The following is a 72,089-nucleotide window of genomic DNA, read 5'->3' as shown; positions in this document are numbered from 1 at the left end:
AATTATATAATAGCAAAAATAATTACACGATATATCCCGGATATTACATTTAGTACTAAGGAACGTGAGCTTCAAGGCTCGATTTGGCTGCTCTCGTATTTCGTAGCTTAACTCTGGCTTTACGAGATGCCTACGTATCTCTGTGAATTAGAGAATCAAGCCAAAAAACGTAGTTCTGATCTGTGGGGTGAGGCCCCTTATATAGATGTTGGGAGTCCTTGAATTGGACTTGGTATAGGAGACTTGGTGGGCAAGTCTCATAATTAGAATGGACTTTGGAGTCCTAGATAGTAGGAAACTGATTCCTTATCCTTTTTGGTCCCCTTGAGGCTAATCTGCAAGGATTTATATCCTTATCGGGACTCTTCTCAATAGCTGATTTTTCCCTTATTAATTAATTACGAAATTAATTAATATACAGGGTTTTGGGCCTTCTTTGTTCCATATGGCCTGATTAACATGCTAGCCTTTCTGGTCTGAATATCATACATCTTCTTATTGGGCCTTGCAGCCCAAACTGTAATATTTAATTATGTAATCAGTATTTATTTATCCCTATCAACTATGACAGGTAATCTAGTTCAACACTCAATGACAAAGCACATCAGTATTAGGTACCATTTCATAAGGGAACATGTGATGGAAGGTACAGTGGAATTGTATTTTGTTCTAACAGATCAAAAACTAGCAGATATCTTCACCAAACCACTATGTGAAGCTACTTTTACAAGACTGATAAATGAACTTGGAATGGTTTTAGGTTCTTTTTCTAAATCTGCTTAGTTTTTGTTCTCATGCATCAGACTTTATGATCAGTGTTTACAGATTGTCTTATCTTCATGAAATATGTTCGTTAATTGAAATTCATTAAATGTTAATTGTTATGTGATGTGGATCTTTAAACTATGATAGTGTTTTGAATGTTCTGTGACTATTCAATCCAATGAGGATAAATGTGCTAGATGCTGACATTGTAGTCTTTAACATACTAGAAATCTCATGTTTGAATTAGTTGTTGTGGAAACTCATTAACACAATCAAATTTTGATTTTGAGCTTAGTCGAGTTTACTTTGTGTATCTTATTACTAAGTCACAAACTAGATTCTTGCTTCTTATCTGTCAGATTCTGATGTCAATAAATCTTAAGAATGAACTAAATGTTGATAAGCCTCATTTATCAAAAGAAAAATAAAATAAAATAAAAAATAAAAGTCAGGTACTCCTTTGAGATCTAGAGTAAATATGTGGAAGGGAAGACCCAATGCATTGCTGGTATTAAGTAATATGCATTAGAAAAGCAAATAAATTTTCTTGGTGACTTTTCACATTCTCTGATTACTGGAGAAATACTATGACAACAGCATAAATTATGATAAGCAGTCGTGACTCACTTACACTGAGAAGCCACTGTAAAAAGGAATTTCAAAAGATGCATAAAATGAGCACAAACAGTTGAGGTGGACTCTTGCATAAATTTGTTCTATAGTAGACTTCATGATTGATGACAGATTTTAAGCACTTTTCTTAGTTATGCCTTATTTCTAAGATGTACTGAAGTTTATCAGACTTTAATCTTTATCTGATATTTTTCTGAATGTACACACTTTCACTCCATATGAATGATGAAAATTATTGTGGTGATTAAGTTGTTTTTGACAAATAGTTAAGTGTCATTTGCATAATTCTGTGGACAAATTCTGATGGAAGTTCTGATGATTAAACTCTGAAGAAAACAAGTTAGTATTTGTACGAAGAATCACAGAAAAAGATATTCACTTTTTGAGTACAGAAGCCATATTCTGATGACTGTTAAAATCTGATATAAGTTAAGTTTTGATATTAAATCCTGATGGAATCCTTGATGCTTATGTGGCATTATTTTTTACTTGACTTATTTGTGGTAAAAACTGAAACAGTCATATTTAAATCAGAATATATTTGGGTAAGATAAAAACAGTCATAATCATTAAGGGTTAGTGGTAAACGTGTTTGTCTTGAAAAACTGCATGTGCACAGTAATTATTGTTTATTTCTCGTGCTCATTAACTCCTACTTTAACTTTTTACTGACTGTTATTATTACACATCGGTCTAGGGAGACGAGGCATCATTAGTTTTTCTCTTCATCATTAAACAGTCTTCATGTCTCTTGGTATTTCATTGGCTATTTAAATGACTGATCATCCTTCAGTAAAATCAGTTCTTTTCATTTCTCTTAAACAATGGCTCATTTTAGTTGGTTTTACTGCTATGGCACAGACACTGTGACCATTTTTAGAAATGGAATTCCGACTTCATATCCTATCACCAGCATTCTTTTTGACATCTAGATCCAACTTCCAGACAACATTCAAAATAATTTGTTGTCTTTCCAAAGAGAAGTTCATCTCCGTATTCTTAAACAGCAGGAGAAAATCATTCATCTTGTTGTTCTCTTTGTTGAAAGTAGGAAGAAAAATTAAATGACATACATCTGTATCTTTTCACCATCAGCTTTGTCAGACTTCTTTGACTAGGACTAAGGCTGTTGATGTTAAGATTCTTAGACTAGGACTATCTTGTAATTTTTGCATGTAATCTATAAATTTCATGAAATATACTCGTTTGATATATTAATGAAATTTCCCTTAATTGCAAGATTTAGTCTCTGTTTCTCTCATATTATGTGACTGTGCATGTTCTAATTGTAATTTGTTAATCTTTACTTCATCTATTTAAACTTTATCCTTTGATGAATGTTTTGATTACAATTATGGTCAATAATAAATTTTGTTGATTTGAGGAAACAGTTGAAGCACAGGTTCGTGCATCAGAACCTGTGATAATTGAAGCTGAGAACTTTACTTCTCAGACAGAAATAGCAGCTCAAAGTTCTGATACTTTAAAAAGAAAGAAATATGTAAGTTCTGTTACTGTTGAAGCAACTCCTTCATTGGCAATGAGATTGAAGAAAATGAAGGCTATGAGGTATTTGGCTAAGGCTCCATCAGAAGATCCTGAAGAAGCTGAGGAAGGGGATCAGGAATCTCTGATCTCACAAGAACCAATTGTTATTGAAGCCCTTCCAGCTCAGGCCATAGACACTGCTAATGATACAGTGGTTACCCCTCATGTCTCTCCTATTAAAGCTACAGATGATGCTAAAGAACAAACTGAAAATTCTGAAACAGATATTCATAATTTGAATATAACAAATGTTCTTTATCTGGAAGCTCCATCTACAGAAGCTCAGCAATCTCCAACTCATTTTCCAATTTTAAATGCTGAGATACCATCTACATCAACCACACCGGCTCTGGAGATAAATTCTGATGCTCAGAATTTAAATGAAGCTATTCCTGAATCTCCAGTTGCTTCACACACTGTTGTGCTGTCAGAACATAATGAGTCTTCCTCAAGTTCTGAAGATAATGTTTCTATTGAGACTCCAGTTCCTATACTAGGAAAGGAAGAATTGGTGAAGAAATTTGTTGAAAAGGAAGCACCTATTCCTTGGAAGGATACTCACAGAGGTGTGGAGTGGACCAAGAAGTGGAATGACACTGATTTCATTCCAAGTTCTAACGTTTTGACATAGCATATTGCTACAGCTGATGAGTTGCTCACAAATGTTGATTTAAAGACACAAATCAAGATCACTTCTCTATCTACCAAACATCTTCAAGGTCTACACTCTTTAACTCATGAAAAGGTTGATACACTAAAGAAACATGCTGATAAGCTAGATCTACAGCTTAAGCTTGACAAGAATAGATATATCATACCTACTCTTGAGAAAATTGAAGCCATTGAGAGGATTCAAGAGAAGCAACAGGTCCAACTTGCTGAGGTCCTGGCTAACCAAGTTTCTCAGAAAGCTCAATTGGATGAAATCCAATCTTCAGTTGAACTTCTTCTTTCTCTCTTACTTCCTGATGATGCCAAAAAGGGGGAGAAGGTAGTTAAGTCAATGCTCACCTACTGAAATACTGAAGAAAAAGGATGATAAAGGTGATGACCAGGGAAACTCTGATAAGAGTAGAGGTCAAGGAAAAGTTCAAGGAAAATCTTCTACACGGAACAAGTCAAGTTCTGATGTTGTGAATGCTAAAAGTCTGAAGTCAAGTTCTGATAAACAAAGTCTGATGTCAAGTTCTGATATTCTGATTCAGTCAAGATCTAAAGACTCTCAGAAGTTTTTACAAACTCTGAAGCTAAAGGGGAAGCAGACTACTGTTTATTATAAAAATCCTAAAATCCAGACACTTGATGAGGAGATAGCTAGAAGATTATATCTGAAACAAAATCCAGGAATGGATTTGGAAACTCTCAAGGAGGAAGAAGCTAGATTTAAAGCTGAGAAGACAAATCTTAAGTCTAAAGTTTCTGATGCAAAGAAACCTCCGAGGACCAAGGAAAAAGGCATTGTGATCAGGGAAAAGTCAAATTCTGAGACTTCAAAGTCCAAGACTAGATCACAAACTGAGATTGATCCTAAGTCAAAAGGAAAAGAAAAGGTTAGTGAACCTTTAAAGATTAAGAAAAAGATAAGTTCTTCCATTCCGGTCTATCAAACTACAGTGCATGATGATGATTTGATAGAAGATGAAATTGTTCAAATTCTGAAGAGAAGAAAGATAATTGAAGAATCTAAAACAACCTATGACACTGCTCAAGTTGTTCAGAATAAAGAACAGCAAGCTATAGAAGAAACAACAAATTTTGATCAAGTTAATTTGGAAAAGATGACAATTGCTGATAAGAAGAAGCTATTATGGAAGAAAGCTACTCCAGTTGAACCAAAATCCAATCTTATGATGAATCAACTCGCAATATTTGGGTTGAGATCCAAGCAACCTAGAGATAAAGCTGGATTAGGTTCTGATGAAGAAAAGATACAAACAGAAGTAGAAGTTACTCTAAGAGATCCTTTCATGTTGACAGACAAACCATATGAACAAATCAAATAAAAGCACCTTAACAAAGTGATGTCTGCTCAAATCGTGATAGATGCTCATGATAAGAAAAATCTAAAGGAGAAATTGATTTTATTTCTCTATGATGGATTAACTTACAGACTAGCTGATACTGATGTACTAAAGAAGTCTGTCAGAGAACTTCAACATATTCACTATCTTCTGGAAGTAAAATCTGATATTACAAGAAGATGATCAGAATACATTTTGAAGGCTATAAGAGATCTATTTAGAATCTCTGGTACAAAGACTTCTCAGTATATACCAATGATTACTGAAGATGATGAAAGAGAAATTCCTATGCTGAAGAATTCTGCTGATGTGGAAGTTATTCTGAAAGGAAAATGCTTATGTTATAATGAAAACTCTTCACATCCTAGGGTTATCAGACTTGGTGATGGACTTAAAAGAACATCAATTCAAGCTCTCAGAACAGCCATTTATCAAATTGGTGATAGTAAAGATGAAGAACTGATGCAGGTCAAAGCACAGTTAGTTGAATTTCTGAGGAAAGCTGAAGACAAGCTGGTAAGAGATTTTGTTAAGAATCATTATGGATTCAGATTGATCCAGTGAAGTTGGTAAAGCTACAAGGACTGTAAGTTGTAGTTAATAGTCTTATTAAACTCTTATTACATTTGAACTTAAATTTTTTTTACATCATCAAATCTATTAACTTGTATATTTTTGCATAATTTACAAGTTGGGGGAGATTGTTAGATATATTTGAGATGTCATGTCTAATATGTTTCATGTTTAGTTTTCAGATCTTAACATACAGGAAATATCAGTACTTACTGGAACCAGTACTTACTGGAAGTCAGAACTTAAGGATATCAGAACTTAGATTATCAGAAGATAAATATCAGAAGATGGATATCAGAACTTAAGTACGGGAGGACTAACAGTTAAGGAAAGAAGCTGATTTACAGGAAAGAAGATCGAGACTAATATAAAAGAAGATATGCAAGGAAAGAGTTAGAGGACTTAAAGACTTGTATAAGATATCTGATTGATATATTTTAGGAGACAGGATTATATTCCATATCAATTAGAAGTTATCTTGTAATTGAAGGGTTTTTAGCACATAAATGCAACGAAAACGTAAATTTAAATCTTAAAAAAAACCGAAACCCTCCGCAGGATCCATGCGAAAAATAATATTTAATTCGTAGTTCAGTATATTTACCTTAAGAAGCTTTACATTAATGGAAAGATGGAGGTCTTTAATGGCGATCCAAAAACGATGAACGGGGATCCTTAGCAGCTGCTCCTCAAGTGTGAAGCACTCCACCGGTATCCACCAAGAAAACGATGTAATGAAGGAGGAGGAGATGGAGAGAATTAGGGTTTTGTAAATCTTTTTGGTTGAGGCAAAAATAGGGTCTATAATAGTAAATTAAAAGGAAAAATTTTCAGCTGAAAATTTTCCCATAAAATATTATTATTATTAACCCTTTATTATTCTCACTAATAATTAAAATACCTTTTAATTATTAATCCTTTTTCTAAACACTTTAGAAATAATTCTCTCACTTGATTTAATTTCCAAAAATTAAATTCTTAATTAATAATATTAAGAACTTTTTCTTAATTAATTTATAATCAATTAAATTTCATTTAATCAATTATTAAATTTTCCAATTAATTATTTATTTCATAAATAAATAATTATCAGCCATTATTAATTAATTTCTCTACCATTAAATCATTCTCTTTATGGTGTGACCCTGTAGGTTCAATATTAAGCCGGTAGTAGAAATAAATAATAATAAAACTATTTTATCATTATTTATATAAATTCTCTAATTCATTAAATATGATTAATTAATTAATCATATTTATTCTACATCGTGAGGGATTTCTCAGCATATCGCGACTATCTGGATAATACGAATTCACTGCTTAGAATACCAAGAACTTATTCAGTGAGTAGTTACCGTACAATTAATTCCTTCTACCCTGCAATGTCACGATTAAATACAAGGCATGGAACTTGTGTCAAGCCTATCTTATTTAATCACTTGCTTTCCCATTCACTATGCTTAGTTCTATTTAATGTAAATTAGAAACTCCTTTCGAATTTCATTCACTCTGGCCAGAGATTTCTGAACTAACATAAGTGGATCAGTATTGAACATTCTCTTCCTACACTGAAAGGGGTAGATCCTTTATTGATCATACACTATCTTCATGTACAAATTCCTATACCCAGTAGAGCCCTTATAATTGTCCCTGGAGACTAAGAACTAAACCAAAGCATAGTTCAGTGTACACAAGATGACTATGATGACCTCAAGTCTAAGGATACTTGTACAACTATCACTATGTGAACAACTACTGACACGTGAGTGAACTCCATTAGTTGTTCAGCTGTGTGAGTCATGTTCAGTGAACTTATTCTATAATAAGCACCTACACACTAGCTATAGTGTCACCACACAAATATCTATGAGAACAGACAGCCTTCATAATGAAGCAAGCATAGTATGTACCGATCTTTGTGGATTATTAATTACCAGTTAGTAATCCTACGACCAGGAACTATTTAAGTTTAGAGTTATCATCTTTTAGGTCTCATTATTATGATCTCATCACAATCCATAAAAAGCTTTACTCTAAACTGTGGTATATCTTATTTAAACACTTAAAATAGATATAGCCCGCAATAAAAACAAAACAAGTCTTTTATTCATATCAATGAAATCAAAACATATTACATAAAAGTTATTCCTAAATCCTCATACATGATTGGACTTAGGACACATCTCTTTCAATCTCCCACTTTTACTAAATCCAATCACTCTGGTATCTAATACCCATCTTGTCTTTATGACGATCAAAGTGACTCTGAGAAAATGGCTTTGTTATTGGGTCTGCTACGTTGTTATGTGTGTCAACTCTCTCGACGTTGACATCTCCTCTATTTTCAACTCAGATTCACCACCAAAAACAAGAATAATGTCATGAGTCCTTCGCAAGTACTTATGGATGTTTTTCACTGCTTTCCAGTGGTCTTCACCTGGATTGGACTGATATCTGCTCATCACACTAATTGAATAAGCAACATCAGGCCTTGTACACAACATTGCGTACATGATAGATCCTATTGCTAAAGCATAAGGAATCTTACTCATACGCTCTCTTTCCTCAGGTGTCTTAGGAGACATTTTTTCGGAAAGGGACACTCCATGGCTCATCGGTATGAGACCTCTTTTGGAGTTTTCCATGCTAAACCTTTTAAGCACTTTCTGGATGTATGTACCCTGGGTAAGACCAATCATTCTTCTAGATCTATCTCTATAGATCTTCATACCGAGAATGTAGGATGCTTCTCCCATGTCCTTCATGGTGAAGTTCTTTGATAGCCATACTTTGACTGATTGTAGCATCGATATATCATTTCCTATAAGAAGTATGTCATCCACATACAATACAAGAAATGTTACCGCGCTCCCACTAACCTTCTTGTAGACACATGGTTCATCTATGTTTTTAATAAAACCAAACTCTTTGATTGTCTCATCAAAACAGATGTTCCATCTACGAGAAGCTTGCCTTAAACCATATATGGTTCGCAGCAGCTTACACACTAGGTGTTCATTTCCCTTGGAAGGAAAACCCTCTGGCTGTGTCATATATACTTCCTCCACAAGTTCCCCATTGAGGAAGGTCGTTTTCACGTCCATTTTCCAGATCTCATAGTCGTAGTAAGCAGCAATCGCAAGCAAAATCCAAATTGATTTTAACAGGGCTACAGGCGAAAAAGTTTCATCAAAGTCAATCCCTTGCCTTTGTTTTAATCCTTTTTCCACGAGCCTGGCCTTATAGGTCTCCACTTGGCCATCTACTCCAATCTTTCTTTTGTATACCCACTTGCACCCAATAGGCTTAACACCTTCAGGCGCCTCAACCAGAGTCCATACTTGGTTGGTATACATAGATTCCATTTCAGATTTCATGGCACTATGTCATTTCTCTGAGTCAACACTACTCATAGCCTCATTATAGGTCACAGGGTCGTCATCATCAATGATTGACAACTTATTGTCATTCTCAATGACAAGGCCATAATACCTCTCAGGTTGGCGAGACACTCTCCCTGTCCTACGAATGGGCTGTTCCACAGAAGGTTGTTCAGTCTGAACAGGTGTTTCCACTTGATCCGTAATAGTTTGTGTTTCTTGAACTTCATCAAGTTCAATTTTGCTCTCACTGTTTCCTTCAAGGATAAACTCCTTTTCCAAGAAGGTAGCATGTCTGGAGACAAACACCCGATGATCGGTGTAAAAGTAATACCCCAAAGTCTCTTTAGGATATCCCACAAAATTACATTTTACGGATCGAGATTCCAGCTTATCCGGGTCAACTTTCTTGACATAAGCTGGACATCCCCAAATCTTAACGTGTTTAAGACTCGGTTTCCTTTCTTTCCATATCTCATATGGTGTTTGAGGAACAGATTTGGAAGGCACCTTATTCAGTAAATATGCTGAGGTTTCCAATGCATAACCCCATAGGAATACTGGAAGATTCGTATAGCTCATCATGGACCGAACCATGTCTAACAAAGTTCGATTTCTCCTTTTAGATACCCCCATTTAACTGTGGAGTATATGGAGGAGTCCACTGGGAGACTATACCATTTTCTTTAAGATAATCTAGAAACTCTCCATTCAAGTATTCACCACCTCGATCTGATCGAAGAGTTATAATAATGTGTTTGGTTTGTTTCTCCACTTCATGTTTATATTCTTTGAACTTTTCAAAGGCTTCAGACTTGTGTTTCATCAAATACACATATCCGAATCTAGATCTATCATCTATGAAAGTAATAAAGTACGAAAATCCACCCATGGCTTGCTTAGACATTGGTCCACATACATCTGTGTGTACCAATCCTAGAAAATCTTCAGCCCTCTCTCCATGTCCACTAAATGGATATTTTGTCATTTTACCCAATAGACAAGACTCGCATGTAGGATATGATTCAAAATCAATGGGGTCAATTAACCCTTCCTTATGCAATGTCCGCAGTCTATTTTCACTAATATGACCTAGCCTACAGTGCCATAAATAGGTCAGATTTTCATCATCTCATTTTCTTTTATTAGTTTGTTCAATCTGAAGTAAATCATGCTCTACGTCACATATATACAGACCATTATTTAAAATGCCACGTCCAAAAAGAACATTATCTCTAAGGATAGAATATTCATTATTCTTAATAATAAATGAAAAACCATCCACATCCAACATAGGAATAGAAACAATATTCCTCACAATAGAGGGAACGTAATAACAATTATTCAAAATAATAGTCTTGCCCGTAGGCATATGTAAACTAAATGATCCTACAGATATGGCCGCAACCCTTGCTCCATTGCCCATACGTAGAATCACCTCATCTTTTTCAAGAATCCTACTTCCCTTTAGTCCTTGCAACGAATTGCAAATATGAGAACCACAGGCGGTATCTAATATCTAAGTAGAAATTTGACCTAGTGACGTATTAACTTCGATCATGAACATGCCTGAATCAGAAGCGGTAGTCTTACTACCCTTCTTCTTCTTCAATTCTGCAAGGTAAACCTTGCAGTTCCTCTTCTAGTGCCCCAACATGTTACAGTGAAAACAAACAGCTAAATTAGGACTAGTCAACTTGTGAGCATCTAGTATGCTCCGGAGTGATAGTGCAGAAGACATGACGAATATAGTAAATCTGTAAATGATAAACACATAACAACACTTAGCAAATATTCAATTTTATTTCAAAACACTATATGAATCGGGTCTTTATTCATAAGTGTCTCCCACTAGTTTATCTAATTTTTTCAACCCCCTAAGTGAAAATTAAGCATTCATAATGCTAGTGGGAATAGAGATCCTACATTTTATCACACAAACTCGGCTGTGGCACGAAACGTCATGTGATGTTCAATAGGCAGACAACTCTTGTCAATTACATCTTATGTTATTCCCTAATATAAGTTTAGCCTCTTGAATAATTGAGTCACGGCTGTGGCACGACAAACTCAATATTCTAAGTCAAGTCTAACCCAACATTTAATTTGTAGTTCAGTATGTTTACCTTAAGAAGCTTTACGTTAATGGAAAGATAGAGGTCTTTAATGGCGATCCAAAAATGATGAACGGAGATCCTTAGCAGCTGCTCCTCAAGTGTGAAGCACTCCACCAGTATCCACCAAGAAAACGATGTAATGAAGGAGGAGGAGATGGAGAGAATTAGGGTTTTGTAAATCTTTTTGGTTGAAGCAAAAATAGGGTCTATAATAGTATATTTATAGGCAAAATTTTCAGCTGAAAATTTTCCCATAAAATATTATTATTATTAACCCTTTATTATTCTCACTAATAATTGAAACACATTTTAATTATTAATCCTTTTTCTAAACACTTTAGAAATAATTCTCTCACTTGATTTAATTTTCAAAAATTAAATTCTTAATTAATAATATTAAGAACTTTTTTTTAATTAATTTATAATCAATTAAATCTCATTTAATCAATTATTAAATTTGCCAATTAATTATTTATTTCATAAATAAATAATTATCAGCCATTATTAATTAATTTCTCCACCATTAAATCATTCTCTTTTATGGTGTGACCCTGTAGGTTCAATATTAAGCCGGTAGTAGAAATAAATAATAATAAAATATTTTATCATTATTTATATAAATTCTATAATTCATTAAATATGATTAATTAATTAATCATATTTATTCTACATCGTGAGGGATACTTCTCAGCATATCGCGACTATCCGGATAATACGAATTCACTGCTTAGAATACCAAGAACCTATTCAGTGAATAGTTACCGTATAATTAATTCCTTCTACCCTGCAATGTCACGATTAAATACAAGGTATGGAACTTGTGTCAAGCCTATCTTATTTGATCACTTGCTTTCCCATTCACTATGTTTTGTTCTATTTAATGTAAATTAGAAACTCCTTTCTAATTTCATTCACTCTGGCCAGAGATTCCTGAACTAACATAAGTGAATCAGCATTGAACATTCTCTTCCTACACTGGAAGGGGTAGATCCTTTATTGATCATACACTATCTGCGTGTACAAATTCCTATACCCAGTAGAGCCCTTATAATTTTCCCTTGAGACTAAGAACTAAACCAAAGCATAGTTCAGTGTACACAAGATGACTATGATGACCTCAAGTCTAAGGATACTTGTACAACTATCACTATGTGAACAACTGCTGACACGTGAGTGAACTCCATCAGTTGTTCAGCTGTGTGAGTCATGTTCAGTGAACTTATTCTATAATAAGCACCTACATACTAGCTATAGTGTCACCACACAAATGTCTATTAGAACAGACATCCTTCATAATGAAGCAAGCATAGTATGTACCGATCTTTGTGGATTATTAATTACCGGTTAGTAATCCTATGACCAGGAACTATTTAAGTTTAGAGTTATCATCTTTTAGGTCTCATTATTATGATCTCATCACAATTGTAACGCTCTCCAAACCCGGGTCAGAAGTTTGGGGTCCATACACACACCTTATTTATAACCTGCTTATAACAATAATAAAGATAATAATAATATGCAGTGACCCTACTTACCAACTACCATGGATCGTAAGAGGTTAAAGTATGCACACAAGCCAAACACATCTACTTATATTACAAACCGTTCAAATCCCAACTATTCAAACTCAGAACTGAGTATTAATCATTATTACAAACTCTTGCAAACTTAAATTATCCCAAAAGAAGCCTACTAGCTCAACTTGATCAACCTGTACCCCTAGCTCTCGCGATGGACTGGGGATCCTCGCTACCAACTGGTTCCTTTTTAACTGAAAAAGAATATAAACAACATCGCACAAATGAGCTAACTAGCTCAGCAAGTCACAACGACAAAACTGAGAATAATGATCATCAGGTGAACATGGTTATGATATCAAGTGAACAATGGATTATGACTTCGGATTGGATATTTTAGTTTTATTTTAAGAAAAACCAAGGTTAGGCTGTTGATCAGTCACGCACTAACCCCGAGCAAAGCACACAGCACTACTCTAACTACTGGATCGAAGGCACACATTGGCCTAACTTGACCATTATATGGTCTCACCACGAATCTGGTCCACAATTTTATAAAAACAATCCAATTCTAACATAATAATAGAATAAACAATAATAAACAATAAACAGAATCATTAACAATATTGAGTGTTCAATAATGAAAGGGTTTCAATCTTCGTAAGGATCAATAAGGTAATTTCAAAGCTTGGACGTTGGGTAAGGAAAGAATTGGATAACAAAGGAAATGACATTTCAGAGTTTCAAGGATTTGGTCTTTCAATGCATAAGATACAATGGTTTGAGTATGTAGGTAATTCGATTCAGTGTATGGTATTTAGTTTGTATGTATTTGTGGAGTAGTATCGTATATTTGTGGTTCATATCTGGGTATACAATAATCAATGGTCTAGAAAGAATCAGGTTTACGACTCAAGATCAATAGCTGGATTCATGGTTAGGGTTCAGTGCTTCAAAGCACTTGTAATATAAAACAGGACTATCAATCACTATAATATCTCGAGAAAGTTCAGAACACTTGCCTGGTATTAGCTTACTACACTGCATTCGCTTCCAATCACAATCGTCTTACTCCTCAACTACCTGTTTCCCTTTCCTATGTCTTGCCTCTTCTTCTCACATATCATAAGCATCTATCAATATTCAACTCATATGATTCCATTCAATACATACTCCTATCTACCCTTCGTTTTACCCAAATCCGATTAACGGATTGAAAGTTACGCAATAAACATGTAAACATCGAATATACAGACCGACAGTCAACCAACAAGTCACATATAACACATAACATGTCACATAATCAATGATATCTCATTTATAAAGAAGTCTCGGGTCATAAATAGGCTTTCGGTTACTTAAAATGATTTTCAAAACATTTTTCGGAATTAAAACGGGTCGTTGGATCGATTTCGGAATAATAAATAGGGTTCGGTTGGCCAATTCTAGCTTCAAAACAATTTTAGAATAATTATCGAGCCTTGGAAATAATTTAGATTAATATTTTAAAGCTCGAAACTATTTTTCAGGATTTTTAAATCATTTTTAAATAATTAAATCTAATTAAATAATTAATTAAAATCAATTAATAATTAATTAAATCAATTAATAAATTAATTTTCAAATTAATTGACCAATTAATCAATTAAAAATTAACTGAAATTAATTAACTAATTAATTCAGATTTATTTTTGAATTAAAAATAATTTTTGGAATTAAAATAATAATTTTCAGAATTTTCAGAAATTAAAATGAATTTTTATAATAAAAATAAATAGGAAATATGATTTTTGAATATTTTTAAAACAGGAATCCAACTTTTGCAAACTCTGAAAAGTTCAGGGACTGAACTTCATCGTTTTCAAAAGTCAGGGTACTAAACTGCAATTTTTCCAGCCCTCGCCGGAAAACAGTCGGGGTTCGCCGGAGAACTCGACTCCGGCATCCTCTTATCACCGCAAACTCCAGATTACATCTACAATTTACCAGGAATCTAACCATACTCTTTAATCACACAGACAACCCCTGAATAGCCCGGAAAATAGTCGAGAAGTTCGCCGGTTTCCGGCGAACTCGACGTAAACTTCAAAGGACAACTCCCTTCTCTACAGACCTCGTTGATTTGTGAAACTTGTATGACTGGATTGCAAATTTCACAGAGAACACAACTCATTATACCACAACATCTATCTATCCCGAAATAAGAAACCCCCAAATTTCAATTAAGAACATTCATACAGCATGCAATCATCAGTAAAACAAGCTCTACAGCATGCAATCATCAAATCATACAAACAATCATCCGAACAAAAATTCATATTTTTAGTAAAATTAATTCGAAAATAAATAAAAATATAGAAAATAAACCTTGATTTCTGCAGGTGTATGGATCACAAAATCTGATAGAGCTTTTCAAGACCTTCAAATCGGTTACTCGAGCTTTCCAAACAAAGATCAATAACACCTCCAAAAGTTGGTTTGATTCTTGGAAGATTATATGAATATAAGATTTTTCTCTGAAAAATTATATAATTATCTGTCTGCAAATGATTTTGATACGAAATAAATACGGTAAAAGGCTATTTATATTTACGGAAAATTAGTATCCCGTTGGATCATTCCGGATATAAAACGGTACGTTTATTTGTAAAAAACGGTTCCAAACGGTATCGGTTTTCGGGACAGTTATCCAGATCAGTACAATTTGTACTGCGGTCTTGGTCTCAGCGCCTGGTTACACGTATTACGAGGTGATGATTGGGATAGTTTATTAAAAAGCTCCCGTTTATCGAAAATACAAGTTTTATTGATTTATCGAAACGAATATTGTATCGAAAATGTTGCGCCGGGACCCGCGCGGGACAAACCGTACGCCGGATCGAAAAAGTCGAAACATGGAATATGCTCGGAATATTACAATTAGGTTAGGAAGGAGTTCTCGGAAGAGTTTCGGGTTCCAAAAATGTAACAACGGATGACGTCGGTTGGTGCCCGTTTTTATAAAATAGATTTTAAATACTCGAAATTTTTTTTTTATAAATTTCTTATGATCCTTATAAATCCATAAATCAACATAAAAAGAATTAGGAAGATATTACAATTATCTATATTTTATTTTGGACATATAAAAATTAAAATACTCAATTAATAATATTTTCAAACATCCAAACGCATTTAACACTTAACAATTAGTTCACAGAATAGATACTGATCACATATAGTAAGCAAAAATAATTATACGATATATTCCGGATATTACATCCTTCCCCCCTTAAAAGGATTCTGTCCTCAGAATCTCTTAAGAAAACAAATGAGGGTACTTTTCTCTCATATCACTTTCTAACTCCCACGTTGACTCTTTAACCTTTGGGTTTTTCCATAATACTCTTACTAGCTTTACCACTTTATTCCTCAATACTTTCTCTCTTTCCTCTAGAATCTCTATCGGACTCTCTACATATGACAAATCGGCCTGAAGCTCTATTGGCTCATATTCTATTACATGCCTGGAGTCTGGATTATACTTCTTAAGCATAAATACGTGAAAAACATTGTGAATGTGCTCCATGTGCGGAGGTAACGCTAACTCATAAGCTACTTTGCCAACGCGCTTTAGAATCTCAAAAGGTCCGACATATCTTGGGCTCAGCTTCCCTTTCTTTCCAAACCTCGCTAGTCCTTTCCACGGTGATACTTTCAATAATACCAAGCTTCCTTCTTCAAATTCCATGTCTTTCCTTGACTGGTCTGCATATTTCCTTTGACGGTCTTATTCTGCTGTCAATCTCTTCTGGATAATTTCAACAACTTCCTTTGTCTGATGTACCAATTCAGGTCCAAGTATCTTACGTTCTCCTATTTCATCCCAATACACTGGAGATCTACATTTACGTCCATAAAGGGCTTCATAGGATGGCATCCCAATACTGGCATGATAACTGTTGTTATAAGCAAACTCTACGAGAGGTAAATGCTCGTCCCAACTTCCTTTGAAATCAATAGCACAAACACGTAACATGTCCTCGATTGTCTGAATCGTTCTTTCACTTTGGTCGTCCGTCTGGGGGTGATAAGTCGTACTCATATTCAGTCTTGTTCCCAAACATTCTTGAAAACTTTTCCAAAATCTTGAATTAAATCTTGGATCTCGATCAGATACGATAGACACAGGAACTCCATGACGAACTACAATTACCTTCAGGTACATATGAACCAACTTGTCAAGTGAAAATCTTTCATTTATAGGTAGAAAATGAGCTGACTTGGTAAGTTTATCCACTATAACCCAAATGGTATCATGATTAGCCCTTGTCCTAGGTAATCCAACTATGAAATCCATGGCAATATGTTCCCACTTCCATTCTGGAATTTCCAATGGCTGTAGCAATCCACTTGGTCTTTGATGTTCGGCTTTAACTCTCTGACATGTATAACATCTGCTAACCCATTCCGCAATTTCCCTCTTCATATCTGGCCACCAATAATTTTCCTTAAATCTCTGTACATTTTGGTACTCCCTGGATGGATGGAATATCTTGAATTATGTGCTTCCTGTAAAATTTCATTCTTTAGCTCTGTTACTGGTGGAATCCAAATTCTAGAAGAAAACCTCAGAATACCTTGCTCATCCTTTTGCGTGCATAATTCCTCACCTACCAAACGATTTATATCTTGATCCATTACATTTTCCTGATACTTCTTTATTTTCTCTAGCAACTCCGGCTGAAAAGTCATATTGTACACTCTTGCTTCATTAGGCCTGCAAACTTTAATCTCCAATTCCAGATCTGAAATTCCTTATATATCTCTTCAGGTACTGATAACATATTTAACTTTTCCTTCCGACTTAACGCGTCTGCTACAACGTTCGCTTTAGCGGGATGATAATAAATCAAGCAGTCGTAATCCTTGATCAATTCTAACCATCTCCTTTGCCTCATATTAAGTTCCTTTTATGTGAATATATATTTCAAACTTTTGTGATCTGTGTAAATCTCGCACTTTTCTCCATACAGATAATGTCTCCAAATTTTCAAAGCGAAAACTATGGCTGCTAGCTCTAAATCATGAGTAGGATATTTCTGTTCGTGTTGTTTCAATTGCCTTGACGCATACACAATCACCTTATCGTGGTGCATTAGAACACATCCTAGTCCTTTCTGAGAAGCATCGCTATAAATTACGAAATTCCCTTGATCGTCTGGAAGTGACAAAACAGGTGCCGTGATTAATCTTCGCTTTAATTCCTGAAAACTTTCTTCGCATTTGTCGTTCCATATAAACTTTTCATTCTTCCGTGTAAGCTTTGTTAATAGTGTTGCAATCCTTGAAAAATTTTGAACGAATCGATGATAATATCCGTCTAATCCCAAGAAACTTCTTACCTCGGTGGGTGTTCTCGGTCTTTCCCAATTTGTAATTGCCTCGATCTTTGCTGGGTCCACTTTGATCCCTTCGTTACTAACTTTGTGTCCTAAGAACTGAACCTCCTGTAACCAAAACTCACACTTCGAGAATTTAGCATATAATTTCTTTTTCCTTAAAATCTCCAAAGCTGTTCTCAAATGTTCCGCATGATCCTCTTCTGTTTTTGAATAAATTAAAATATCGTCTATAAACATAATAACGAACTTGTCCAAATATTCCTTAAAAATTCTATTCATCAGGTCCATAAATGTTGTCGGGGCATTGGTCAATCCAAAAGGCATCACTAGAAATTCGTAATGTCCATACCTTGTTATGAAAGCTGTCTTTGGTATATCTTCTGGCTTGGTCTTCAGTTGATGATATCCCGATCTTAAGTCAATTTTGGAGAAAAACTTGGCTCCCTTCAATTGGTCAAACAAATCGTCAATTCTGGGTAACGGATACTTGTTCTTGATTGTAAGCTTGTTGAGCTCACTATAATCGATACACAGTCTTATGCTTCCATCTTTCTTCTTGACAAATAATATCGGGGCTCCCCATGGGGATACACTGGGTCTGATTACTCCTTTCTCTAACAGCTCTTGTGATTGCTTCACTAGCTCCTTCATCTCAACGGGCGCCATTCTATACGGGGTCTTGGATACCGGTTCTGTTCCAGGTGCTAAGTCGATTGCCCACTCAATTTCTCTGTCTGGACGAAGTCCTGGTAACTCGTTGGGAAACACGTCTGGAAATTCATTCACTACTGAAATATCTTCAAGTTTCGCTGGCTCCTGACTCCTATCAATCACATATGCCACGAAATGCTCGCATCCTTGTCGTAATAACTTTTTGGCTTGAATCATCATTAAGAACTTCTTTACTTGTTTCTGACCATTGAACGTTACCATTCTTTCGTCTGGCGTTTTCACCATTACCTTCTTATTTCGACAATCTATCTGGGTATCGTGCTTAGATAACCAATCCATTCCTAAGATAACGTCAAATTCTCCTAACTTAAATGGTATCAAATCTACACAAAACTCACTACCAAAAATCTCAATCTCACAATTCCCACAAACTTGATTAACAGATATTCATTCTTGATTTGCCAATTCCACAATCATTATTTCATTTAAATACTCAACTGGACAATTTAACTTACTAACAAAATCTTGTGAAACAACGATCGAGTTGCTCCCGAATCAATTAACACTTTAGCACATAAAGAATTCATATTAAGCGTACCTGCCACGACATCCGTATCCTGGATAGTAGCCTTCACAGACATGTCAAAAACTTTAGCCCTTAGAGTCTCATTTACTGCTGGGGTAGATCCCATAATCCTCAATGCATTACTGACTGGGGCTGGGGTCTTGCAATCCCGAGCTATATGTCCGGGCTTTCCACATTTAAAGCACGTAAATCCAATGGCTGGAACCTTCACTGCTGGATTCCGGATAGGCTGATCCTTACTTGTTGGTTCTCTTGCTGGCTGATTTCGGCACTCCCTCGAATAGTGCCCTTTCTGGTTGCATTTGAAACATACCACATTCAACTTATTACAAACTCCTCCATGCTTCTTTCCACATACTTGACAATCTGGAAAAGTTAGTCTCAATTGATTCGGCTGATTTGCATTAACTGGACGGTTGCCCTGGCCTCCGTCGCCTGCATTCTGTTTCTTGAAATTAAAATTTCTTCCTGGCTGAAATTTGCCCTTCTTAAAATTTGGAAACTTCCCTGGTTGTGACTGACCCTCATTCCCTTCAAATCTCATTTTCTTGCTTTCCTTCTCCTTCTGTGATATCTCACTCTCTGTCTCCGCGATCATAGCCTTCTGTACTACTCTTACAGAGGTATCCAATTCAAAAATGGCTACCTTCCCTCTGATCCATGGTTTCAAACCTGCTGGAATCTCTTAGCCTTCTTCCTGTCAGTATCCACATACGACGGCACATACCTTGACAATTCCTCAAACTTACTCTCATAATCTGTCACCGACATGTTTCCTTGCTTTAGTTCTAAAAACTTCAACTCCATCTGATCCTGGACAAACTGAGGGAAATACTTTTCTAAAAACAATTCCTTAAATCTCTCCCAAGTAATAACATCTGTACCTTCCAATGTCTTCACAATCTCCCACCAATAGGTGGCCTCATTCTTCAGATAGTAACTTGCAAACTCAACCTTCTGCTTCTCTTTCACTTTTACTAAGGCAAATGCCCTCTCTATTTCCTTTAACCAAACATTTGCTTCAATCGGCTCTAAGGAACCCTTGAATTCTGGTGGGTTTACTGCCTGAAAAGTTTTGAAAGTTACCTGGGGATTGGTCGGTCTTTGTTGTTGTTGTTCCAGGTGAACTGTTTGTTGGGCCAAGATTTGAAGAATCTGGGCTATTGCTGGGTCTATGGGTCCTGGGTTCACATTCTAGTTTGTATCATCTTGGTTGTTATTGTTGTTGTTGGTTTCTTCATTCTGGGTGTTGGTGCGGGTATTTCTTCTAGGAGGCATTTTTCTGTAAAGAATCAAACAAATTATTTAGCTTTTGAATCAAATTCTTTGTAGAAAAGAAAAGTTTTATAAAACAGAAATATCTCCTTTTTGGAAACAGTTATAACTAAGTAAATTGCATGCTTCTTTACAGAATATAAACAGTTATGAAAAACATGGTACATGGTATCACAGGGGTATAACTGGTGCAATAAATAAGGTAAAGTAAAATAGGTGCAATAAAGTAAATGACAGTACTGGAAAGGAAAAGGTACTGATATATATAGATCAAAAGTTTTAGGTAGTACAAGCATAAAGACGCTTCGAAAGTAAAAGCAAAAGGGTACAACAACCTACTCACTAGTCAGCATAGCTAGTCTATAAATATAACTCAAAAGTTTACTAATACACAATACACACTACTGCACATAATACGTAACCATAACAACACTGCTCAGCATCTCTATCTCTGGATCTCTGACTCATGGCAAGTTTGGACCTCCAATCCCCTCAAGCTCCTCTAGAACCCACTTAGCCCACTCCACTAAGAAATCAGGGGTGATGTCCTCATGTGTAGCCTCAGCAATCCTCACAGCAGCTGCTCTACGAAACACCTGGAGCCTCTCTCTAAGTCGTCTCTCACCACTCCCAACCTCTCTAGTACGCATAATATGTAGTAACTCCTGAATCTGACCCTGTAGGAATCGCTGCTCCATAAGGCAAGCCTCAAACTGATGATATGGGACAGGATAAGAAGAGAACTGGAAAGGTAATCCTGTAACTGAATGGCTAGTAAAGCCTGAATTAGCAGGTGGGGGTCCTCTGATAGGTGGCCTCACGCCTGGAGGTGGAATAGCCTGCAGTGGTACGGGCTGCAACACAGGTGGAGGTAGAATAGCCAGTACTGGTAGAACAATAGGATGTGGATCTGATGATGGCGCTCCAACTGAAGGCTCTGAGTGATCAGCTGACACGGATATAAAAGAGTCGGCCATCGCTGCTATCTGAAATCATATCGCAATATAAGAATATTGAACCATGACGCGAATTACACTAATACATGTTCTACCATAGCACTCAACCTCTCAACGTTCTATCTTTCTATTCCTTACTTCTAATCCTAACCCTCTACCCATTCCCATTATCCTAGGCTTGTGTCAGTGACTTATAACCTGTAGCTCTGATACCAAACATGTGACGCTCTCCAAACCCGGGTCAGAAGTTTGGGGTCCACACAAACACCTTAATTATAACCTGCTTATAACAATAATAAAGATAATAATAATATGCAGTGACCCTACTTATCAACTACCATGGATCGCAACAGGTTAAAGTATGCACACAAGCCAAACACATCTACTTATATTACAAACCGTTCAAATCCCAACTATTCAAACTCAGAACTGAGTATTAAACATTATTACAAACTTTTACAAACTTAAATTATCCCAAAAGAAGCCTACTAGCTCAACTTGATCAACCTGTACCCCTAGCTCTCGCGCTGGACTGGGAATCCTCGCTACCAACTAGTTCCTTTTTAACTAGAAAAGAATATAAACAACATCGCACAAATGAGCTAACTAGCTCAGCAAGTCACAATGACAAAACTGAGAATAATGATCATCAGGTGAACATGGTTATGATATCAAGGGAATAATGGATTATGACTTAGAATTGGATATTATAGTTTCATTTTAAGAAAAACCAAGGTCAGGCTGCTGATCAGTCACGCATTAACCCCGAGCAAAGCACACAACACTGCTCTAACTACTGGATCCAAGGCACATATTGGCCTAACTTGACCATTATATGGTCTGACCACGAATCTGGTTCACAATTTTATAAAAACAATCCAATTCTAACATAATAACAGAATAAACAATAATAAACAATAAACTAAATCATTAACAACATTGAGTGTTCAATAATGAAAGGGTTTCAATCTTCGTAAGGATCAGTAAGGTAATTTCAAAGCTTGGATGCTGGTTAAGGAAAGAATTGGATAACAAAGGAAATGACATTTCAGAGTTTCAAGGATTTGGTCTTTCAATGCATAAGATACAATGGTTTGAGTATGTAGGTAATTCGATTCAGTGTATGGTATTTAGTTTGTATATATTTGTGGAGTAGTATCGTATATTTGTGGTTCATATATGGGTATACAATAATCAATGGTCTAGAAAGAATCAGGTTTACGGCTCAAGATCAATAGCTGGATTCATGGTTCGGGTTCAGTGCTTCAAAGCACTTGTAATATAAAACAGGACTATCAATCACTATAATATCTCGAGAAAGTTTAGAATACTTGTCTGGTATTAGCTTACTACACTGCACTCGCTTCCAATCACAATCGTCTTACTCCTCAACTACCTGTTTCCCTTTCCTACGTCTTGCCTCTTCTGCTCACATATCATAAGCATCTATCAATATTCAACTCATATGATTCTATTCAATACATACTCCTATCTACCCTTCGTTTTACCCAAATCCGATTAACGGATTGAAAGTTACGCAATAAACATGTAAACATCGAATATACAGACCGACAGTCAACCAACAAGTCACATATAACACATAACACGTCACATAATCAATGATATCTCATTTATAAAGAAGTCTCAGGTCATAAATAGGCTTTCGGTTACTTAAAATGATTTTTAAAATATTTTTCGGAATTAAAACGGGTCGTTGGATCGATTTCGGAATAATAAATAGGGTTCGATTGGCCAATTCTCGCTTCAAAACAATTTTATAATAATTATCGAGCCTTGGAAATAATTTAGATTAATATTTTAAAGCTCGAAACTATTTTTCGGGATTTTTATATCATTTTTAAATAAATAAATCTAATTAAATAATTAATTAAAATCAATTAATAATTAATTAAAACAATTAATTAATTAATTTTCAAATTAATTGACCAATTAATCAATTAAAAATTAACTAAAATTAATTAACTAATTAATTCAGATTTATTTTTGAATTAAAAATGATTTTTGGAATTAGAATAATAATTTTCAGAATTTTCAGAAATTAAAACGAATTTTTATAATAAAAATAAATAGGAAATATGATTTTTGAATATTTTTGAAACAGGAATCCAACTTTTGCAAACTCTGAAAAGTTCAGGGACTGAACTTCATCGTTTTCAAAAGTCAGGGTACTAAACTTCAATTTTTTCAGCCCTCACCGGAAAACAGTCGGGGTTCGCCGGAGAACTCGACTCCGGCATCCTCCCATCACCGCAAACTCCAGATTACATCTACAATTTACCAGGAATCTAACCATACTCTTTAATCACACAGACAACCCCTGAATATGCCGGAAAATAGCCGAGAAGTTCGCCGGTTTCCGGCGAACTCGACGTAAACTTCAAAGGACAACTCCCTTCTCTACAGACCTCGTTGATTTGTGAAATTTGTACGACTTGATTGCAAATTTCACAGAGAACACAACTCACCATACCACAACATCTATCTATCCCGAAATAAGAAACCCCCAAATTTCAATTAAGAACATTCATACGTGTTATAAACCCTAATTTCATAATTCGAAAATCAAACTAAATTTTGAACATGTTATTAAACTCCAAATCAGACGTATAATATATCAAAATCATCAGGAAAACAAGCTCTACAACATGCAATCATCAAATCATACAAACAATCATCCAAACAAAAATTCATATTTTTAGTAAAATTAATTCGAAAATAAATAAAAATATAGAAAATAAACCTTGATTTCTGCAGGTGTATGGATCACAAAATCTGATAGAGCTTTTCAAGACCTTCAAATCGGTTACTCGAGCTTTCCAAACAAAGATCAATAACACCTCCAAAAGTTGGTTTGATTCTTGGAAGATTATATGAATATAAGATTTTTCTCTGGAAAATTATATAATTATCTGTCTGCAAATGATTTTGATACGAAATAAAATACGGTAAAAGGCTATTTATATTTACGGAAAATTAGTATCCCGTTGGATCATTCCGGATATAAAACGGTACGTTTATTTGTAAAAACTGATCCAAACGGTATCGGTTTTCGGGACAGTTATCCATATCAGTACAATTTGTACTGCGGTCTTGGTCTCAGCGCCTGGTTACACGTATTACGAGGTGATAATTGAGATGATTTAATAAAAAGCTCCCGTTTATCGAAAATACGAGTTTTATTGATTTATCGAAACGAATATTGTATCGAAAATGTTGCACCGGGATCCGCGCAGGACAAACCGTACGCTGGATCGAAAAATTCGAAACATGGAATATGCTCGGAATATTACAATTAGGTTAGGAAGGAGTTCTCGGAAGAGTTTCGGGTTTCAAAAAGGTAACAACGGATGACGTCGGTTGGTTCCCGTTTTTATAAAATAGATTTTAAATACTCGGAAAAAAGATTTTATAAATTTCTTATGATCCTTATAAATCCATAAATCAACATAAAAATAATTAGGAAGATATGACAATTATCTATATTTTATTTTGGACATATAAAAATTAAAATACTCAATTAATAATATTTTCAAACATCCAAACGTATTTAACACTTAACAATTAGTTTACAGAATAGATATTGATCACATATATTAAGCAAAAATAATTACACGATATATCCCGGATATTACAACAATCCATAAAAAGCTTTAATCTAAACTGTGGTATATTTTATTTAAACATTTAAATAGATAGAGCCCGCAATAAAAATAAAACAAGTTTTTTATTAATATCAATGAAATCAAAACAGATTACATAAAAGTTATTCCTAAATCATCATGCATGATTGGACTTAGGACATATCTCTTTCAGTAATTGTGTACTATATAAACACATACATAGGTTTACACTATATGTGTTATCATTATCGAGAAGATCATACATTGTAACCTAGCAGCTCTCGTGATATTTGTTCATCAGTGAGAGAGAACAGTTCCATTGTAACAGAGTTTATTATATCGAATATATATGTTTACTGTTACTTGTGTTCGAAATCGATTTGATTGTATTATACACTGTATTCATCCACCTTCTACAGTGTTGTGTGACCTAACATTAACCTTGTAACACATGTGCAAGCTGGGGTCTTTACATTATACCCTTCTTATGCTTTATGCGGTTACTAGTATATAACCCGTGCGATGTAGGGTTATTTTTATCATTATATATAATAAAGTATAATTTTAATAATATGTTGTTTGTAGGATTTGATCTTATATCACTTGAATAATAATTTTAAAAAATTATATCTAACGGTTCTCATCAAATTGATCCGACGGTTCTAAATTGGGTAACCAATGGCCACTTTTAATGTTTCGTCTTTAATATAATAGTATAAATATATAATATTTTGTTCATGCTAGAAACCATTATACATATTTAATCCTATTTGTATTATATAATTATATTGTGAGTATAAATCTATTAAGAAGGGTGTTTTAGGTTAAATATAACTAGCTCTTTAACTTGTGTAAGGCACGGGTTTGTTCAAAATATGAATAAACTATGTGATAAATAAGTTACATGATTATTGATCTTAGGCGAAAATCTGTATTGTGAGATTAATTATCTTCGAGGAATTTGTGTCGTATGATTAATAATTCTACAAATTTGTTTGACTATTTTCTTATATACGTGAAAGTTCGATATTTGTCACATATAAATATGTTTAAAACTTTTAGCACTATATCATATATATCTTTAGATCTAATATTTGTGTACGTTTGGTCTTAGTCGTATGATGACAACTATGCTTTCTTATAATAGTTTCTTATAATATTCGCATAAAAATAATTTATGCTCGTCACCCTGAAATTTTCGTATTGTGGTATTAATAATCTCCGAGGAGTATGTATCATAAGATTAATTACTCCACAAATTTGCTCTAACTGTCTTTTTTATATACATTAAAGTATTTATATACGTTTAAAACTTTAAGCATTATATCACGTATATCTTTCGATCTAATATGTATGTACGTTTAGTTTTGGTCGTAATAGTGACAGCTATGTTTTTTTATAATAGTTCCTTGTACCTCTTATATAAAAATAATTTGTGCTCTTCACGCTGAAGTCTTAATATAATAACCTATTTTTTTTCTTAAAAATAGTTTTTGTATTTAATATATTCACTCAAAATAATAAATTTTTAAAATTGTGTTAAAATTATGTTCAATTTTAAGATAGATTAAGATAGATGTAATCTATATATATAGTTATAAATTATTTTAAATGATGAAATAGTAATAAATATATGTATTAATGAGTTAGACTAATTAATACATTCAAATTAGTGGTAACTAATGCGTGTATATAAAATGGAAAGTTATTAACATGTATAAATATGAGGGGTATTTTAGTAATATTACAAGCAATAAAATGTCTCAATGAACCTTCTAGTTACTCTATTATATATATAATAGATTACAGATTTAAAGTTAACAAAATAAAGGTAACCAAGGACCAACAAGCAAATTTTTAATATTTTTTCTTTAATATAATAATATAGATAGCACGGAAGAATAGAGTTATGCAATAAATTGGTGACTATGTGTTCTCAAGCAGCACATCCAAGTCTTTTTTTTAAGGCTATGTCTCCTTGCGCGAGAGTTGTGTCATTAATTTAATGCCGGACTTTAATAAATTAATATAAAAATTAATAAATAAGGCTAATTAGGTAAACTAGTAATTTGCCCGTGCTACGCACACGGATTTTTTTTTTTTACATTTTACATCTTTTTCTTTAACAATATGTACTTACAAATCATATATAATTAGTTATGACATTGACAAAGAGGATTCAGTAAAAGGATGGATTTTTCGGAAATCAAATGAATGATATTATATTACAGTTTCAGTATCATTTCGTTTTCAGTATCATACATATACAACTGACAATATTTAGGCATTTCTACCTTAACTGGGCATATACTCCCAAAAATATACGAAATTTATAGTAAATAACATGAATGTAACTGATTAGTTGATTGATATGTTTGTAGTTTTGGAACACCGCACCATTGCATTTGGAAGTTTCTTAGTAGTATGCATGCTTAATACATGGTTGTGAGGCAAGAATATGGGTTTTATGGGTACCAGATCCCTGTTATACCTAGATCTCCGAGATCTATAAGGGTAAGTTTACACTTTAGTTTGTATTATTTAATTATTTAATTATTAAGTAATGGTAGTTGCCCATTGACCTGTTCTGTATATTGCTTGTAGAAGAGTAGTTTCTAAAAGAAATCACCGGATGTCGGGTAACTTTATGCATTTGAATTGTTGTAAGTGGTTACAGGAGAGCGAAAGTTCTGCCTCTAGTAAAATATAGCAAGAGGGAAAGTGCCGCTTGGTGTTAACGACGATGGCATAAAAAAGGAAAAAGTAGAGGAAAGAGTTGTGAGATCAGAGTGCCTTGATCAGTAAAGCTGTATAGAAAGTGTGTCTTGCACAAATATAATTGAATCATATTAGACAATGCTTCATGTTTTAAACTAAACAAAATATCACATTTGTCCGGACAATATCAAGATCTATGAACTTTGAATCATGATTCACTCTCAGCTCTCCTCGCACTCAAAGGACCAACCTCATCTGGTAGAGTAGCAGAAATGAAAGAGTACCGCTGCCACACCTCCTCTGAAAGGATTCACATACTATTACAATAAGTCCCCGCACAAAACACACAAGCCTCAATCTCACCTCCTCTTTTATTGTATATATTGGTATGTATAAGATATATTGCTAGATGATCAATATGTATTTAGGAACCTGTTCCCTGACAATCATGTGTCAGGGAACCCTTAACCAACACACTATCTCCTGGCCGTTGGATCGTGGATCCAACGGCCAGGATTAAAAAAAAAAATTGGCCGGTCCGCGCTTTTTTTCCGCGGAATGCTACCCTTTCCACGCTTTTTTTCCGCGGAATGCTACCCTTTCCGCACTTTTTTCCGCGGAACATATTTACCTTCCGCGGATAATATTAGCGGAATGTCTGCACTTGCAGTTTATAACCCTAAAAATGATCATACTTTCCTTTTTGTGCAGCATTTATCAATTTGGAGAGCAAATTTGGGGGAATTCTTGATTTTGTTCATCCTTATTCACTAATTACATTTGGTAACCTCAATTTCTTGTTTTTTTCTTGTTGTAGTTATGGATAAGATGTTTGCTCGGTTTCAAGGTAGAAAAGCTTTGAGAAAAAATGATAATGTTGTAAATAGTGAGGCTTTTGATATTAGTGGTAGTTGCCTACGTAATGATAATGTAAATTATATTAACCTTGTTAATGATTGTGATAAAAATGTTTATGTTAGTGAACATAGATTTGAAAATGAAGATTTGCATGAAAATAGTGAGTTTGTGCATGAGGGTAGGGATAAGAGTGTTGTTGGGGAAGATATTGTAATTCCTTTCTTGAGTCAAAATTTCCCTAATTTGGTAGCCGCCGAAAATATAATTAGGGCATATGCTTTGAAAAATGGGCTTACAATTAAAATCCAAAATACACAAAGGCGTGTGGACAAAACAATATATGCCCGTACTTATGTTTGTAATTTAGCGGGAGAAAACCGCGATAAAGAACCTGTAGAGGATGAAGAAGTTTTGACAGGAAGTGTCGGTAGTGAGAAGAAGAAAAGGCGTAGAGATAAACTTCCTAGAAGTGGATGTAAGTTTAGGATCTATATGATTAATAGGCGAAATACAAGGCATTGGGAGATAACATCGTTGTAGTTAAATCACAATCCCGATATTGTGTCACCTTCTAAGATGAATTTGATTAAAAGGGAGCGACATGTAACCGCCGCCCAAAAGAATTTAATTAAGAGTTTACATGTTTCGGGTATTGCGCCTAGACAACAAATGAATATATTTGGAAAAATGCATGGAGGAGAGGAGCAAGTAGGGTTTCATGCCCAACACTTGAGAAATGTCGTGCGAGATTTTAGAAAAGATAATTTGGGTGTGAATGATGCGCAAGCGGGATTGGATTTGTTACATAAGTTAGAAGAGGAAAGTGGAAGAAATTTTTTTATTCGGACTCTAATTGATGAAGAAGGAAGATTGAAGTGTCTTTTATGGGTTGACCCCCGGTCGTTGTTGGCCTACAAAAATTTTGGTGATGTGGTTGCATTTGATACAACATATCGAACAAATAGGTATGATATGCCGTTTGTGCCGTTCACCGGGGTGAATCATCACTATCAATCGGTTCTCTTTGGTTTTGCACTAATGCGTGATGAATTGAAGACTACATTTGAGTGGGTTTTGGGTACTTGGTTAGAGGCCGTTGAAGGAAAAGCACCTTTGGCTATTATCACCGATCAAGATCAAGCGATGGCGGGGGAAATTCAATCTCAACTACCGAACACGACACATTTGTTGTGTTCGTGGCACATTAGTAACAAATTTCCGGAGAAGCTCTCAACCTACTATGAAAAGGAGGAATTTAAAGGTGACTTCAACAATTGCATATATCACTCGTTGACTGAAAAAAAATTTGAGGATAGGTGGAAAGCATTGATCTTGAAGTACAAGTTAGAGGATAATACATGGTTGCAAGGCTTGTATAAATTGAAGCATAAGTGGATTGATTCTTATACACGTAACATTTTTTCCGCGGGGCAAAAAACAACTTCAAGAAGCGAAGGAATGAATGCCTTTTTTGATGCTTATGTAGGGTCTTGCACGGGGTTGAAAGAATTTGTCGAGGGTGCACAAAAAGCATTAGAAAGACAATTTATGCATGAGAAAGAAGAGGATTATAATACACGTTATAAAATTCGTTGTATGCGACTAAACACCGCCTTGGAGCAACATGCCGCTTCCATTTATACGAAAGAGATGTTCAAAAAATTTCAAGAGCAATTGGTTGAGGCCGCAAAGTACTTTGTGGAGAAGGATAGAGACCGTTCCTTAGAAGATGTGGAGGATACGTACTACAAATGTTATCGACCATTAATAGTTGAGTATAAGAGAACCACTTATCTCGTTACCTTCAATAAGTTGTCATTTCGGGGTTCTTGCATATGTAAAATGTTTGAGCATTCGGGCATGCCGTGTCGTCATATTATTTCCGTGTTGACAAAGAGGTGTGTTGTCGAATTACCCGAACATTTTGTGAAACGGAGTTGGACTAGGGATGCCAATAGAGTTGATGGTGTGTTGCCATATCACATGCCCGGAGATGATGCCTCATCCCATGATTTGACTCCAACGGAAAGATTTAATCACATGACTTTACTTACTATGGGGTTTAGTCATAGTTGCATGGTGTCGAAGGAACGTTATGATTATGCCGTGAGAGTTATTAATCGAGAGACCGAAATTATTGAGAAAATGCCCGTTCATGGGGTGGAAGGTGTTGGAAGTGAATTTGATACCAATTATTAACAAACTTACAAGGTCAAATGCCTGGGAGTTGTTAAACAACTCTCGGGTGCTGTATTGTGGCTCTGGCAATGGCTGTGGCTTCCCAACACCCATCCGTGCAATGCTCGAGTACCAATGCATGTAGCCTGTGTCATCCACTGCGTCCAGCTGATGAGCAACAACAACCTCGGGGTGCTGACTAAAACGGGTCCACTCACCAATCTCAGCAACCCATATACCTCGCCCGTCATAGGGATTAAACGGAATCATAGGCTTCCTATACTCTGTCATGTTAACAGGTGACCGTGGGATACCCTGTCTGAACCCAAACTCTCTCATCACCCTGTCTGAATGCTGATACTCTACAACATCATAGCATAGCACTGGAATCCTGGCAAGACCAAAGTAATGAGCCTCCCAATCCTCAGCCGATATGTCATGATCCCCATCTGAATCCTCCTCCACCTCGTGAAAGTGGACATATGGCGTCCAAGACACAATATCAGCTGCTACTCCATCAAACTCGCCTCTATAATGTGGCAAACTATGATGAGGCGCCAATCTACTATCACGCCTACCTATAGCCCGTTTTCTCTTAACAACAATCCCAGTCCCAGGAACATCCTCATCCATAGGATCATCAGGAACAACATCAGCCTGCACCTTACCCTTCTCTCCCCTTCCCCTACCCTTACCCCTAAACTCCTTCACCTCCGTCACCGTCTTCCCCCTAACCTCCTTCCCCTGTTTCCCTTTCACCTCTTTCCCCTTCACCTCCTTCCCCTTCACCTCCTTCCCCTTCTTCCCCTTCTTCCCGTTAGGCTCCTCCAACGCCTCCTCCTCCGCCTCCTCCTCCTCCTCAGTTACCACCTCATCTACCGGCCTAGCCCAAAACTCAGCTACTGTATATGAATCCCTGATAGGATCAGGAAGAGGTCTCCCAATCAAGAACCGTTCATATGCCCACAACTGCAATAACCACGTACAACAGGAAATCCTCTTGGCCCCTTTCTGTGTTGCATGCTCGAGCCCCCTATATAGATATGAAAGAACCGCAGAACCCCAAGACCAACTCTGCACGCCCGTAAGATAGCGGAGGTGTCCAATGTACTTCGGGTGCACCACATTCCTACTACTAGTAGGAAATAGAACAGAACCAACGACCATGAGCAGGTATGCCTGTGTGTGGATAGAAATCCTCCTCGGATCAGGACCCGGATCAGCCCTCCCATATCTCTGATACAACCAAGTGTACTTTATGCCGTCTCTGGCCCATCCCTCCCTCACCTCCTCCTCATCCAACGGCTCAAACCACTGTCTCGAAAAATATGCCAAACCACTGTTCAGACCGTCTCCAACTAACGCATGACCAGCAACCGGTAAACCCAAAATATAGCCAACATCCTCCAAAGTCACTGTCATTTCCCCCTGTCTCATGAAGAAGGTGTTGGTCTCGGGATGCCACCTCTCCACAAGTGTCGTGACAAGCCTCGCATCATTCTGTAAAACCACACCCGGATTTGCAAACACACCAAAACCAATGCTATGCAACAAGTCCTTCTGTGCATCAGATAAAACCCACCTACGCATGTTCCTGTTCCCACAATAACACTCCAAAGGACCCCGCTCATGTCCCTCCCAAACATCCGAACTCACATGATAGGAGTTATCAAAGATAATGCCATGACTAACTGGACCCGACAATATGTTATCCATCCTGAAACAATAAACACACAATTTAACGTTATACTTCCACATTTAAAATTGACCGTATAATGTACAAGAACCAGAATGTAACAAAATTTAGGCCTTGTTAATTCAAATCTCAACCAACACATATCAATCAATCAACAACATTACGGAATCAAGACATTCTCACAAATACGACACAACCACAATCAACAACATTGAACAAAATACAACCAAGACATTCTCACGTTACATATTCCTATACAACCAAAACCATCAACATTCGACAAAACGCAACCATTACGATTAACTGATCACGATCAAGTAGAAACAATCATCACCATTAACGTAGAATACGCACAAATCAGAATACGCACAAATTAGAATACGCATAAAAACTGGAACAAATCATCAATCAAACAACATTTATCCCCGTCCACATATATACAACTACTAGCCTCCAACTAAATGACCGACCGATAATCTTCAAACTTATCCATTTTATTTCTTATAATCGCCAATCAAACAACATTAAACCACCCAATCAAACAACATTAAACCACAGTTCACATACAACCAATTACTAGCATCCGACACTAAATGTACGATAAAGCTTCAAACTTTATGCATTTTACTTCTTATAATTGTTAGTGTATACTGAAAATATTTATTTGAAGTATATACATTTATTTCTGGCCAGTTTATTTGAGAATCATTTGAATGTTTACATGTTATTTAATATTATATATTGTGAACAATCTAGTATCAAATGGGATACAGAATATTAGATTGTTAAATACGGTTATATAATATAATAAGGTTCACAGCACAGGTGGTGTTGGACAATCCACTGGTATGGCTGTAGTATTATTTAGATTAGTTTATATTGACTAATAAATAATACTAGTATACTAGTATACTTTTTTTAATCCTGGCCGTTGAATCCACGATCCAACGGCCAGGAGATAGTGTGTTGGTTAAGGGTTCCCTGACACATGATTGTTAGGGAACATGACCCATGTATTTATTGGACCTTACTTTATGCTATGAATGCAAGTTACTGGGAATGTCCAATTCAGTGACATGTTCCGAAAAATAAATATAGATGTAATCTACGACATTGAAGTAACTAAAAGATATTAACATAATTGAAACCAAATCACATATTGTGACCATTAGGAGTTTAAATAAGAGTTTAAATATAACAGAAGAAGGAGTCTGAAACTGAATTTAAAAGTTGCTTAAGAACATAAAAGACTGTAAAATAATCTATTCAAATAGCAAGCAATTGTGAGCATTAAAAAATCTTCAAAGGAGTTCCTGAACTCACTTGCATACCTTGATTCATTTTTCCTGAAATTTTTAAAAATTAACAACTAAATTCAAAATCAAGTATAGAGATGAACAAACATACAAATATGATTATATATACATATACATAAGAATAATAATCTACATTTAATTTAAAATTAAAACTTAAAAAAGAAAATTAAAACAATTTAAGGCTAACTATTTTTTATGAATATATTGTACCGTTTTAATTTTCTTGTTGTTTGATTTTCCTTTGGTGCTTGATTTTTCAGTTCATGGAGTTTCTCCACAACTTGATAAATCTAGGACACTCTGTCATGTAGTAAACCAATTAGAGGTAATCCCTAAACTAACTCTAAGTAAGAATAATAAATTTATAACTTATATTTTCTGAAATAGTATTACGAAAAACTAAAGACATATTAGATTTTTACTTTTGTGAAGGTTGAAACAGAAGACGCAGGATGTTTGGCTCCTGATGGTGATGATAATTCGGAAATCTTGTAACATACATCAACTGCTTCAAAAATTTGACTCTTCAACGATACATTATCATCGTTTATCAGTATACTCAATGTAAGCTCCATTCCAGCAATATCCTTTAGCTTTTTAGGATATCCAGTTTGAGTATCAACCTACAAAATAATGTAATTTATCGTAAGTATAAACCGTGTCATTAAAATACTATTTAAATTTATTAAACCCATATATACCTTTGGATGATCAACAATCATCTTAGTGGTTGTCTGACCAACAATCCTCTTGACACATTTGTCAAGAAAAATAAAGTTCAATGCTTCAGTCTCATCGCCGGCAAGTACTACTAACTTGAATCTGTGTCATCATTCAAGAATAAATGAAATGTGTAGGTCCTATGAGTCTGTAGTTTGAGTTACATTATCTAAACCTTAGATTGCAGGATAGGAGATTACTTTTTTTCAGGAACTGGCATAACATGTGCACAATTCGAACACTTGTATTTTCCTTCATGTTTTATAGCTTCTCCGTAGCATTTGGTGCAACCAAGGTACCACCAATTATGTTCCTCTTCCACACTTGACACTTTTACTCGACAAAGAAAGGTTTTCAACATACCAAACCAAAACATTAAAGTTATTAAAATTATTGATCTAATTTATTGCATACATTACTATTATCATTTGTCAAGGTTAACTTGTAACACCTTCAAATCAGCTGCAGTATTCTTCTCGATAAGTTCCTTCAGTATTATAGTTTATATAATGATAGGAGTGCATGAAGTTTCAACAGGAGAAAGAATGATATTTTCGGGAGTACTTTTGTATCCTTCTTCCTCAATTCTTAAAAGACGTTAATTAGTGAAGTTAGTAAATCGTAAATACTAACTTATATAATAGATTACCATATAATAGATAAATTATATTACCAGTTCCTCATCTCTTTCATAAAATCATTTTCCAGATTTAGATAAATTTTGGAAGATGGAAGAGTACTTATCTGAATAGAGCCTTAAGAATGTTTTCAAAAACAATAAAGCCATTAGTAATCGAACAAATAGCAAAAAAATATGACAAAGTAAGGCACTCTATTAGACTATAAATCTATAATCCCACATACTCTCCCAGATCTGCAACTGTGTACTCGTAACAATTGCAATAATAGGACGATCCTTAATTTTCGCATACATTTCGTCAGTGGTCGCAGCAAGATCTCCCCATACACTAACCTTATTAGAGTACCTTTTCATGTGATGTCAAAATATAATAAGTAACGTAATAAAAAATTATACATAATTAAAATAAAGTGGTTACATGCGGGAAATGCAAGAGAGTACCTTCCATCTGTAATTCTAAACTTTGTGATCTGCCTATTCCCAAACTTGGTCTCAATGGTTTTGACATTTTCGAAATCCTCTAGTACACCAATTATGTTTGTGCATAGAATAAAACATATATATTAATCTTATCTTCGTATAAAAATTGTTACACTTCTTCAAATAATGGAGTATTTATGCATAAATATCTAACCTGTGGATAATTTTGGTTTTTTAACATTTTCATATCCAGACATCAGAGCAAACAATTCACTTAGATCAACAAACTCGATCTTATGATTTGGTATCATGAAGTCATCTTGATCAATTTTCTGAACTGTAGTCGAGTTTGAGAAATTTATAATATACTCAGAACTTGTAGGCCTTAAAGTACCCATAGCCTCCTTAGTGTAGAAATTGAAAAATATGTAAAGACCTCCTTCCACCATGTCTTTCGATATAGAATTCCACTTGCTCGTGTAAACAAATGCATGTATGTGACAATTCTGTGTAAAGCCTTTATGTCATTAGTTTATAACTTAAAATGTAAATAAGTTATAGCAAAAAATACACTTATAAATGTATTGAGAAGAAATATAAGGGCAATGACTTAAGTTATTGATGATATCCTGAAAATGGAGTAAATATACTTACATCTTCATCCAATAATATTAGATTATAACCCTTAAGCGGTTCTTTGGAATTTGCTGATGTTGATAGTGATGGCCACATTCTTGTTATCCGAACCTTTATTCTCCAAGATGTACGTGACGTATCAAGAGAAGACAGCGGATCAAACATTTTCTCAATGTAATCTGTAATGAAATCAATGAATATTAAAAACGTGTTCAAGTTAGGCTATACTGTCAACTTAGACATGTTGTTATGAATTGAATAAATGATGATGATGATGATTAAGACTGAAAGAACATTAAGGAGACTTACATATTTAAAAACCAGTTTAGTTTAACCGTTCTTCTGAGGACTTGCATATATGATAGAGAACTGAAAGCACGTACCTTGAATGATGGAGGTGATATCATCCTTAATGTACGTGACACATATCTATCAGTTTCAACTGTTCAAAATGATATACATTTTAATTTTAAAAATATTTGGACATCAATTAAGTTTTTCCAATATTCATCTTTAATGTACGTGACACATATCTATCAGTTTCAACTGTTTAAAATGATATACATTTTAATTTTAAAAATATTTGGACATCAATTAAATTTTTCCAATATTTGGGCAAAAATTACACTTAATCACATTATATATCTTATTATATTTAAATGTATGTTTAAAGAAATACTTATACAATTGACACAATAAAGTATTTTTTCTATTAAAACTGATAAAATACGATTAAGATTTAATGTTTGAAATATAAATGAAATGGAGCTCCCACAATCAGTTCATGTCCAAATTTGATATGAATTATACATATATTTTCTGCAACTTCTTTTATGAGTAAAATTTCTGAATTCGTATTTTTATTAACACATAATTAAATAATATATCTTGATAAAAAATCAAAAAACCTGGTCCAGTGGTTGCACTAAATTCCCGGTGCAGATTTTTTTGAATGACGTTTCCTCTGTATGATTGATGAGTAATACCTAAATAACAAATAAATGTATATGTTGGCTTACATTTGAGCACTACAATTTTCAAAAAAATATTCAAATTATATCAATGTGAAATAAATTTTCACAAATTTACTATGCAAATTCAACCTCCTTGCAAAAGTTGGTTGTGTATGGTTGAGCACTATAATTTCCCACAAATGTGTATTCTGAATTTTTATCTTAGAAACGAACATGTCAAGATAAATTTGTTTACAAATTTACCTGAGAAAATAGGTGTGGTACTATTTGGAGTTTCACTATTAGTTGTGGCTGCGTTACTGGAGGCGGCTGTTGACATAGGTGATAATGTAATATGTAAAGATTTTGATCTTAGTTTAACATTTAAAAATCCAAATTTAATTACCAGATGTATGTGTTCTTGGGAATTGAGGTCTTGCTGCATAGTATGAAGGAGCAACATTGGTGTCTATTTGTGTCATACCTGCATGTTATCATTATAATTACTACTTGTAATGGTATTTAATTTACACGTAAAAATAAAGAGATGTCCTTTTTCAACTATGGAAAAGATCACCATGGGGTTAGGAGATATAATTTTTACATGAGCGCATCTGTGTCACACATACATGGGATGTATGTGGTGTTCTCATCGCGTTAGGCAAAGCATGATGAGAGGCATAAGGTGTCTCTGCGAAATTTTGGGTTATCAAGATTTATTTCACATTGATATTGTACAGTATTATAATGGATCACCTCAGATAGTTTTACAAACCTATAATGCTAGTAACTGTACTTTCTCTTAGATTTTCAGACTTACTATTTGTATTCAACCTCCTTGCAAAAGTTGGCTGTGTATGGTTGAGCACTATAATTTTTTTAAAAAAATTCAAATTAGTGTAACAGACATATCCTGACTTGTATGTGATAGTTTGGGGTACTAATGTTGCTTAATTTGCAATAGTATCGTTTTTATTGTGCAAATTGTAGAAAATCTGTGCATTATTTACATTTGGTTTTGCACCTGAATCTTTAAAATAAGGAACATAGTATTGTTATAAATTATTATATAGTAGTAAGAATTTTGGGTTTATGTATTACGGTCCTCACCATAACTATCATTCTTGATTTGTTGCATTTATGGTGCCAAGTTCTCAAGTCCTTGCTCCGAGTATGGCACGCTCGAACTTGTACAATGCATGCCTTTGTTTTCATTTGTTGCGATATTTGGATGAATCTCAGTTAAAGGATCTGCACAGATTCAATAAATGCTTTTTAATTTATTACCTCGAATGATCATAATAGAGCCTTAACACATATACATTGCGTTACTCACGTTTTATTGAATATTTTAACTGGCTTGATAGGCCTGCACTTTCATCCTCGGAATTAAGATTCATATTGCATCTTGATCCTTGACCACCAAACTTGTCAATAGGATTCAAACGCCCGCGCCCAAGACCTGGTAATTTTGATTTTCTGTCTTGCACAAATGTAATTGAATCATGTTAAACAATGCTTCATGTTTTAATGTAAACTACTTTAAAAATTGTATTGGCATATTATCATCCCATTGAGATGACCTTGTATGTTTTATTGAAGAAGGTTTCACTAATTTAAAATTTTGTATATTGTAATCAGTTTATTCAACTCACTTGTCAGCGAAGATCCTAAATGGTCTGGCACTCTGGTAACGTTCTCCGAGTTTGGAATTTGTATATTGGCAGTTTTCCCTTCACCACTGGATTTCTCAACAGGAACTATACACCATTTTAATGCTATAAAAAAAAAGATCAAACCTGGAATCGTAACATATCAATGTAACATATTAGGTGTTTAAAGTTACATATCAGGTTTCATTGAAGGCGGTGATAGTTGTAAAGGTATTGGCATACGCTTGTTACCTACAAACACAAAAAATTATATGATATTAAATCAATTGAGACATAGGGTGTCACTTCAATCACTATATAGAGAGAAAACGTAAACTAAGAGGTACATAGAAACTATATATAACCTTGAGCCTTTCCACCTGCTTTTGTAATCGTCTCGTTCTTCTCCATTACAATCTACCCCTGTGAACCATCAAAAAATAGAACTAATAGTTTGGAAAGCATAAACCTGAGACAAACCCCCTTGTTTTACAAAGGGTTGAAATCGAAAATGTTTAATGCCATGATTTTCAAATCAAAATGTAAGTTACAGTGAAACAGGAAATTAGTTTGTCACAATTGAGTAGATCGTGTCATTCCGACAAAGTAACCGCTGTGGGCTGGATTAGTAGGCCCATTTACCCGAAAAAATTATTGAAACTACTATAATATCCCTGAAATAATTATTTTGCAAAATATCCTGAGGTGAAATAGTAAAATCAAATGTTCCTTCAATAGCAGGAATTAAGATATGTTGATTTAATGTGTATCAAAAGTACCAATTTTTTTAAAATTTTATCTTTTATATATAATAGTAATACATAGATAGATATTATTAGATTTACGGGATTTGTTTGGTTGGTTTACTAAATTTTGAATCAAATCCTTTCTAATCGTAATTTCTTGAAATGACTAAAACAAATTAGAAAGAATGTATATATACACTACCACATTGCGACTTGTAGTTTCGCTCTCTATCTATTTCCTCCGCGACCACTGAGATATACTATTAATCTGGGTTAGTCCTTTTCTCTCTTCTCATCTATATACGTATTTATGTATGTATGTATGCAAGTCTTTGTCTTCATTGAGATTGTCTGTTTTTCAATTCTTTAGTATCATCATTTTACTTATTTATCTGCCTGTTTTGATTTATAAATACGTTTGTGATTTAACTGATGATCAAGATTGTGTTTTTCATGTAAAGTTAGCCTTTTTTTGTATGTATGCAAGTCTTTGTCTTGATTAAGATTGTCTGTTTTTTTCAATTTATAAGTATCATCCATTAACTTATTTATCTGCTGCTTTGATTCTTGATATTTTTTTTATTATTCAACTGATCAAGATTGTGTTTTTACATGTAAAGTTAGCTTTTTTTATATGTCTTTCTTGTTGTGCAGTTATTGGTTGTTGATTATGGGGAGTTTTAGTGGTGAAAAGCTTAGGTTTTGTATTGATAGAGGAGGTACGTTTACTGATGTTTATGCCGAAATTCCTGGTCAGAATGAGGGTAGAGTTATGAAGTTATTGTCGGTTGATCCGTCGAATTATGATGATGCTCCGGTTGAGGGTATTAGGAGGATTTTAGAGGAGTTTACGGGGGATAAGATTTTGAGGAGTGGGAAGATTCCGACGGATAAGATTGAGTGGATTAGGATGGGGACGACTGTGGCGACAAATGCGTTGTTGGAGAGGAAAGGGGAGAGGATTGTGTTGTGTGTGACGAGAGGGTTTAGGGATTTGTTGCAGATTGGGAATCAGGCGCGTCCAAATATTTTTGATTTGACAGTGGCGAAACCATCGAATCTTTATGAGGAGGTCGTAGAGGTTGATGAGAGGGTTGAGCTTGTGATTGATGGGGAGGATGGTAAGTTGGGGTCTGATTTGGAGGTTGTTAAAGGGGTTTCGGGGGATTTTGTTAGGGTTGTGAAGAAGCCTAGCGAAGATGTTATTAAGCCTTTGTTACAAGGTTTGTTGGATAAGGGGATTAAGTGCTTAGCTGTTGTGTTAATGCATTCGTATACTTATCCTGAACATGAGATGTATGTGGAGAAGTTGGCTTTGAGTCTTGGGTTCAAACATGTTTCTTTATCTTCTGCTCTTACTCCTATGGTTAGAGCTGTTCCTAGGGGTCTAACAGCCAGTGTTGATGCTTATCTGACTCCAGTCATTAAAGAGTATTTGTCGGGATTTATATCCAAATTTGATGAAGGTTTGGGGAAGGTTAATGTTTTATTTATGCAATCAGATGGAGGACTCGCACCAGAGAGTAGATTTTCAGGTCATAAAGCAGTTTTATCAGGTCCTGCAGGCGGGGTTGTTGGTTACTCGCAAACTCTTTTTGGGCTTGAAACGGAGAAACCCTTGATTGGTTTTGACATGGGAGGTACGTCTACCGATGTGAGCCGCTATGCAGGCAGCTATGAGCAGGTTCTAGAAACCCAGATTGCAGGAGCTATAATTCAAGCACCTCAGCTTGACATAACTACGGTTGCTGCTGGTGGTGGCTCAAAATTGAAATTTCAGTTTGGAGCTTTTCGTGTGGGACCAGAATCAGTTGGTGCGCACCCTGGTCCAGTGTGTTACAGGAAAGGAGGGGAATTAGCAGTCACAGATGCAAATGTTGTATTGGGATATGTAATCTCTGACTATTTTCCTGCAATATTTGGTCCTAAAGAAGACCAGTCTTTGGATATTGCTTCGACTAGAAAAGAATTCGAGAAACTTGCTCTGGAAATTAATTCTTATAGGAAAGGTCAAGATCCCTTAGCGAAAGATATGACAGTGGAGGAAGTTGCACAAGGATTCATTGATGTTGCAAATGAGACAATGTGCCGTCCTATACGGCAGTTGACAGAGATGAAGGGTCATGAAACAAAGAACCATGCTCTTGCTTGCTTCGGAGGTGCGGGACCTCAACATGCATGTGCTATAGCACGGTCACTTGGTATGAAAGAGGTACTTGTTCATAGGTTCTGTGGGATCTTAAGTGCATATGGTATGGGATTAGCTGATGTTATCGAAGAAGTACAAGAGCCATACTCTGCTGTATACGGGCCTGAGTCTGTAAAAGAAGCTTCTCGTAGAGAAGAGATTTTGTTGAAGCAGGTAGGGCAGAAGCTACAAGAGCAAGGATTTAAAAGGGAAAATATTACAACTGAAACGTATCTGAATTTGAGGTATGAAGGTACAGATACTGCAATCATGGTAAAGAGGCAAGTAAAGAGTGACGGGTCAGGAGATGATTATGCTGTTGAATTTGTTAAGCTTTTCCAACAGGAATATGGTTTCAAACTTCAAAACAGGAATATTCTTATATCTGATGTAAGGGTTCGAGGCATTGGAGTCACCAATATATTGAAACCACAAGCCTTGGAACCTTCATCATGTTCCCCTAAAGCTGAAGGCCCCTATAAGATTTACTTTTCTAATGGGTGGCAGAATACACCTCTATATAAGCTGGAGAATCTAGGATATGGACATATCATACATGGTCCTGCAATCATCATGAACGGTAACAGCACTGTTGTAGTAGAGCCCAACTGTAAGGCTACTATCACGAAATATGGAAACATTAAAATTGAGATTCTTTCAAGTGTAAGTAATGTAAAAGTTACAGAAAATGTTGCAGATGTTGTGCAGCTCTCGATCTTTAATAACAGATTTATGGGTATAGCTGAACAAATGGGCCGCACCTTACAAAGAACTTCCATATCAACAAATATTAAAGAACGATTAGATTTTTCTTGTGCTCTTTTCAGTCCTGATGGGGGCCTTGTTGCTAATGCCCCCCATGTTCCTGTGCATTTGGGAGCTATGTCCAGCACTGTTGTATGGCAGCTGGAGTACTGGGGTGACAATTTGAGTGAGGGCGATGTTTTGGTCACCAATCATCCTTCAGCTGGTGGTAGCCACTTGCCTGATATAACTGTTATTACACCTGTTTTCAGTAATGGAACTTTAGTATTCTTTGTGGCGAGCAGAGGACATCATGCAGAGATTGGAGGAATAACTCCGGGAAGTATGCCACCTTTTTCGAAATCTATATGGGAAGAAGGAGCTGCAATAAAGGCATTTAAACTTGTGGAAAAGGGTAATTTTCAAGAAGAAGGAATCACCAATCTGCTTTCTGCAGTATGTTCTGATGATTCGGATCGCAACATCCCCGGGACACGCAGGCTTCAAGATAATTTATCAGATCTTCATGCACAAGTTGCAGCAAACCAGAGAGGAATTTCCCTTATTAAAGAACTAATTGAGCAATATGGTTTGGATGTTGTCCAGGCTTACATGACGTATGTGCAGGCTAATGCAGAACATGCAGTGAGAGAAATGCTCAAGTCAGTGGCTGCTAAAGTTTCTCAGGAGTCACAGGTCTCAGATGGAGATTGTTTAACTATTGAAGAGGAAGATTACATGGATGACGGTTCTGTTATACACCTAAAACTGTCTATTGATCCTCGTAAAGGAGAAGCATATTTTGATTTTTCAGGAACTAGCCCTGAAGTTTATGGGAACTGGAATGCACCTAAAGCAGTCACATCTGCTGCTGTCATCTATTGTCTGCGTTGTTTGGTGGATGTTGATATTCCTCTTAATCAAGGTTGCCTGGCTCCTGTGAAAATTAATATCCCTGAGGGCTCATTTCTCTCACCAAGTGACAAGGCTGCTGTTGTAGGAGGTAATGTTCTTACATCTCAGAGGGTAACTGACGTGGTGCTTACTGCGTTCCAGGCTTGTGCTTGTTCTCAAGGCTGCATGAATAATCTCACATTTGGAGATGACACATTTGGCTACTATGAAACAATTGGAGGTGGTAGTGGGGCTGGCCCTAGCTGGGATGGAACTAGTGGGGTGCAGTGCCATATGACAAACACTCGTATGACTGATCCTGAGATCTTTGAGCAGAGATATCCTGTTCTTTTGCATCGATTTGGGTTAAGGGAGAATAGTGGTGGTGCTGGAATTCATAAAGGTGGAGATGGGCTTATTAGGGAGATAGAATTTAGGCGGCCTGTAGTTGTAAGTATTCTTTCTGAGAGACGTGTTCATGCACCTAGAGGCTTAAAGGGAGGAAAAGACGGGGTTCGTGGAGTAAATTACCTCATCACAAAGGATAAACGTAGAGTCTATCTTGGAGGTAAGAATTCTATCAAGGTGGAGGCAGGGGAGATTCTTCAGATTTTGACTCCTGGTGGTGGAGGATGGGGATACGTTTGAGTTCAATTTTACCTTGTCATGCACGTACAACAACTATCACTATTATATGGATTAATTTCTACCTGGAAAAAAGCAGTGATCAAATATTCTCCTCCTCTGTCTTGAAGTAAAATGTAAAAGGTATTTATAATTATACATCTGAGTATTGCTTTGATCAGCGTCCTCAGCATCAAATAAGATTTCTTTAAATAAGAAGTGATTCTTTCAATCTGTTCTGTATTGAACTTCAACATTGTGGCGGCTAGTTCTTTGCACTATTATGCCAAACATTCAAACGTAAGTTCAGGTTGGAACTTACAAGTGTAAGTGTCCAGCACAAGTTTTTTTTTCCTTTTTTTTAATGCAAGATGTAACGATACCAGTACATTACTATTACAGTTTTTTTTTAAATTAGGATATTACAAATTTACAATTACCCGACTACTTCCCATTTTGTGATCTTTCTATTTTCTGCCAAAAGGAAATAGTTACTCCTTAGCCATGTCAAACTCATGCTGGGTATTCATAATTCAAGCAATACAAATAATGTCACGAGCACTGGTAGTGGTACTCTGTTTTTTTGTAATAATTATGTTCGGTTAATTAATCATTTGCATACCCAACAAAATTAATAAAAGATTATAACTTTGTTTATGTAATTTATATTGAAATAGTTTAAAAAGATACAATAGTAGCATTTACGTGGAATGTTAACGAAGACCATTGGCATGAGCAAAATGTCTGTTTAACAAAAGTGAAATTGTAGCTTGAGCTGGGGCTGTTATTGAAAACCATGTTGCAAGAGAAAAATGGAATGGCAGTTGACAAAATCAAGTCCTACAACTTATATTTATAGTTATAGGTACGAGATTATACAAATTTTACTTGAATCATATTTATGGAATTCCAAAATTTTCCTGACAAAAGAAAACAAAGAACTCCAAAACTTAAAATATATATATATATATATATATATATATATATATATATATATATATATATCTTCCCCAAGGCTAGAAGAATGAAGCAGCTGAAAAGACATGTATGAAAATCATGTAAGAAGTGTGATGTTTGTAGAACAGATAAACGACACTTTAGAGGTTTAAATTAAAAAAAACTAGAACTTGTTTACGTGAACTTATTAATATAGTTTAAAGTACAATACTGATTGTTGCATCGACGTGGAATGTTACTGATAACCATTTGGCAAGAGCAAATGTCTTTTTGAAAGAGAGTACAATTGCAGCACGAGCTTGGACTGTTATTGAAAACCATGTTGCAAGAGCAAAAGCCAGGTCAGCTGACAAAACCGAGTATAAGTTAGTACTTCCTGTAGGCAAGCTCCTTTACTGCATCGGCGAGATGTTTTTCATTCTGAATGCTCTCAACCCATTTAGCATTTATGTGAACCCGCTCTAGGCTTTGCTTCAAGGTTCTGGTCATTGAAGGCTTGGTACGCGTAGCAAAAAATTCTTCTACTTCTTTTGCTTTCTCAAAGGAAGAGAACTAAGGAAGAAAATCATTAGAAAAAGGGTTAGATTTGCTATCAGAATAAAATATCTATCTATTAGAGCAACTCCAATGCAATGCTATAAGTGATGTCATTTCTATAATTTAAAACCAAATGTCAAAAATTTCAACTCCAAAGGAGTTCTATACTTGGATGCAAATATGCATCCTGAGTTCTAAATTTGAAACCATTTATGCATCTAGTCACATCATCAAACTACTATAAATGAGATGAATGTTGTATTGCTTTAAATGAAACTTAGGGTAAAACGACAAAATTTAGGTAAATTAGAAGTTATTTGGTTTCAAAATGCATCTAGTATTGGAGTTGAATTCCTATTTTAGCATCAAAAGACACTTTTTGGTGTCAAATTATAGCAATAACTATAGCTATTTTGTATCTTGCATTGGACTTGCTTTAAGCCATTACATGGGATGCATATCTAAAATAGGACAGGGAGAGAACATACTGGTGACACGCAAGCGCTGACAAATCGGGTTATTAAAAATCCGGAACCAAAAGTTTTTGAAATGTGATCCCAGTTTTCCTGCATACCAACAAACAGCAAGGTTCAAAATACAAAAATTAATATAATTTCTATCTTTTTTTGACAACATAAAATATATTGAATTTCTAACAATCGGTGCACCTGAATAAGAGCAATATAGTTGACCTTGTAATGACATACATACCTCAAACTGCATATTATTTATTTTGTCTGCATTAAATTTTTTCAATACATATATGTTGCAGAAACCACAACTACAAACTCCGGACTGTCTAATCCTTTACTTTTACCCCCATCGTTTCAAATTAGTGCACAGGATACATTTTTCTTCCAAGATAAAAGTATAATTTATCCTAATACGAGTGGCACACCTAAAGATAGAGAAGATGTACTTGAACCATGATCCATCCTCTAGGAAACTTAGGGAGTCAGAATTAAATGGAGTAAGATATACCAGGTTGGCAGTCAATCAGGACTTATGGTGTTCGACTGTTTGGCTAATAAGACCAAGACAGGTCATCATTAAAATATTTAGGCAGGTCCAATCAATAGAATATACAAGGGTGCAGACTGGGCTCAATGTTAATTTATATGAATTGATCTTTTAGTTGTATCTAGTCCTGGAACATCAATTTTTTGGACAAAATTATTTGCATGATATATCAAGGGAACAACACTTGTGAGACTGTGAAATGGCAATATATTATATAATCATAAAGCACAACTAACTAACAACTACAAACAATTTTTTAGGACTATATAAAAATCCCAAACAGTAATTTTATGGTGCCATTCTTCCCTATAAACTCGGCACAACTAACTACAAAACAAAGTGCTGCATTAACACAATCACTTCTTCAGTAACCTCCTTAAGATGTTGCCAGATTATTTTCTTTAGTATATTTGCTTACTATTGTCAATCACATTAATATTTACATACATTATGGATTTCTACTTGTATAATGGCTGGTAGTGAAGTTACCTTCATCCAGCTCCAAGCAATTTCACGTCCTTCCCGACTCACAGAAAGTCCAAAAACAATATCTTGACTTCGAACCTATGAAGTAAGGCATATACTAATTAATATGGCATGTAAAAATTGAGATTTCTCAGGTACAAAACCTTGAACTTATTTACCAATCAAAGGACTATTACCTCTGATGATAACAAAAAGTTTAGTACTTCAAGAATAATTTCAGGATCTCGACATGATCCTAGAGAACCTGTAAACATTGGAAACTTCAGTTGTCATTCATTACAATATATAACTCTTGAAACACTTCAAATATTGATAGTGATTGTACAACCTAATATACGTGTCTTCTCCTGGCTCAAATCTGTCTCCCTATAAATCTTAAGGAGAGATTCGAAATTCGAACGATTTGATTTGGTTACGCTCTGCATTACTGCGGTATATGCTGCCTGCAACTCGGAAGGTAAGAAATGTTATATACATTACTAAGGACTAAAGACCAAGGAGCAAGTTTGTGTGCATCAACCCACCCTTCTTATGTCAGGAGGCAGAAGGGGTGTTTCTCTATCATTCAAGAATGCATGAAAGCGCTTGGTTGCCTCCGCTATGGTCTCATCATGTCCAAAGGCAGCTAGGGCAGCTAAAAGCTCACCTCTCAACATCGCATCTAAATGGCTCTCTCCTTTCTTGGTATCCCAACCAATTCTCCTAATAAGACATAAACAGCACAAAAACAAAGCAATTATAAGTTTGACATAAAGAGAACATGAAGATAAATACTGAAGGTATTAGACCTGCAACTAATCATTAGAAGCGACCTCACACAAACAACTAAACAAGCCAAAATTGCCAACAGCCCCTTGATCTTGAAATATCTTTGTTCAAATTTCATGTTTGACAGAATTTAAAAATGTAGCAAGTCCTATTCCTTTTTTGCCTTGCCTCTTCACAAATATTACATCCAGAGCACATATATGTCAAGTAGAAGCAGTATATGGACCAATGTGAATCGTCTCAACTTTCAACAATAACATAGCTCCAAAATGGTGAATTTACGACGAGGAGTCCATTAAGAAGACAAGGGAATGCTAAAGCTGTAGATATGGGGAACACGTAAATTTTTTCAAGGCTTGCTCAGGACTAAAATTGTACTTATCCCACCAGAATGATCAAGATAGTAGTCCCACTTCAAAGCTGGTCATATTTTTTCTAATCTCAAGACATCACTTTTTTTCACATTAACATAAAATTTCTATGACAAGCCTACACTACTTACATATTGTTAATTCGTCTACGTATGCTTAAAGATTCCAAATTAGTATAAAGAATGTGTATGGGGATAAAATAACATTGGTGTCAAAATGAAATATATAGGGCACTTCAATATGGGGATCGGGAAGTAACCAAGTGTGCAATAATAAAACAGTCACCATGAATTATTTTTATCTCTATAGTTATTCCATGAGAAATTTACTAAAAACTACTAATCACGAGACTCTTTGAATTTCTATTGATCTTTGGCACCCATTTCACACATACATAATACTAGATCAAATCTTCTCACTGTTGTCTCAGTTTGATAGTTATATATATGTTAATATTGTGCTTAAACTCTTCATTTCAAGTATCAACCACAGAATAGATCAAATTAAAATGCAAGATATGTATTGATAATTGATATTAAAGAAGAAGTTTACTCTGCCGAATTCTGAAATAGATTAATGAGAAACTGTTTTATCTCATTTATCAATTGAGGAGCACCATCAGCTGCGATCCTAGCAACTTTATAACTTATCTGCAGAAAAATGAATAGTAAGTGACGTACAAATATTAAAATTCAGATCTTGAAAATGATAATTCTTGAAGCAAAACAAAATTGAGTCGAGAGAAATTGTACCGTTATCAAGTTTGACAAAACAGTGTAATCCAATTCCTCCCTGAAAGCACCCATCAAGGTCAGCAGTGATGTCAAGGACTGGTTGCAAGCCATACACAAGGCAAACGCATCGTCAACGATGCCTGTTGAGAAGGAAAACCGACTGCAGTTACTTATGCAATCCTAACGATGATCAGTTATAGCATTCATATTAAAGCACTAGAATTACCATATCTGTCTGCAACAGATAAACATTTCCTCTCTATTGCATGTCTAAGTCTGGCCGATAATTCTTCATCGTATTTTACCCTATAAAAACCTGATTGGTCCACATTAAGCTTTATCCAAGCAGATGCCGAGTCCCCTCCACTTCCGGTCTCCATTAGACTTCCTTGAGAAGAAGAGGAACCCAATAATTCATTTATGTCGAGACATTTTGTTTTTTCCTTAAACAAGATACTTTGACGAGCACCATATGAGCCGCAACATAGCGTTACAGGAACAATCCATTGTCCATCCCCTTGTGAACCACTTGACAAGAACCGTGCCTGGAATTAAAATAGATCATAATTTATTAAATTAAAGTGAAAAATGACTAAATCTACAAATGCTCAACAAAAAATTTCCCATTAAACAAGGCAGAATAATATAAATAGATAATTTAGACACGAGGGAACCTGCTCAAATTCCAGTGTTTGGCCTTTGACTTTGGCAGATACAACAGGATAGCCTTGTTGTTTGGTCCACGAATTCATCAGCATATTTACAGGTTCAGAAGACTCCTTTTCAAGAACAGTCCACAAGTCTTCAGTCTTGGCATTTGAGCAGGCATATTTATTTATGTATGAAGCAAGCGCCCTCTATATTTCCAGAAAGCAAAAGAAATTGCAAGTAAAGTACACGAGTTTATAAATAAACCAAGTGATATTCTCACAGACACATGCAAAGCCAACAATTAATAATATTAATAGTTTGGAAAACGATTAACATGTAGAAAAGATATCTGTTACCATAATACGTGTATGTAACAACTGGAAGTAAGTAAAGCAAAAATAGGTGGGTCAATCAACAACAGATGTTTAGTAGTGCTAATTATTCACCAAAGGTATAAGAGATAAAAAGTGTATCTATATAAGGGTGTGTAACTGTGTTCCACAATCAAAATACTTATCTGCCTTCTATTATGGTTGGGAAATTCATAATCGAAACATATACCTCCCTTCAACAATTAAAAAAATTGCCCGTTTGAGCCATTGCGAGCCGGAAAGCGTACCGGCAGTTTAAGTCGCGATTCAACAATTAAAAAAATTGGGAATGCGGTTATTACGATAATTTCAATGTTGTTAAAAGCGCGCCAAGGCGCACGAGGCGCAGCGAGGCGCAGCCTCAGCGTATAGTTGTGGCCAAGGCGCAGCCTTTATAACATACCGTAATCCATCCACTATCTTTTCACTCTTTTTATACCATCAATTTTTCTTCTTATTTCTTGTCCCAAATCAATGATCCTTAACAATAAGAAGGATATTAAGACCTAAAATCCCTTTCTGCCTCCATTCGTCCTAAATCAAAGTAGCTTTTTCAGTACCCCCGTCATTACAAAACCAATCATTACTAAATTAAATCAAATGATGCCGAACAGGTTAAAAAATGCTTGAAATTTGTTCAAGAAAAAATAGAAAATAAGGCTTTGAGACGAGAAATTTTAGGCTGCAAAAGCTTGAAATGACACCTAAGTCATAATACAACGATCATACTAATCTGGAATGAACCCAAACAAAGGATTACAACTTTATTATTACTAGGCCTGACCAATTCTAACCAATATTAATCTCAAAAAACTTATTCCCGACAAAAAGTGAACCAATTTAATAATTCTTGATTATAAAACATTCCTGGTAATTATTTAATTCAATAGATAACTTAATATAGTACAAAATAAATAACAATGATTCAATAATCAATAATAAATTGTTACTTTGGTCCTCACTGCCTCCTTTGGAAAACACCAACCTCGAGTTCGGTACTATGGTAAAGTTCCCAATGGCCTAAAACAGAATACCATACCTAAGAATGATCTTAACTCGCAAAGCCATCAATTAATAAGCAATCGAAAACCGTGAATAAAAAAAAAACAAGTTAAGAAAAGAACATCACTGTAAACGACCATTAGAGGCACTTAACTTTACCAACAAGAGTCTTGGAATATCCTTGTAGGATCTCAATTTCATTAGGTTGTACGGTTGTACCTCTTCAATTGTTTGTAGAAATTCATTTTCAAATTGTAGAAAACCAAGTTTTTGTCTTTTAACTATTTAAAGAATCAATTCGACATATCTCATAACAATAGCATGATCCGAGGAGTGAATTTGAATGTGAAAGACTTCTACTAAGAGTATATGCCAGGAATGCAGCAGTAATATAGTAATCGTAGTATGTTAAGATGAGAGCCTTATTAGTACTATGTGATAAATCAAGCAAACACGAATAAGGTAATAACGTATTCAAGAAAGAAGGGAAAGGGCAGAACAGTAAATGCCACACAACCAGTCAGCCAGGAGGGTCAAGGGGTAAACGGAGGATAACAACAAAAGGAGGGCAAAATGGGAATTGTGATGGGGGATAGACAAAAAGGGGCGTCAAGATAGAATTAGGGCATTCAGCTAATTTGTAAACGTATCCTTGTGTGTGGAGAGTATTGGGCCTCTCGAAAGCTCATAACCTATCTTATCATATTAAACCTTAATCTCATATCTACTAGGTTTTGAAATCCAATTCAGTCTTTGATTCTGTTAATCTCTATGATTGTTGTGGTAAACTAGTTAGTGCATTACAAGTGGTATCAGAGCATTGAGATCGAATGGGTCCTCCCACAACGGTGCAACGGTTGGAAGCGATGGAAGCAAAACTCGTAGATCTGGAACAGTCGATACAAGGGATGGTTGAGAAGGCGGTTGAAAAAGGAATGGAAGCTATGCGCCACTCATTGACCGAAGTTTTGATGGAAGGGCAAGGAAAAGTGACAAAAAAACTGAATGCCGATGTCGAAGCTGTGGCAGGAAGATTAGAAGGGCGGGTCAGTCGGAGTAGGGAGTATCATTGGAGTAAGGAGTATCATGAGTCTCTAATCAACACGATGAGAAACGAGCAACTTAAATTCCAAAACGAGGTACGTTCTGCTATTACTAGTTTGAATGCGTTTCAAGTACCAATTCCGGAAGTGGGTGAAGGAAGTGTGAATAATCTGGAGTCGGTGTTAATGGGTCTGGGGAATGGAGCTTTTGGGTTGAATGAAACAGGGTCGGGTGTGGGTGCTCGAAGTTTTGCAGGAGGAAATGTTGGTGGTGGATCTGGAGGAGGTCCTGGTGGGGGAAGTGGAAATTGGAAATACAGGAAATTAGATATGCCAATCTTTGATGGCACAGATCCGGACGGGTGGATACTCCGGGTAGAAAGGTATTTCAATTTTTATAAGTTAACGGAGGCTGAGATGTTGGAGGCAGTAGCAGTTGCCATGGATGGGGACGCTTTGAGATGATATCAGTGGGAAAATAAAAGGCATCCAATTAGAAGATGGAATGATTTGAAGGTGTTTATACTGAGGCAGTTTCGTTCAATGAGTGGGGGGTCACTATACGAACAATGGCTCGCGACGACTCAAACGTCGATGGTGAATGAATACAGGCGTAAATTCATCGAGACCGCAGCTCCATTAGAACAAGTGTCTGAAGATATGTTGAAGGGGCATTTCATAAATGGGTTAAAGGATGAGATTAAGGCTGAGGTACGACTGCTACATCCAATGAGTTTGGAACAGGCTATGGAGTTAGCTGTTCGTGTTGAAGAGAAGCTACAGATTTCAAATGCGCGGAAAAGCGTAGTGAATTCATTCAGGACAGGATCAGTTTCCACATACAGTAGAGGTTCAACAGCAGTAACTCCGTTTGGAATGGGGTCCCAAACTAGTCCATCAATAATTTGAAATTGGAGTCCTCGATCTCCGGAATCTCAGGCTTCAGTACAGTCTCCTAACTCCATTGTTTCAACCACACATACCGGTGTGATGCTAAATGGATGGTTGGACATAGGTGCAAAAAAAGAGAATTGAATGTAATGCTAATCGAGGAAGAAGAAGGGGAAACTGATGGCGACGAAAGTGACAATCCACCATCACCAACTGAAGAGCTCTCTAAATTCTGTTATAGGACTCTCTAATCCAAAAACAATGAAATTAAAGGGGTTGATTGGGGATCATGAGGTGGTTGTGATGATTGATCCTGGGGCCACACACAATTTTATATCCTTGGAAACTATGGCCTCCGTTGGAATTCCAGTTGTTAAATCAGGTGGTTTTGGGGTGCCACTTGGTAATGGGGAGGCCATTCATGGAGGAGTGTGTCGAGCAGTGATTTTGCAACTAGATGGGGGTATTGAAGTAGTGGAAGATTTTTTACCGCTGAAATTAGGAAGTTCTGATGTGATATTGGGAATACAATGGTTAGAAAAATTGGGAATGGTTTTAACAAATTGGAAAACCCAAGTTATGAAATTCGAGATGAGGGGGGAACCAGTGACATTGGTCAGGGATCCAACACTAACACGCTCCCGGATTTCCTTAAAAGCAATGCTACAGGTCTTACGGAAAGAAGGAGGAGGTTACTGGGTAGAGAGCAGTAGGATGGAGGCTAAGGTGCACGAGTTGTCAACTGAAACAACGGACAAACAGGTGATTCCTAAATTTTTAGCAGAAGTTATTAACAAACATGGGCAGGTGTTTGAGATTCCAAGGGGTCTTCCACCGAGTCGCAATCATGAGCATGCCATTGTCCTTCGAAAAGGTAGTGATCCAGTGGGAGTAAGGCCCTACCGCTATCCCCAAAGTCAGAAAGACGAGATAGAACGTTTAATTCAGGAAATGCTCGATGCTGGAATTATTAAGCCATCAACTAGTCCGTACTCAAGCCCAGTTTTACTCGTCAAGAAGGACGGGTCTTGGCGTTTTTGTGTCGACTATCAGGCTCTAAACAAGGAGACTATTCTAGACAAGTATCCCATACCTGTTATTGACGAGCTATTAGACGAGCTTCATGGTGCTACAGTATTTTCAAAACTCGATTTACGGGCTGGCTATCATCAGATTCTGGTCAGGCCTAAAGATACACATAAAACAGCATTCCGAACACATGACGGGCATTATGAAATCCTCGTTATGCCGTTTGGGTTAATGAACGGGCCTGCTACATTCCAGTCGTTAATGAACGATGTTTTTCGCCCATTTTTGAGAAAATTCGTATTAGTCTTCTTTGACGACATTCTCGTGTACAGTAGCAGTGAAATGGAGCATGTGAAACACGTACAACTGGTACTACAAAAATTATCAGAGAATTCATTATTTGCAAACTTAAAAAAATGTGAATTTGGAAAGAGTAAGATTGGGTATTTGGGACATGTGGTTTCAAAAGATGGAGTGGCAGTTGATGGAGATAAAGTTCAAGCAATTATGGAGTGGTCTCCGCCAAAGAATTTACGGGAGTTAAGAGGGTTTTTGGGGTTAACGGGATACTATCGGAAATTCGTGGCAAACTATGCTCAACTGCCACGACTCTTGACTGAGCAACTCAAAAAAGATTGTTTCGGTTGGAGTGAGGCTGCTTCAGATTCATTCCAGTTGTTAAAAGAAGCAATGATCAAACCCTCTGTGCTAGTTATGCCAAATTTCCAACAGGATTTCGTTGTGAAACCGATGCTTCGGGTTTTGGTGTTGGGGCGGTACTTATGCAAAATAACAGGCCAGTTGCTTATTTCAGTAAATTGTTAGGAGTACGAGCACAACAGAAATCAATTTACGAGAAGGAATTAATCGCGATTTGTATGGCTGTTCAACGCTGGAAGCATTACCTTTTGGGACGCCATTTTGTCATCAGGTCAGACAACAAAGCCTGCGTTTTCTTACACAACAGCGGGAGATTAATCATGAGTATCAAAGATGGGTCACCAAATTATTAGGTTCGATTTCGAGATTCAGTTCAGGCCTGGCACATCAAATAGAGTTGCAGATGCACTCTCGCGAAAACAAAACGGAGAGGTAGTGTTAAATGCATTAGTGTCATTCACTGAGGTGTCAAGGGGAAGGTTGCTAAAAGAGATTGAAGAGGATACAGAGATTCAAACTATCATTAAAGAACTAAACTCGGGTGACAAAGAACATAAGAATTTTAGTGTGGTGGGTGGACGTCTGTTCTACAAGGGTCGTTGTGTTGTACCCCGAAAATCAACCCTACGTGCAAGCTTATTGAAAGAGTACCACGACTCATTGATGGGGGACATTCAAGAGATTTAAAAACTTATCTACGCCTGACAACTGACTGGTATTGGATGGGTTTGCGTAAGGATGTGGCATTTTATGTTCAACGCTGCTCGGTGTGTCAACAACAAAAAGCATCCCAGCAATCTCCAGCTGGGTTACTACAACCATTACCCCTACCGACAAGGGTGTGGGATGAATTGTCAATGGACTTCGTAGAAGGATTGCCGTTGTCCAAAGGGGTTAATGCCATATTAGTTGTGGTGGATCGATTATCAAAATACGCCCATTTCATTGGCATCCGTCACCCTTTTGATGCTGCAACCATAACAGCTGTGTTTATTAAAGAAGTGGTATGACTACATGGTTTCCCAACGTCGATTGTCTCGGATCGTGATCGAATTTTTCTAAGTATATTTTGGAAGGAGCTGTTCAAGCTACATGGAACAGAATTAAAGAAGAGTATGTCGTACCATCCACAAACGGATGGTCAGACGGAAATAGTAAACAAATCTCTAGAGACATATTTACGTTGTTTTGTGGGGAACAAACCTAAGACCTGGGCACAGTGGTTACCATGGGCTGAGTTCTCTTATAATAGTGCCCCTCATTGTTCAACCAAGTTCAGTCCTTTCAAGATCTTGTATGGCAGAGATCCCCCCATATCATACGCCTTAGGGCAGGACAAACACCTGTAAACAGCTTGGAAGAATTGCTCCAAGAAAGAGATGCGATCCTGGATGATCTTCAGGTGAATTTGATGAAGGCCCAACAGGTTATGAAGCACGCGGCTGATTCTAAACGACATGAGGTTGAATTTGGTGTAAATGACTTTGTTTATCTCAAATTACAACCGTATCGTCAACGTTCTTTGGCAAAAAGGCCGTTTGAAAAACTAGCTGCCAGATTTTATGGGGCATTTCGTGTTCTTCAGAGAGTGGGCAGAGTTGCTTACAAGTTAGAATTGCCAGAGTACAGCAAAATCCATCCGGTCTTTCACGTTTCCCAGTTAAAACAAGCAATTGGCACTGCAGAGAAATCATCAACTTTACCAGCTCACCTATCTGCAGAACTAGAAATTGTGATGGAACCTGATCAACTACTAAATGTACGACAAGTCACAAAGGGCAGTGAGCTTCGTTGGGAAGCACTGTTGAAATGGAAAGATACCCCAATTTCAGAAGCAACCTGGGAAGATGTGGAGGTGATACAGCATCAGTTTCCTACCTTCCACCTTGAGGACAAGGTGAATCTTTGGGAAGGGGGTAATGTGATAAATCAAGCAAACACGAATAAGGTAATAACGTATTCAAGAAAGAAGGGAAAGGGCAGAACAGTAAATGCCACACAACCAGTCAACCAGGAGGGTCAAGGGGTAAACGGAGGATAACAGCAAAAGGAGGGCAAAATGGGAATTGTGATGGGGGATAGACAAAAAGGGGCGTCAAGATAGAATTAGGGCATTCAGCTAATTTGTAAACGTATCCTTGTGTGTGGAGAGTATTGGGCCTCTCGAAAGCTCATAACCTATCTTATCATATTAAACCTTAATCTCATATCTACTAGGTTTTGAAATCCAATTCAGTCTTTGATTCTGTTAATCTCTATGATTGTTGTGGTAAACTAGTTAGTGCATTACATACTATACAGCTATACTGAGATAGTAGCATCAGGTCAATAAGGGTGGTATGGACGTATGGCAATTGCTGAGTTAGTTACATTTGCAGACCAGTATAAATGGAATTGCAAGGTTACTTTTCAGAATATGTAAAATGATATGAAAATGGCTTTGCCACAATTCTCTTCTCTCTCTATAACTGCTTCTTCTCTCTCATTCTCTCTCCAGACCCTTTATCCTCTGCTCACTCTGATCTCTGTCTAATCTCTCTCATTTCTCTTCTGATCTGCTCTTATTCTCTATCTAGCTGTTGCATTACTTATAAACACAGAAAACACCAAAATCGATGCAAAACAGTTCAGGAATCAGCCAGTTCCTGACAATATACACCTATAATATTTACATATAAAGCAAAAGTATAAATATGCAGTCCAACAAATAAATTTAAAACAGGTTAAATGGTTTATCTAATCAAGTAGAAACTAGAAAAGGATCTTAATAAACCGAACCAAACTAACCTGAAAAGTTTCAGCGCCCAAATAGCTCTGCAACATCCGGATAACAGATGCCCCCTTTCTGTAACTGATTGCGTCAAATATTTCATCAATTTCACCCGCATGATTAACCTCTACCTGGATAAATTGTTTGCAAGTCAGCTGTAAGCCATTTTTTATAACTACAAGAACAGAGATCCCAACACAAACTCTACAGTACAGATTTACAGATACATTTATTTTTTAACAAAAAAACAAAAAGGAAGCATGATGGTGTCGGTGTTTGTTGGTATTTACTTCAATAGGGTGCGATTCTGCAAGACCATCCAAGCGAAGACCTTCAGTGCTTTCATCAAGAAACTGATTCCAAATTTGCCATTCCGGGAACAAACTATCAGTTGCTAAATAGCTCACCTGACCACAATTAGGTTTCTTGTTAAAAATTTTAACAGCAAAATATTGGTAAAATTAAGCCACATATAGGTTCAATAGCTACCCATGTTGCAAAACCCTCATTCAGCCACAGGTGTGTCCACCATTCCATTGTCACAAGATTGCCAAACCACTGGTGTGCAAGCTCATGGGCTACCACAGTTGCAACCTGCATATATACAATACACACACTTCTAAGAGTTACAAATTTAGCTGGAAAGAGAATAGAAAATATTCATGGGAAAGATCAGGAAGTAGCTTCTTGATCAAAATCAACTTTTCGCCTGTGCCAAATTACCCTTTGCTTGTTAGCAGCTGCAGAGTGCTTTTCATCAAAAAGCAAAGCTGTTTCCCTGTATGTAACTAGACCATAATTTTCCATAGCCCCAGCAGCAAAGTCAGGAATTGCAATCATGTCCAATTTGGGTAGTGAATAGGGAACTGCGAAGTACCTGTGCGAGTTTGGTGCCAACATGTTATATTTCTAAAGCATCTAATTAACTAATTTTTTTTTAAAAGGACATCTTATCAGTAAGCATGTAAGAAGGAAAAAACAATAGGCAACAGGAACAGAATTTACTGATGCAAAGTGATATGGCAGCATAAAGAAATTTTAGAACATACTCTTTATACAAGCCAAGTGTTTTAACAGCAACATGTAAAGCAAACTTCCCTTGATATGCCTTTCCAACTTGGCAGTATACGCGGACTTTAACTCCTGCATGATGATGGGAGTGCTTTGTCAAGAACCAAGCTTAGGTAACATAACAAAAGAACCTATGTAAGGTATTTCACGGATTTACCATCCGGTGTATGGTCTTCAACATAATCAAACAAACCAACCACTACAGCCACTAAATATGTAGACATGATTGGTGATTCCTGATACTGAACAATTTTTAGATTGCCATTCACCTTCTCTTCAACAATTGGCATGTTTGAAAGAGCTACTAGTTCAGATGGCACTTCTAGAGTGATTTTAAAGGTAGCCTGAAAATACAAGTAACTACAATGAATACAGGTTTTCCTATTTAAGTTAAACTTGAAGATGTCAGAATAAAAACGATATTATAGATTTAGCAGATACATTTATTGACTTGGATAACTCTGTACTAGTACTTGTATAGGCAAAAACGAAACTCTTAGCTTCTAATGCTCAAAATGTAGGTTACCCCTTATCCATATTTACAGCTAAAACTTAAATAGTATAACTTGTACTCTGTAGACTCCTGCATCACGGGGGAGTAAAAAGGTCCAAATATACCCGATCTACTCTTTATCTTTCGTGATGGGGCTTGTTTTGGGAAAAAAATTCAATCGTATCCTAATATAAATCTTCTCAAACATCACAAAGTATCTATATGAACAAATGTGTCAAATAACGAGGTTAACAATAAGTGTGATGTGACTGATTTTAAATGTATTTTTGCCTCTGCTCTATGGTCAATAATGTGTACATGTACAATACAATAGAAATTAGGTCTGGAGGCAGAGGACTAGTCAGACATTCAGATAATATAACATGGGTTTATGAATTATACTTTATACCCGAAGACCGAAGTGTAAACTAGGAAGACAGTTTAAAACATATTGAAAAAAGTATGTTGTTAGGTTGTGCTCGCACCAACTGGATGATAAGTGTTAACACACATATAAAAATCTGACTGTATTTTATGACACCTTTTATCATCATGAACTTCCTCAACTGGAATTACATTATGTTTTTGGCTTAGGGACTTGAGTGCATAGGCTTAAAAATGAGGTGTCACTACTAGCCATTAGGCCTGAAATGCTAATAGTGCAGCTGAATATACAAAGGATACAACTTGCAATACCTTCAAAACTCATGATTAAATGGGATCGGAATTCTTGTACTTCAGTTGTTTTAAGAGCAATTGCAAGCTATTTCTAAATATAGAAAAACTAAAAGTATTAATTGGAAAGTACAGCAGGAATTCATACAGCTGCAGACTTTGAAACACGCATGCGGACAAGTATACATAAATACAAAGACAGGAGATATATACCTTACAAGCAGGTTCATCCCAACATGGGAAGCACTTCCGGGCATCAGCAGGTTCAAACTGTGTCACGGCCATATTCTTCTTTTCCCCGTTGTGTTCATACTTACTGCAAGGAAACACATAATTTGTGACATCACAGTGATTAACTACAAAGACTGTAGATATTCAACCTCGACTCCTCAAAAAAGCATTAAGTAAGTTTAAGTGTTTAATAGATTGTCAAAAAGTAAGCCAACATTCAAACTGTGTCACGGCCATATTCTTCTTTTCCCCGTTGTGTTCATACTTACTGTAAGGATAGGAAACACATAATTTGTGACATCACAGTGATTAACTACAAAGACTGTAGATATTCAACCTCGACTCCACAAAAAAGCATTAAGTAAGTTTAAGTGTTTAATAGATTGTCAAAAAGTAAGCCAACAAAGGGTTGGTGCAGTGATGGCCTCCTCTAGAGGAGGTCAAGGGTTCGAGCCCTGGGCGTGCATGAGTCTACTTAAAAAAAAAAACTTTAACAAAAAAAAAGCTAACTTCAACACTAAGAGCAATAAAAAATTAATGTGGGTCCCACATGTGCAAAATGTGTGCTATTTTGTACAGCTTCACAAAATTATGGTGATTTTGAAGTTTGAACCCTATTTTGTGTATTATTGATATTATAGGCATTTTTCCCATATTCGTTTGTGACAATTGGGAAGTAAATAGGATTGATTTAATATTTATTGTAGGCAGGTCCTGTATTATACAAATATAATTAAAAACAACTATAGCAAAAACAAAAACAAAAACAATTCAAGTGGCAGGGTAAGTGGGTAACTAACCTTCTGTAAAATCCCTTCATCTTATCATTCAGTGTTCCATTAAAGGAAATACACAAAACTCCAACTCCAAGTGGAAGACTCTCGCCAAACTCCGCCACCATAATCTCATCATCTTCAAACAATTCTACCTCCTTCGCTTCCAACACCTTAATGAAACGATACAACGACATACAAACTATTCAATAAACTCATCAAAACACTAAATTAAAATTATTGAGCCTGTATAATGTATAAAGTTTACCCATATCAATATTTATAACTGTTGAAATAACAACCCTAAGCCTTTAGTCATCCTTTTGCATATATAAACTCAAATTATCATCATCATCATCACAGCAAAACCTTAATTTTAATACCTTAGGAACGAGAAACTTTTTTTACTCAACACTAATAATTTGTCGAGGTTAAAAACACACTTTTTCATTTATTGCGTTGGGACCGTAAATAGTATTAACACATCGAGGCTGACTCTTTTTGTCATGTATGCATGTTAGGACCAAGAAAAAATATTACTATGCACACTCTACTAAAACACAACAATTAATCAGTCAATCAACAAAAAAATATAACATAACACCTACCGTTATCAACATTACGCGTAATCTGAACAATAATCACACCATCTAACCACACAACAAACCTAACATTACACTACCTCCAAACAAAATCAATCAAATATATAAAATCATAATTTCGAAGTGCCTCGTGATCAAAATATAACCGAATTACAATCTAACATATAAATATAAAGTCATACTTACTCGTATCAACAATATAATCAAAGCATAACACTAAACCTACTCCTATCAACATCAAGTGTGATCACAACAATAATCACACAATCTAACCACACAACAAACATAACATTACACTACCTCCAACAAAAAACAATCAAATATATAAATCAACTTCAGAAGTGCCTCATGATCAAAATTTAACCGAATTAGAACCTAACAAATAAATATACCGTCAAACTTACTCGAATCAACAATATTATCAAAGCATAACACTGAACCTAACAAACCTAAAATTCCACAACCTCTAACAAAAACCAATCAAAAACAGTAAGAAATAATACTTTCGAAGCCTGCGATCGAAATACAACCGACTTAGAGTCAACATCAAGCTCCGCAGCATTGAGAACGAGAAACTTAGTGTCTCCGACGACATCGACGGCGATCTCAACCGTGCCGGAGAATTTACAGGCGTCTAAATCAGGCTTAAGCTTAATATCATAGCTTTTAGGAACTGCGAACTTAGGTAACCTAGCTTGACCTCGAAATTGTTGATGCTTTTGCTCCATTGATTATGCAGTTACGATGACAAGTGAAGAGTGTGTGTATAATTATAGATACAGATCGAGAGTGTTGTGGATGTTTTTATACCGAGTTTGGGTTGGGTTTGTGCGAAAAATGTGTTGATTCGGTTTGGTTTGAAGTGTACTGCTAGTATAACTCCATTAAAAAGCATATATTTTTTCGATAGGATTTATTTGGTAAATAAATAAATAACCGGCGTAAAATCAGAGGCCCGGACATATATATATGAAAATAATTTCTCGAATAAATTTATACTCCCTCAGTCCCGACCATTTCTTTACGGTTTTCTTTTTCGATATCTCATCCAATTTTTTATATTTCAAAACTTACCCAAAATAGTTAATGGGTCTCACCACTTTTCCAGTCTTTTCACACTACTTTTACTTTATTATCTCCCTTTTATACATTAAAAATCAATGGGTCCCACCATTTCACACACTTTTATTTCTCTTTTTCACTGCTTTATACATATTTTTTAACCTTCGTGCATAAAGAATTGGTTGGGACGGAGGGAGTATATATTAGATAATGTTATATTTAGAAAATGGGTGTTAGATATATTTGATAATGTCATGTGTAATATGATTTGTGTTTAGTTTTCAGATCTTATCTAACAGGACAAATCAGTACTTACCTGGAAATCAGCACTTATACTGAAGACAGAACTTAAGATATCAGAACTTAAGTTATCAGAACTTAAGGTTCAGAAGATATTTATCAGTAGATAATATCAGGACTTAAGATGACTTTCAGATAAGGCAGACGGCTGATTGAAAGGAAAGAAGATCGAGACTAAGACAGAAAGAATTGTGCATGAAGAAGGAATTCTATAAAGAATAGAATACTTGGAAAAAAAAAATAACTAGTTGATATATTTTAGGAAGCAGAATTATATTCCATATCAATTAGAAGATTATCTTGTAAATGTGTAGTATATAAACACAGGCATAGAGTTTACACTATAAGTGTTAAGATTATCGAAGTTATTATTCTTTGTAACTCTAGCAGCTCTCGTGGTAATTTGTTCATCACTGAGAGAGGACAGTTCCATATTGTAACAGAGTTTATTGTGTTGAATAAAATCTGTTTTCTGTTACTTAAATTTTTATATTCGATTTGATTGTGCTAAACACTGTATTCAACTCCTTTCTACAGTGTGTGTGACCTAACAAGTGGTATCAGAGCCTTCTGTTAACACACAAACAGTTTAAGATCCAAAATCAATCATGTCTGAAGAAGAAACTCCGACCAAGCCCACCAAAACTGAAGAACCTCCAAAAACTGTAACTCATAGTCGATATGAGACAATAAGAGTTCCAATGTTGAAACCTTCTGAGTATTCCATATGGAAAGTAAAGATGGCTATTTTTCTGGAAGTTACAGATCCAGAATATCTCGACAGGATTTATGAAGGACCACATATGCCAACCAAACTCTCTGTGGAAGTTGCAGGTCAGCCAGCAAAGTCTGTACCAAAGGAGAAAAGTGATTATACTACTGAAGATATCTCATCGATTGCAAAGGATGCAAAGGTAAGACACTTGCTGCATAGTGCCATTGATAATGTCATGTCAAACAGGGTAATTAACTACAAGACTGCAAAGGAGATATGGGATGCTTTGGAAATAAGGTGTCAGGGAACTGATTCAATCAAGAAGAACAGAAAGACAATACTCACTCAAGAGTATGAGCACTTTGATTCAAAGCCTGATGAGTCATTAACTGATTTATATGATAGCTTTGTCAAACTCTTGAATGATTTGTCACTAGTTGACAAAAAGTATGATATTGAAGATTTAAATCTTAAGTTCATGTTAGCTCTTCCTGAAAGATGGGATTTGAAGGCCACAATAATAAGAGACAACTATAATCTTGATGAAACAACTCTTGATGAAATTTATGGGATGCTCAAGACTCATGAACTTGAGATGGAACAAAGAAGTAAGAGGAATGGAAGAAAGTCAAGAACAATTGCCTTTGTGGCTGAGGAGGAAAGTCCCAAAGTAGCTGCCTCAAGAAAAGGCAAGGAAAAAGCTCTCATCACAAAGTCTAATACTGAGTCATCAAGTTCTGATAGTGATGATGACTCAGAAACTGAAAGTATACCTGAGATGGACCATGATGAGGAGATGATGAAGCTGTGTGCTCTTATGGTGAAAGGAATCACAAAGATTATATACAGGAAATTCAGAAGAGGAAAGAAGTTTTCCAGGAAAGGTGCAAGTTCTTAAAAAAAAGGTTTCAGAAAATCTGAATGCAAAGGAGGAAAGTCTGACAGAGGAGATTACTCAAATGTTAAATGCTATAATTGTGGTGAGAAAGACCACATATATCCAGATTGCAGAAAAGGGAAAAGTGACAAAGGCAAGGCTCTTGTCACAATGAAGAAAAGCTGGTCATATGCTTCAGATTCTGAGAATGAGGAAAACTATGCCTTGATGGCAAATGCTGATAGCAGTTCTGATACTGTTGACTTAAAGGTACCTCAAACTACTAATGTCTTTCATACTGATGATATTACTGAGTTGAGAAGATATCTTAAAACCATGTTCATTAGTTATAAAGATCAAACTTTAACATGTGAAAGATTAACTTCTGAAAATCTTGCTTATAAAAAGAGGAATGATTATTTAGAAAAAGAGTTAGTCATGTTCCATCAAACTCAGAAAGATAGAGATGATGCCTTTTATGTTAAGGATGAAGTGTTATAAATGAATGAATATCTAAAAACTGAGTTAGAAAAGGAAAGAGAGATTATCAGGACTTGGACTAACTCTAGTAAAGCAACTCAGGATATTCTTAGTAGTGGAAACTTGAAAGAGGGCTTAGGTTATGGAGATGGTAAGAACATTAAGGGAACTGTAGAAACTGAACCTATAGTTGTTAAACAAAAACCAAAGGTAAATCCTGTTAAGTTTGTAACTGCAAAGTCTGATATTGATAAATCAGAAGTTAAGGAGAAAGTAACTTCTGACAAACCTAAACAGGATAAGCCAACTGAAGTTAATATAGGCTTAATGACAAAGAAGCAGCTTAAGCATAAGATGAAAGATGTTAAGAATGTAAACAAGGTAAATCCACCTAGGAAAAACAGGAATGGAAAGGAAGGTGTGAGAAAAAGTAACAATTATAAGCATGTTCCTAATGCTCCTAGAAAAATATATCATAACTGTGGAAATTCTAACCATCTGGCTTCTTTTTGCAAGAAGAATAAGAATATAAACTCCTTACCTTCAAAATCAGGAGTTAAGAGTCAGTCTGTTAGATATAAGCCAAAAAAATCCTTGTTTTCATTGTGGTAGTTTATGGCATCCCATTTATACTTGTAAGGAATATCATAGTTTGTACTATGATTATTATCAAATAAAACCTTCTGTAAAGAAAGTTAACATTATTCCTTCTAGTATAAGTTCTGATGCAAAGTCTGATATTGCAAATTCTGATAAGAAAACTGTTAACATAAACTCTGATGCTAAATCCGCTGCAAATGTTAACAAACTTAAAAAGGCCAAAGGATCCAAGCAAGTCTGGGTCCTTAAAACTAATCATTAGTGGTCTTTGTGATTGCAGGGCAACAGGAAGAACATCCTAGTTCTGGACAGTGGATGTTCAGGACATATGACTGGAAATAAAGCCCTACTATCAGATTTTGTGGAAAAAGCTGGCCCAGGTGTTTCTTATGGAGATGGCAACATTGGATAAAATCTGGGATATGGAAATATCAATCTTGGGAATGTCATCATTGAAAAAGTAGCTCTGGTCTCAGGACTTAAACACAATCTGCTGAGTGTGAGTCAAATTTGTGACAAAGGTTATCATGTGGATTTCTTTGAAGAACACTGTGAAGTTGTAAGCAAATCTACAGGCAAAGTTATTCTGAAAGGATACAGGCATGGTAATATTTATGAAGCCAAGTTTTCAACAAGTACTGATGGTTCTGCAATCTGTCTGTTGAGTAGAGCATCAATTGAAGAAAGCTGGGATTGGCACAAGAAACTCTCTCATTTAAATTTCAACAATATAAATGAACTAGTCAAGAAAGATCTTGTGAGAGGATTGCCAAAATCAGTATTTGAACCTGATCGCCTTTGTGATTCATGTCAGAAGGCAAAACAAAGAAAATCTTCATTCAAGAGCGAGACTGAATCATCAATTCTTGAGCCTTATCACCTACTACATGTTGATCTATTTGGTCCAGTTAATGTCATGTCTATTGCAAAGAAGAAATATGCTATGGTCATAGTGGATGAGTTCACCAGATACACATGGGTGTATTTCTTGCACACAAAAAGTGAAAATGCATCTATCTTGATTGATCATGTCAAGCAACTGGATTAATTGGTCAAAGATTCTGTGAAGATCATAAGAAGTGATAATGGCACTGAGTTCAAGAAATTGATCATGGAAGAGTTCTGCAAAGACCATGGAATAAAGCAGGAATTTTCTGCTCCTGCAACTCCACAACAAAATGGAGTTGTTGAAAGAAAGAATAGAACTCTTATTGAAGCTGCACGAACTATGATTCATGAAGCAAAGTTGTCAACCTATTTTTGGGCTGAAGCTGTGCAGACTGCTTGTTTTACTCAGAATGCAACACTCATTAACAAGCATGGAAAACACCATATGAGATGGTGAAGAAAAAGAAGCCAAATCTGAAGTATTTTCATGTATTTGGATGCAAGTGTTTTGTTCTTAAAACTCATCCCGAACAGCTATCCAAATTTGATCTAAAAGCTGATGAAGGAATTTTTGTTGGATATCCACTTTCTACAAAAGCCTTCAGAGTCTACAATTTAAGAACAAGGGTTGTCATGGAATCTATCAATGTCTCTTTTGATGATAAGAATATTACTGGACTTGAAGATTTCAATGATCATGATCAGCTGAGATTCGAGAATGAAGTTTTAAACTCTAATTCTGTAAATCCTGATACTGCAAACTCTGATGGATTAAACTCTGATGTTATTGAAACTGTGGTGACTACGCCTAAGGAAAATGCACCTGTGCAGGGGGAGCATACTGAAGATCCAACCACATCTCAAGAAGCATCAGAACCTACAACAGGCTCTTCAAGTTCTGATGGGCCAAGTTCTGATAATTCTGGAAACTCATGTTCTGATATTTCTGGAAACTCAAATAATGAAGGATCCAACTCAGACACCATGGATCATGGGGGAGCATCTAGTTCTAGAGAAACCCTTCCATCTGCAAGGAAGTGGACTAAAGCACATACACCTGACTTAATTATTGGAAATCCTGATGCAGGTGTTAGAACTAGCACAACTACATCAAATGAATGTCTTTATCATTCTTTTCTTTCTCAGACTGAACCAAAGAAAGTGGAAGAAGCTCTTCAAGATGCTGATTGGGTGCAAGCAATGCAAGAAGAGTTAAATGAATTTGAAAGAAATAAAGTCTGGACCCCTAGTGCCAAGACCAAGGAACAGATCAGTTGTTGGTACAAAATGGGTGTTCAGAAACAAAACTGACAGTGATGGCATAATTACAAGGAACAAAGCAAGGCTGGTTGCAAAAGGATACTCTCAACAGGAGGGAATTGATTATGATGAAACATTTGCACTAGTTGCTAGATTGGAAGCCATAAGAATATTTTTGGCTTATGCTACTCACAAGAAGTTTAAAGTCTTTCAAATGGATGTGAAAAGTGCTTTTCTTAGTGGAGAATTGGGAGAGGAAATATATGTTGAACAACTTCCAGGCTTTGTAGATCCCAAATTTCCCAATCATGTCTACAGGCTTGATAAAGCACTTTATGGCCTTAAGCAAGCTCCAAGAGCATGGTATGAGACATTAGCTCAGTTTCTTCTGGAAAGTGGATTTAACAGAGGAACTATTGACAAAACACTGTTCTACCTCAACCAGGGAAAGGACTTACTTTTGGTGCAAATATATGTTGATGATATCATTTTTGGTTCTACAAATGACAGACTTTGTAAGAAGTTTGCCAAACTGATGCAGTCAAGATATCAAATGAGTATGATGGGAGAACTTAACTATTTTCTGGGCCTTCAAGTCAAGCAAAATGAAGAAGGAACTTTTATTTGTCAATCTAAGTACACCAGAAATTTGTTGAAGAAATTTGGAATGCAGAATTGTTCAAGTGCATCCACTCCTATGGCCACTGCAACTAAGTTTAATAAGGCTACTGGTAAATTAGTACATATTACTTATTACAGAGGTATGATTGGCTCTCTACTCTATCTAACTGCAAGTAGACCTGATATCATGTATGCTACCTGTCTTTGTGCAAGATTTCAAGCAGATCCAAGAGAACCTCACTTAACAGCTGTGAAAAAAAAATTTCAAGTACCTTAAGGGTACAGCTGATCTGGGATTGTGGTATCATAGAGAATCAGACTTTAAGCTAATAGGTTACTCAGATGCAGATTTTGCATGATGCAAAATTGACAGGAAAAGCACAAGTGGAAGCTGCCAATTTTTTGGAGGTAGATTGGTTTCTTGGTTTAGCAAGAAACAGAAGTCAATTTCCACATCAACTGCAGAAGCAAAATATATTGCTGCAGGAAGCTGTTGTGTACAGATTCTTTGGATGAAGAATCAGTTACTGGATTATGGGTTAGAATTTTCTAAAATCCCTATTTACTGTAATAATCAAAGTGATATTGCTATGACAGGTAATCCAGTTCAGTACTCAATGACAAAGCGCATCAGCATTAGGTACCACTTTATAAGGGAATATGTGGATGAAGGTACAGCGGAATTGCATTTTGTTCATACAGATCAACAACTAGCAGATATCTTCACAAAACCACTGTGTGAAGCTACTTTTACAAGATTGGTAAATGAACTTGGAATGGTTTCAGGTTCTTTCTCTAAATCTGCTTAGTTTATGTTCTGATACATCAGACTTTATGATCAGTATTTACAGATATTACTATCTTTGTGTATTCTGTGCTTAAATTGAAAATTACTTAAGTGTTGATTGATGTACTGAAGTGAATCAGACTTTAATCTTTATCTGATATTTAACTTACTGCACATACATACACTCCATATGAATGATGAAAATTACTGTGGTGATCAATGTTATTTTAGATGAACAGTTTATGTGTCAGATTGCATAAATTCTGAGGACAAGTTCTGATGGAAGTTCTGATGATTAAGTTCTGATGAAACCATATCAGTATTTGTGTGAAGAATTACAGGAATACACATTCACTTTTCGAGTTAAGGAGCCATATTCTGATGACATTTAAATCCTGATAATAATCAAGTTTTGATGCTGACGTGACAGTATTTATTTACTTGGTTTATTTTTGGTCATTACTTGAACGATAATATTTTTACAGAATATTGGTTAATGTGAGATAAAACAGTCATAATCATTGTGGGTTAGTGGTTAACGTGTATGTCCTGAAAAACTGCATGTGCACGATAATTATTGCTTATTTTACGTACTCATTAACTCTCATTCTAACCGTTTACTGACAGTTCAAATGGTGCCAGGTGTAAAGTGTATCCCATGCTTCAAAAATATAACTGTTGAGTGGAGAGAGTATATATATGAGAGATAAAAGATTTTCTAATCTTTTACTTACTTTTCTATTCTAAATCTCTTTCTCTATCTCTCTCTCTCTCTCTCTCTCTCTCTCTCTTTTATTTTCTGAAGTCATTTTTCTCTCAGGACTTTTTACAAACACTTTGCAAATATTCTCTTATTCACTTAATTTCTTACAGAGATGGCACCAAAAGACGTAATTTTTGATGGAGCTAAGTTTGTTCCTAATAACTTCTCCGCTATTCTTAGCAAGTCAGAAGCCCCATTAGAACTTCATTTCATTCAGGACTTTCTGGCTAGTTCTGATATTGGGTACGCTCTGACCGAACCTGAAGCAGTCTCGGGTACTCAAGTACTGGAGTTCTGGAGAAGCGGAGTATATGATGATGGTGGTGCTCAAGGGTCCCCAAGTATTATTTTTTCATCAGGGGAGGATGAGCATGTCGTGACATTGGCTACGGTTCGCCAAGCACTGCAGCTGCCTGAGAACTGTGTTTATTCTACTGTTGAAGAACCAGTTCTTCAAAATATGATGGCCGGTCTGGGGTATGAGAAGACATTGTCTAAGCTGGGTCAGTTGAAGAGATCCTACATAAGGAGGGAATGGAGTTTCTTCTTTGACTGCATAACCAAGGCTTTTGATCCGGTTAAACCTATGTTCCGGTTAAATATACTGAAGTATATCCCGATGTCCAACCATCAGAACCTCACCCATCAACACCTACCACCTCTACACAAACACCTCAAAATTCTCAACCTCAACCTTCTGATCCTACAGAGCAGCCTTCATCTTTCAAACCCAAGAGGACTAAGAAAGTACCTCAGACTCAACAGAAGAGAAGGAGATTTATTCTGCGAGATGAATCAGATGCTGAGGAACAGGTTCCAATATCAGAACTCGTTATTGTAGAAGCTGAGAAGGTTTCTTCTCAGAAAGATACTATAACTGGGAGTTCTAGGCCCCTCAAAAGGTATAGAAAATTAAATTTTGATGATAAAGCTCCTACATGTCTCCACCTTTGAGAAAATTAAAGAAACAGAGAGCTCATAGGGACATAGTTGAGTCAGATTCAGAAGATGTAGTGGAAGCAGCTAAGGAAGGGGATCAGGAATCTCTGATCTCAACAGAACCAGTTGTTATTGAATTACTTTCTTCTGTACAACATGAAACTGCTCAAGCTAAAATACCTACACCTCCTATGTCACCTATAGTTGATACAGTACATACTGAAGAACCAGGTACAAGTGCTGAAATTGATATTCATAACCTGATTGTGCCTGAGGTTTTGTACTTGGAAGCTCCACCAATTCAACTCACTTCACCAATAACATCACTTTTGAATGTTGATCAGAACCTGGCTACAGATCAGGATTTAGAGGAAAATATTGAAGCCTCTATAGCCTCACATACTGTTATTTTATCAGAGGATGCTAATACTGCAGGATCTACAAGTTGTGATGCTGCTAATGAAGAAACTACTGGTGAAGCTGCTGGTAATTTAGATGTTGATGCAGCTGGTCCATCAGGACATGCACCTCAACAAACTGTTCATAAAGCTGATTTAGTCAAGAAGTTTGTTACAGGGGAAACACCAGTACCTTGGAGTGAAACTCCTAGAGGAAATGAGTGGACTAAAGAATGGAACTCAGTTAGTTTTGTTCCTTCTGAAAAGATTCTTTCTGAGCATCTTGCAAAAGCTGATGAAATGCTGATAAATGATGATTTCAAGGCACAGCTGAGAGTTACTGCATTGAGTACAAGGCACCTTCAAGGTCAACACTCAATAATTCATGACAAGGTGAACAAAATTCAGGAAGCTCTAATCCAGCAAGATATGAATGTGAAACTTGAAAAGATCATATTTTTCAAGCCAGCCTTTGACAGAATTGCTTACATTGAGAAAACTCAGGAGAAGCAACAAGCTCAAATTGAAGAAATTGTGAAGAATCAAGCTTCTCACCAAAGTCAACTCAATGAGATCCAATCCTCAGTGGAATTGCTTGTCGCTCTTCTATTACCTGATGATGCCAAAAAGAGGGAGAAAGTGATTAAGTCCAAATGCAAATCTATTCAGACACTGAAAGGAAAGGATGATGGAAATAATAACCAGGGAAACTCTAATAAGGGTAGAGGTCAAGGTCAAGGCAAAGGACTTTCATCAAGTAAAGCTAGAATTATAAGACAAAGAATAAGTTCTGATACTGGGAGAAGAATAAGTTCTGATACTGGTAAAAGGATAAGTTCTGGTGGATATCTAGAACTTGATGAACAAATTTCAAAGCAGTTATTTCTTAAAGAAAATCCAGGAATGGACTTTGAGAGTCTAAAGGGAGAAGAAGCTAGACTCAAAGCAGAAGGTGTCAAGACAAAATCTGAAGCTTCTGTTGTTGAAAAGAAATTTTCGAAGCCTAAGGGTATTGTGATAAAGGAAAGAACAAGTTCTGAGGAAACCAAGGCCAAATCACAAATGGAAATTGATCCAAGGTCCAAGGGCAAAGAAAAAGTTGATGAACCTGTAAAGGTTTATATGCCAGTCATGGATGAAGAAATAATTGATGATGAAGTAGATGCTAATCTTATTCTGATGCATAAGAAGATTTTTCAAACAACCTCTGACA

General features: G+C 35.9%; 3 protein-coding genes and 1 long non-coding RNA gene across 4 annotated transcripts; 2 read left to right on the top strand and 2 right to left on the bottom strand.

Moving 5' to 3' along the window:
• Positions 1-29,220: 29,220 nt before the first annotated feature.
• On the top strand, positions 29,221-30,843 carry LOC141674485 (protein FAR1-RELATED SEQUENCE 5-like). The gene has a single exon (XM_074481188.1). It carries the CDS (start codon positions 29,221-29,223, stop codon positions 30,841-30,843), a length of 1,623 nt encoding a protein of 540 aa, XP_074337289.1.
• Positions 30,844-37,455: 6,612 nt separating this feature from the next.
• On the bottom strand, positions 37,456-38,660 carry LOC141671438 (uncharacterized). The gene is made up of 3 exons (XR_012555136.1): positions 38,540-38,660; positions 38,314-38,454; positions 37,456-37,687 (listed from the first exon to the last, which is right to left on the bottom strand). It is a non-coding gene; the product is annotated as an uncharacterized LOC141671438 (long non-coding RNA).
• A 1,072-nt stretch (positions 38,661-39,732) lies between these two features.
• On the top strand, positions 39,733-44,452 carry LOC141670807 (5-oxoprolinase 1). Its single transcript, XM_074476809.1, has 2 exons — positions 39,733-39,873; positions 40,256-44,452. The coding sequence occupies exon 2, from the start codon at positions 40,272-40,274 to the stop codon at positions 44,073-44,075; it is 3,804 nt and encodes a 1,267-aa protein (XP_074332910.1). The 5' UTR covers positions 39,733-39,873; positions 40,256-40,271; the 3' UTR covers positions 44,076-44,452.
• A 624-nt stretch (positions 44,453-45,076) lies between these two features.
• Positions 45,077-62,058, bottom strand: LOC141670509 (aminopeptidase M1). Its single transcript, XM_074476400.1, has 19 exons — positions 61,690-62,058; positions 60,612-60,757; positions 59,794-59,896; positions 58,570-58,756; positions 58,391-58,484; positions 58,065-58,218; positions 57,831-57,935; positions 57,632-57,748; positions 57,359-57,472; positions 49,599-49,781; positions 49,151-49,469; positions 48,943-49,064; positions 48,743-48,840; positions 47,576-47,753; positions 47,380-47,494; positions 47,228-47,295; positions 47,055-47,129; positions 46,034-46,111; positions 45,077-45,560 (listed from the first exon to the last, which is right to left on the bottom strand). Exons 1-19 carry the CDS (start codon positions 61,912-61,914, stop codon positions 45,375-45,377), a joined length of 2,667 nt encoding a protein of 888 aa, XP_074332501.1. The 5' UTR covers positions 61,915-62,058; the 3' UTR covers positions 45,077-45,374.
• Between the last annotated feature and the right edge of the window lie 10,031 nt (positions 62,059-72,089).

This window comes from Apium graveolens, chromosome 7 (genome assembly GCF_009905375.1).
Source record: "Apium graveolens cultivar Ventura chromosome 7, ASM990537v1, whole genome shotgun sequence".
Taxonomy (NCBI): domain Eukaryota; kingdom Viridiplantae; phylum Streptophyta; class Magnoliopsida; order Apiales; family Apiaceae; genus Apium; species Apium graveolens.
Note: the sequence above shows the minus strand (reverse complement) of the source record. Positions and strands in the feature narration are given on the sequence as shown.

Excerpts from the sequence above, each read along its gene's own strand:
- LOC141674485 (XM_074481188.1), top strand. The coding sequence starts at position 29,221 with ATGAATTTGATTAAAAGGGAGCGACATGTAACCGCCGCCCAAAAGAAT.
- LOC141670807 (XM_074476809.1), top strand. The coding sequence starts at position 40,272 with ATGGGGAGTTTTAGTGGTGAAAAGCTTAGGTTTTGTATTGATAGAGGA.
- LOC141670509 (XM_074476400.1), bottom strand. The coding sequence starts at position 61,914 with ATGGAGCAAAAGCATCAACAATTTCGAGGTCAAGCTAGGTTACCTAAG. Across the intron at positions 49,782-57,358 it reads TGGGCGCTGAAACTTTTCAG|AGGGCGCTTGCTTCATACAT; the intron begins GTTAGTTTGGTT and ends CTGGAAATATAG. Across the intron at positions 47,495-47,575 it reads TGCCTCCTGACATAAGAAGG|GCAGCATATACCGCAGTAAT; the intron begins GTGGGTTGATGC and ends TCCGAGTTGCAG.